The sequence below is a fragment of the Hyaena hyaena genome, unplaced genomic scaffold, assembly GCF_003009895.1.
Source record: "Hyaena hyaena isolate Hyena2069 unplaced genomic scaffold, ASM300989v1 scaffold_70, whole genome shotgun sequence".
In the NCBI taxonomy this organism is placed as follows: Eukaryota; Metazoa; Chordata; class Mammalia; order Carnivora; family Hyaenidae; genus Hyaena; species Hyaena hyaena.
The window spans coordinates 1,206,914-1,277,631 of NW_024080701.1; the positions used below are offsets into that span (position 1 = coordinate 1,206,914).

Genomic DNA, 70,718 nt, shown 5'->3' on the forward strand with positions numbered 1-70,718 from the left:
CATCAGCTAACACTGAAAGCCCTTTCTTTTACATGTCGCGCTGTTGATGTTAGTCGAACAAATTGCAAACTGGACAGGTGGAATTATTACACTTAGAATTATTACATTTGTGAATTTTTTTAATATGGGAATTATGTAGAATCAACTTTTTCTAACATATAATATCGCACTTTCTGACTGAGTCAGGATATATCATTTTGACCAAAGTATAATCTTTAATAATTTATTTGTTGAGTAAATAATTTCCAAGTTTAATGGCCTTTGTTTTTCATAGACTGTTTCTGTGTAAATACATAAACATAGTATCAACGAAATGAATCATGAGGTTGACCTAACATTTAGAGGATTTCTATATAACTAGAAGCTTCGTTTGTGAAGTAAATACCTCCTGAAAATTTGCCTTACGTCTGTAGATTTTTGTTTATCGGGTTTTCTTTTTCTGGTTTTTTAAATTTCTTTTAACATTTTATTTATTTCTGAGAGAGAGAGAGAGACAGTGTGAGCAGGGGAGGGTCAGAGAGAGAGGGAGACACAGAATCTGAAGCAGGCCCCAGGCACTGAGCTAGCTGTAGGCACAGAGCCCAACGCAGGGCTCGAACCCACAAACCATGAGATCATGACCTGAGCCGAAGTCAGACACTCAACCGACTGAGCGCTCCATGTTTATCGGGTTTTCTTAAAGTAGAGTCCACCCAATTGACCTTCCAGTTTTAAAAATGTATTTAAACTTTCTATATATTGATATGGAATATTCTCGAAACAGTAAAGTTTTGAGTAAAGATCAGCACATATTGTATGCTGTATCATATGCTATCATTTCCATTAAGAATATACACATACAGGCTCATATATGCATAGAATGTCCCTGAAGGATACACAAGGAATTGGAAATAGCATCTGTCCCCAGGGGAAGAAACGTGACGATTAGCAGGCAGGAGAAGAGGGAGACGTTGTTTTCACTCCATATCCTTTTATATCTTTTGAACTTTGTACCATGTGTATACATTACCTAGTCAGAAAGTACTCTTTAATACGACATAAAAAAATAAAGCATCGCTGTTGCAGGACAAATATGTAGTCACCAAAGTGACTCGGACATTAAGTAGTGAATGTTAGTGTTAGGACACACTGGCAGGGTCAGGAAAAGTATTGACTGAGTCCAGGAAATGCCTTCTCCAAAGTGCTCCCTTTAATTGCAGACCGTATTTTAAATCAGTTGAACTCAATTTTGTTTTACAGATTTACTCAAGGTACGTCTTATTTACATGCCTTTATCAGTTAGGGATCTCTGCTCTGTTTTCACAGAGCCCACCATATCTGTTCTTAAAGATTGCCGCCGCTGCTGCTGCTGCTGCTGCTGCTGCTGCTGCTGCTGCTGATTCTCCTCCTCCTCCTCCTCCTCCTCCTCCTCCTCCTCCTCCTCCTCCTCCTTTCCTAGTTGCAGCTTTGGAACCACAAAGACTAATAATTATACAAGCCACAGATATGAACACATACTCTGCACAAGGTAAAGTATAAATAGTAAACAGAATTATGGAAAACATTCTGCCTCAATAGTCAAAGAAACCCAAACTAAAACAAAGAAATACCTTATTTAATGAGCAGTTTATTCAAAGGTTACCCCCAGTGGCAAGTAGGGTCTGGTGAAAGCTGTATGTATTTATCACTGGCTAAAATATAAATGAGCTCAGCCCTTTGGCTAGGCATATGTCAATTCTTGCAGCCATGAAAATATTGATGTCTATTTTTTAAAAGTATTGTTATCTCTAACGTGTCGGGAGTTAACCAACTGAGCCATCCAGGCACCCCAAAATATTAATGTCTTTTGACTTGGTAATCCCACTCCTGGGAATTTGTCCTGAGGAAATTGTTTCCAAAGAAGAGAAAAAGATCTGTGTTGGAAGATCTTCATTCATCTCTATCCATCAAAGGGAAAAGGTGATGGGCTAGAAAGAATGATGGTTTTGGAGTTGGGGGTCTGGGGTTTGATGGCTTGATCTTGGGATCTGCCACTTAGTGTCTGTGTGGTGTTGGATAAGTGACTTGATCTCCCTGAGTCTATATCTGCCAGGATGAAAGGAGGGAAATCAGGCTGGGAGAGTCGTGTGGGACCAGAGTATGGAGGATCTTGACTGCTAAGCCACGGTCTCCAGGCTCTATGAAGTGGGCACGAGGAACATTGCAAGTATTTGATCAGAACCCCACATCAGGAAAGTTACCCTGGTGGTGGCATATAAGATATATGGAACTAGCAAGAAGGTGGAGGTGGGAAGGCCCTTTAGAAGGCTTCCGCCATAGTGTATATGAGAGGCAATGACTAATTAAATGAAGCTGCCTAAACTGTATAAGTACTTTGTGGGTGATGAGTCATTATCATAAATCTCCAGCCTCCCCGAAGCATCTGTTTTATAGCCTGCACTGAGCAGAAATATTACCTAATAATACCTTATATTTCTAAAGCCCTTCACAGTTCAAAAAGTGCTTTCATGTGTATTATCTCGTATGATCTTCTAGAGTGTTTACAAGTTGGTATTGTGAAGGACTTGTCCCAGATATTGCAGCAGGCCTATTCATTTATAATTTCCAGGGTCCACCCCTCCTTTACTTCCCTCAGCTTCCTTTCGTTCAGTATTCAGCACTTTCCAGTTTTTTTTTTTCCATTTCACTGCAGAAGAAGAAGAATAAGAAAGAGACAAACAGAGTGGCTGAACAATGCCCCCCACTTAAGTCCTCCAGAAGGTGGGTAAGTCATCAATATGCTGAATTTGAGCACATTTGGTTTATTTAATCATGTGTTCATTTTCCTCTGATTGCACTGGAGTTTCACACTTTCCACCATATGTCGTCCCCGTGATGCTCTGCACACACGAGTGAGAGCCCATGAGGGGGCCTAGTCTTCCCTCTCTCCTCTTCAGCTCCAGATCCAGCCCATTTCCCCTCCTGGGGAGGGGCGATTCCCACTGGAGGCCCCAAAAGGGATCCCCAGTCACACAGACCCAATCCCTGAGAAATGGGACTAGTGATCACCCAGGAAATCTGAGGTCCTGGCCTCCAGTGTGATTGTGACGTCCTAACTCGGGGCTTCTCTAACTTCCAGAGGCACTAATGAGCAGGGCTGAGCGGTAATTAAGACTGCGCTCAGCTCCCCATCACACAGCACAGCTGCAGCCAGCCAGGAGGAGGGAGAGGGAGGAGGACATGAAGGATGCCTCCAGCCCTCTCTTCCCACGCTGAGCCCACTCTCCAGGGCTGTGTTTAGTGCAGCAAGGAGAGTCCGTAAAGCCAAAGAATGAGGGAATAACTGTAGGATTCAGCTGTCCAAAGCCAGGGAGAAAGCATCCAGATGCCGGCCAGGTGTTGCTTCTCCATCCCATGAGGCACCAAAGCTGTGGTTTTGTCAGAGGTGAGAAGCAAAATCAGCCTGGCACTCTAGGACCTGCATCAGGATGGGACTGTGATCTCTCAAGGTAGGGGCAGCATGATACATGCCACCCACTATTCATCACTATGCAGATACACCTTTGCTTCTGGGGAGTCTTCTGAGACCTTCTCTGGCTCACACCCTAGACCAAGGCTCCACTCTGGGTGAGGACCAACAGCAATAACAAATACTCCATGAGCACCACTAAGCCAAGTTCTAGAGATCCACAGATCCATATGACCCAGTCTATTCCAGACAGCATACCCTCCAGTGGGGAGGCAGATGTGGAGCCAGAGATAGGACTGCTATGGTAGTGGTAAGAACAAATTCTTCCTAAGGGAGACAGAGTGGCCTGGGTAGACTGAGGGTAGCTCTGTTTGGATGGTGGCATTTGAGTCAAGTCTTGAAGCAGAAGACAGATTCACCAGAAAAGAGCTTTTTGGCAAAGGGATCAGAGCACGCAAAGGCATGGGCATGAAATAGCGGATGGCCCATCCTAGCACAGTGAGCATCCAGATCCAGAAGATGAGGCTGACCTGGAGCAGAGCACGAGTGGAGAGAGGAGGGATGGATTCTAGGTGTCACAGGCCTGGCTGGAGCAATTGCCAGTCTGGCTCACATTCCTCAGTTTATACCACTCTCAGGTGCACAGATGCTCCCAGACTATCAGAATCCATGGGGAGCTGTCCCAGCCCCAGGTGCTGAGCAGGATAGGGACCAGGGGTGAGTTGAGGGGCTGTTAGAGAAAGGCCAGAACTAGAGGGAAGGGGGTGAGGCAGGAGGAAAAGGCCCTGTGCTCACACAGGGACACAGCTGCAGCCAGGGGAGAGGGATGCATGTGTGCTAGGCTGGAGCCTGGGCCTCATGTAGGGCGGTGGTCACCCTTTTCCTTCCTATCCTCTGCCCACTGCTCCAGAGTCACAGGTACCTGAAGGTCCCCAGAACCTACTCTGTCCCCAGGGAAGGGATAGGAGTATTCAGTGATGATTCTGTAGGGGCAGAACTGGGAGGTTATGTCAATCACTTCCCAAGCAGGACCACAACACATAAACCCATGAGTCAGAGGAAGAAAGGCTAGCCTCAAAAATGCTGAATCTTCGGTAGTATTGTGACCATTTTCAAATATATATAATCAGGACTCACTTCAAATAGCTTTGGAAGCATGCTAACTTTTTTTTAAAGTAGGTTTCACACCCAGCACAGAGCCCAATGAAGGGCTTGAACTCACAACTCTGAGATCAAGACCTGAACTGAGATCAAGAGTCAGACATTCAATCGACTGAGCCACTCAGACACCCCAGATCATGCTAGCTTATGACTGCTGGATCTGCCATCCCCTCTCTTGCCAAGAATCAAAAGACTTCCCCTTTTCTTATCTGAGTGGCATGATGAAGTTCTCTAAGGGTATTTTGGGCCGACTGCTGAATGAAAGGAGCCTGGAATGCTGCTGTGTTAAGTCAGCCACCTCTTGGCTGATGAGTGCCCACTTCATGTCTTTCCTGCATATAGATTTTTCAGTATATGACAAGACTTTCTTTTTCATTCTGAGTTGGTCTTGATTTCCAAGGCGGTGATTCCCGAAAGGCTTGAGATCTCTTGCGTGGCCATGATTCAAAAGTTTAGAAATGACATCCACAGGTGAGCCGTGTTCTCTGTGAAGCTAACCTGAGGCTGCCCTGTACCCCTTGCCTCTCCCTTAAGAGGCACGCCTGTATGTCTGCACCACAGGAGAAAGATGTAAGGAGTGGGACGGGTATATCTGGGCCGAGAGGAGGGCTGTGAGTCCAAGCCTCCCTCACACACGGGAAACAAGACATCTGGCTTCCCTTCTTGTGCCCTTGTCAGAGAAGTGGACCCAGGACCCAGCCTCGTCTCTCCCCGCTGACTTGGCAGGCATGGAAGGCAACCATGGAGAGATCTTCAGAGCCAGGGGAAGAAGAGGGAGGATTGCCTTTTATTTTGAGTATCTTTCTTTGGACTTTTGCATTTATAATATTTCTATTTTTGAAAGAATCATTTGGTTCCTTTTTCTTTTAACATATTTTCCTTAGAGCAATAGAGGCTTTTGCAATATGGAAAAAGTGACATTTGATCTGAAGGAGTCTGGAGGGGAGCTCTGAGTGTGGAGGACTGACCTTTACCAACCACCTACCCAGAGCGGAGGCTGGCGAAGCGCGAGCTGAGCCTGCAGCAATGATGTCTGGTGCCCTCCACAGGTCAGTTCACAATGGGAGTCTCGGTGACGACTGGGAGCTGGGAGTGCGTGCCTGTGCTCGCCCCGCTCTCCAGCGGATTCTCTGGATGGCTCTGGCTAACGCGGCTGTCCTTGCGCTCTGTTGCCAGCTGTGCCAGTTCTCCTCTCTGCCTCTCTCCCTCTCTCCCTCTCTGCTTTCAGCCCAGCCTGGAAGCCCCAGGACTGGGCCAGAGGGAAGCAGTTGTTGCTGTTTCTCCCCAGCTCCCGCTCAAACGTGCCACCACAGAAAGGTCAAGCCCACGTGGTTCTGCACGTCCCCTGCCTGGCCCGCCCTGGCTGTTACCATGACGACTCCTGGGCTGGAAATGTCCTTAGCCACCTCTACTCAGCACATTGGGTGGCTGTCCCAGGCTCTGTTCTCAGAAAAGCCACTCCAGCCAGCTGTTCTGGAGTTATAGGGCTTCTGGGAATATGGACAGACAGACAGACATAGAAAAACAGATCAAGTCAGAGGCGCACACACTGACAGAGACAAAGAGATACAGAGCGTATTTAGGGACCCAGAACATATGAAGAGGGAAAAAAGTGAGATGGTGACAGTCTCGGTGACGCAGGACTGAGGGATGATGAACAAAGCACAGCAGAGTCTGAGACAGAAACAGGAAAAGAGACAAAGAGAGGCACAGGGGACTCATGATAACAGGGGTGAGAGAAGCCCTGACTGAAGAGTAATGGAGATGGCCCGAGGGAGGAAGAGAGGGGACAGGGGTCAAGTGTGACAGGACTTGGCCCACACTGCCTCACTCCCATCCCAGTAAAGTGCTTTGTCCTGAGCTGGGCTCAGGTCCAGTATTTTGTCATCTCCCCAAGGTCTCAGGTGGGGTCTCAGTTGATTTGCTGGCCAGGCTCTTCCTCTGGCTGGGTAACATTTGCCATCCATTTGCCTTGCCCTAAGCTAATAATGGTAAAGTTGAACCCCATCCCAACACGCACACCCCCCCACCCCTTCCTTGCCCTAGGGAGGCCCTGGTTCCATTTCACCCCAAACTCACCGTAAATACCTATAGCTCAGCCTCCCTTCTCCCAGGTGGTGAAATGGGTATCAGAGCACTGAGTGGGATGGTAAGAAATGAGACAAAATTAGGGAGTCTGAGTATGACCATCAGAGGTGATGTAGCCCCTGGGTGTGTATGGGGGAGGGGGGTTAACTATTATGAAGGAGGAGAGAAGAGGTGGCTGGAAAGACTGAGAACTGGTCAGGAATGTAGGGGTAAGAGGGCAAGACAAATAGGGGAGGGGCGTGTCCAGAGCTCTCACCAAGGAGGCCAGAGGAGCAGTAACTAGAGTCACAGACCAACTTGGATTGGTCCTCCAGGGCTGGCCAGGAATTCTGCCTCCAGCATTAGTACATTGATTTCCCATCTTAGAAGTGTCTCCATGGCTTTGAGTGAGGTCTTTCAGGGTCTTTGAATTCTCAGTCATTCTTAGCCTTTTCTTCCTAAGAAATAATAGCCCATCAGCAGAGGAAACTTGGAGTCCATCCAGGCTTTGACCAGTTCTGGCCTTGACCATTGTAGAATGAACAGTACAGCCAGTGTCCCTCATGTCACCATGTTCCAAGCTCACATGTGGGTGTAGAATAGAACAGGTGGCAACCTAGAGAGCCCAGCGCCCTGGTAGCCTCAGAGCAGACGGCCCAGTGAGGAAACTTGGCCCAGAAGGCAGACTTCAGCTCAAGAGAGCTGTGGGTGGACATCAGATACGGCTATGCTGAATTAGCCAACTTGGAGAACTCCTCGGGCCACAGAGGCTAGAATGTGAAAATCAAAGATCCCCTGCTGTCGCTGGAAAATATAGGCCCTGGACTGAATGAGAAAGGGACTGTGGCAGATGTTGATGGTGCCCTGCCCCACATCCCTTCAGCCCACCTCTATGTCCAGCTGTGGCTGTGGTGGACAGTTCTGGTGCATGTTCACAGTTTCCCATTTATGATATAATGGTTCATAAGAAATATATATTTGGTCATTCAGAGGACCAAAATATATTTCTCAGATATATTTGGTCTTCATCCACAGTTCCTAAAAATACTTCACAGCCATAAAGGTGAAATGAATGTCTTGTAATTACTGAAGTTGACTTATAGACCCCACCCAAAGACAGGGGCTGGTTTCCAGGAGGAACAACCTTGTGATTAGAGGGTTGGAACTTTCAGCCCTGCTCCCACCTCCACCCCAAACTCTGGGGAAGGGAGATTGTAGGCTGAATCAGCCAATGGCCAGTGACTCAGTCAATCATGACTATGCAATGAAACCTCCATTATAACCCAAAAGGACTGAGTTGGGAGAGCTTTGGAGTTGGTGAACATATGGAGATTGTAGAGAATGGTGTACCCGGAGAGGGTATGGAAGCTTCGTGTCCTTTCTGCATACCTCACCTTATGTATTTCTTCAAATGACTGTTGACTCTCACATCCTTTAATAAACTGATAAATGTTAAGTGTTTCCCTGAGTTCTATGAGCAGCCCTAGTAAATTAATTGAACCTAAGGAAGAGGTGGTTGAAACCTCCAGTCTGTAGCCAGTAGGTCAGAAGAACAAATAATAGCCTGGGGATTGGCATCCGAACTGGGGGATGGGGGGCAGTTTTGTAGGACTGAACCCTTAACCTGTGAATCTGATGCCATCTCCAGGAAGATAGTGTCCAAATTGAGTTGAATTCTTGGACAACCTGCTAATGTATGAGAATTGCTTGGTGTTGTATGTGTGAGAACCCCACCCACCCCCATTGGAATTCAGTCCAAGAATCCTAATAGACCATCCCCCTCCTTCTCTGTGGGAGACTTTTCTCAGCCGCTGCAGGGCAGCCTAGAAGTGGCAGGAGCTTAACACCCCCAAAAGACAAACCTCAACCCCTGAGGGATGGGGACTGGTGGAATTATAGCCCAGATTTCTCCATTGCTCAGCAAGGGAAATTCTGAGCTGTGATCTTTAATGCACCTCAGAGTGATCCCAGAGGGGACTGAGCCCAACTACCCACAAGGAACCACTCAGTAGACCCTTTCCTGTCTCATTCTCCTTGCTTCCTTATTCTTGCCCACTCCCCTAAAGCAAACTGCCTACCTCAAAGACCTTGTCTGATGGTATGTATTCAGATGACATAAAATAGCACAAGCGCTGCTGTTCTGTGACCTTCCCTGCCAAAAAGTCTGTCCCACAGGGCTAGGCTAAGATAAGAATTGTTGGAAGGCTCTGCCTCCGATTGTTTGTAAGTGATCAGATGTTTGTTGTCATCACCATCTAGGGACAGAAAAGAGCTCAACAGCTCCCCCTCCCAGATTTTGAGGAGTCCAGGGCTGACTTATTAGCAGCAAGCACCTGTAGGTCTCTAATGGACAACCATAGACTTTCGTAATTGGAAAGGACCTCAGGGGTCACCTGATCTAACTTTCTATGAAATAAAGGAATCCCTTTACAACATCTCTGATGCCTGATTGAACATCTATTATTAGACAGCTATTAGAAACTTTACCTTATACTGAATGGTGACTGCTCTCCCTGAAACTTGCCCCCAGTGGTACTAGTTTGTCCTTTGTATGTCAGTGTTTCATTTTTCTACTCAAGATTCCTCCAAATATTTTAAGGCCAACCATGTCTATCATATCTTCTCTTTCCAGGCCAAATTTTATTGCCTTGACCTTTCTTCAAATTAGATGATCTTCTGGGCCTCCTTACCCTGGACCCCTACTCTAGGCAGCACTGTGAGTTTGTCACTGTTCCTCTTTCATAGCACCCAAATGATACTTCAGAGTTGTATGGCCAGCACAGAATTTATTTTTATACTATTATAGCCCTAAGTACATTTCCACTGTTGATTCCTAGAATGATAAACTTTGGCAGGTACATACACTACTGACTCAACTGAACTGTAAAGACATTGAACATCTGTTGTTTTGGTTTCTCAGGATCCCTTTTGCTTTTCTTCAGGTAACAGCAACTCTCCCCCACTTCCTATTCTCAAATGGTTCTGGTGGGATTGCCACCCACATTACCCTGTGCCTCTAGCCATAGGTTTGGGCCCATGACCTAGGCTCAGCCAGTGAAAGTATCCCTTACTTGGTCACAACAATTGGTTGATGATTAATAGCATGTGACTCAGACTAGGCCAATCAGAGTCCTCCCCTGGAATTTATGGAGTTGGAAGGGCTGGATTTGCTAAGCTGAGATGATGTACAGAACTCCCAGGTCTATACCTGCTATACTTACACACAAAGAAAGAGAGAAGTTAAGAGTGAAAGAAAGAGGAAATTGAAGATATTATCTGAGTCCTCGGATTCAGCTGACCTTGAGGCCAGCTCTACTTCTGTCCTTACCAATCAATGTCCCTTTATGGCTCAGTCTAGATGGAGTCTGGCTTCTGTCACTAGAACAAATGAACTAATACACAGGTCTTTTTTGTCCTCTAATTGGGTAGTTACTTTTTAAATCCTAAATGAAGGGCTTCATATTTATCCTTATTAGATTTCATACTTTGTCCTATCATTCCAGTCTATAAGAAAATTGATCTGTTGGTCAATCAATTACCTATCCTCTCACTTTTGGTAAGGATGTCTCCTATGCACTTATCCAAATCATTGATAAAAATGTTCAGCTCGGCAGATTGAGGAAGAAGGAGGGAGAAGGAGGGAGAAGGGGGAGGGGGAGGAGGGAGGAGAAGAGGAAGAAAAGGAAACAAAGAAGAAATGAGCATTATATCAGTTTATTAGTCAGTGAGTACACTTTTTAGATGGTGGTTCAAACAACTGTGAATTTATGCTACTGTACTCTTTTTATTATTTTTTAAATTTTTTTTCATTTTTTGAGAGTGTGAGTGGGGGAGGGGCAGAGAGAGAGGAAGACACAGAATTCGAAGTAGGGCCCAGGCTCTGAGTTGTCAGCACAGAGCCCAATGCAGGGCTTGAACGCACAAGTGGTGAGATCATGACCTGAGCCGAAGTCGGACACCCAACTGACTGAGCCACCCAGGTACCCCTATGCTACTATACTCTTATCCAGCCTACACCCTCCATCAGACGCTCTGCTGAAGACTATGCTGTACCTGGGCATTCTGCTGAGATACCAATTGATAATCTCATCCAAAAAGGACATAGGATAAAAAACCAAAAATGGTCCTATTCTTATTTATTTATTTATTTATTTTAGAGAGAGAAAGAGCATGTGAGAGGGGGAGTAGGGCAGAGCGGGAGAGAGAGAGAGAGAGGGAGAGAATCCTAAGCAGGCTCTATGCTCAGTGTGAAGCCCAACATGGGGCTTGATCCCACAATCCTTGGATCACTACCTGAGCCAAAATCAAGAGTCAGATGTTCAACTGATAGAGCCACTCAGGGTCCCTGGTCCTTTTCTTTAAAATGCTCAAAAACTCAGGGTGCCTGTCTAGCTCAGTAGGTAAAGCATACAACTCTTGATCTCAGGATTATGAGTGCAAGCCTCATGTTAGGCATGGCACCTCTTTAAAAAATAATAAATAAAATACAATAAAGGAAAAAAAATAAATGCTGATAAACTCTCTGTAACCCATCTGCTTTCCTGTGCACACATGCCTGCACACATAGGTACCATCCCTCTTACCCATTTCTGCCTCCTCCCTCCCTGCTTAGCTGCAAAATAACTGTTTTGTTTTATTTTTTTTTAAGTGGATCAGGTCAGCATGAAGGGAGAAGAGAGTCCGTCTGTCTGGAAAGAAGAAAACTTTACTTCTGAACAATCTGTAACCTGTAGAATGACAGGAGATGAGTATATCTCTTAGCCACACATTGATTCATGGTGGGACCCTCCAGCTGGAGAGTGGGACATCAAGGAGCAGGGACCAACCCAGCTGTCATTCCAGTCTAGCCTATAGGAGGCAGTGTGGTGCACCCAAGGAGCACAGGCTCTGGAGAGCTAAGCCAGGCTCAAAAATCCCAAACCCAGCAACACCACTTGCTAGCCCGCACCACTTGCTAGCCAGCCCCAATCCCTCGTGCCAAACCAGGGTGCCATGCTCCACTCCTACTCCCTCACACTTCATTCCACTAGGATACCGAGTTGCAGTGGTTCTTCCCCTCCAAATCCTTCCTTTACCCACTTCTCTCTAGGCTCAGAGCCACATCCTCATTCGTGTTATCATCATCTCTTCAAATATTTCCTCCGCACCATTCACTCTGTCTGGGACTCAAATTACATGTATATCAGACTGAACGATATTTTCCTGCAGATCTTACAAGCTTGGTTTTCCTCTTTCTTTTTTTACTCTCACTCCTTTTTGCCCCTCTTTGTGTTTCAGCTTGGATGGTTTCTATTGACCTCTCTCAAGTTCATTGTTTTTTTTTTCCTCAGCTATGCCTACTGTGGAAAAGCTTGCTGAAGGAATTCATCTCTGATATCGTATTTTTTATTTCTAGCATTTCCTTTTCTTTTTTTTTTTTAAGTAGGCACCATGCCCAACATGGGACTTGAACTCACCACCCTGGCAAGAGCAGGATGCTGTATTGACTGAGCCATCCAGGAGTGCCTATTTCTAGCATTTCCATTTGATGTTCTGATAGTTTCTATGTCTCTGCCGAGACTTCCTAAATGCTCATGCAAGTTGCCCACCCTTTCCCACTAGACCCTTTCACATATGTTATTATTATTTTAAAGTCCCTATCTGGTAATTCCAAAATCTGTGTCATCTGTGAATTTGGTTTTGTTGATTCTGTATTTTTTTTTGAGAGAGAGAGAGAGAGAGAGCAAGAGAGAGAGAGCAGGAGAGGGGAAGAGAGAGAGAGAATCTCAAGCCGACTCTGCACAGCCAGCGCAGAGCCCCACGCAGGACTCAACCTCACGAACCATGAGATCATGGCCTGATCAGGCCAAAATCAAGAGTCGGGTGCTTGACAGACCAAGCCACACAGGTGCCCTGATCTCTGTAACTTTTTTTTTTAATGTTTTATTTATTTCTGAGAGAGAGACAGTGTGAGCAGGGAAGGGTCAGAGAGAGAGGGAGACACAGAATCCGAAACAGGCTCCAGGCTCTGAGCTGTCAGCAGAGAGCCCAACGCGGGCTCAAACCCACGAACCGTGAGATCATGACCTGAGCCGAAGTCGGACGCTCAACCGACTGAGCCACCCAGGCACCCATGATCTCTGTAACTTTTGACGATGGATTGGGGTTTTTTCTTCTTGCCTTTCATATGTGTCATAAATTTTTATTGAATGCCCATCATGTGTAAACAGCAGAGACTGAGAGGTAAATGGTATTTATGGCTGGAAGTGGGTGTGCCTCTTCTGTTGGTCTGAGGGTTTGAGTCCGTCTAGTTCAGGGTCAGGCAGGGTTTGGGCTGTGTCGTTCCCACCATTACCTCAGTGCATCACAGGCTTTGAATCTAGTAGTGGGCTGCTTAGGGTGTCGGGATTTTTCTGGGTTCCTGCTCCACGGACCTCAACTTTTCAGCCCTCCCTGCATGCCCACCCTACACCAGCAGGTGTGTGCTCTTGCTCCCTGCTTGGAGCCAGGCTCATGGAGAGGCAAGACATGCCGTGGGGGGTGGGGGTTGTCTCTGTTATCCTGGTTCAGCTTTAGTCTCAGGCATATCCCACCGTCAGGAGTAAGGCTTTCTCATTATTTCTGCCCCCTCTGAAAACCAAATTCTGTCGTATACCTGCAGTCAGTTTTTGTGACCAGGGTTTCTTGCCCTCTCCCCCAACACAGAAGACCCTTGCTTGAATCCTCAGTCCCAGATAGTTTCCCACTTCTCCCTTTGGGATAAAGGCATTTTGCTTCCATTCTTCCTCACCTAAGCAGTGGCTCTTTGCCTGTGTTAAAGAAGGACAAAATGTCTTTACTCCTCACCCAAAGCAGATGAGTTTTGCCTTCATCACTCCCCCTGAAGCAAGAATCTGTTGCCCCAAAAGCTAAAGGCTTTTGCTTCTAGGAGAGAGGGATTCTGGAAGCAGCTGAGGCTTTTTGCCTTTGCCAAGCAGCTGCCTTAATCAACTCCGGCATGCCTGCACCAAGGAGGAAAGCCCTCTCCCACTTCCTGCCCTGCTCCCACTTTTTCTCTCAACCTCAGGGGAGGCCTCTGGAAAAGAAGCTTACCGTGAGTACAAACTACTGTGTCTGGAATAGTCTCCAGCTTTTCTAAACTGACACACTAGCCCATGTATATAGCCTTTTAGCTTTTGTTAAAAGTTTTGATGGTTTCTTCTTACCCACTTGTATGATGGCCACCTGTTTCTTCCATGCTCTGCTAAAGTTGAAACTGTTCATGTGTGTCTCCCTCACATTGAAGAGGCTTTGTTTCATTGCCTTGTGACCTCAGCTTCCTGCAGATTCAGGAAAAGCTAGTTTTGTAGATTATTCTGCTATTTCTCATCACCAGTGTTGCAGTGTCATTTTCTTGCAGGATTCTCTACCCTAAGTAGAGATGAAAGCCCTCAGGTCAGTCACCTCTTACTTAGACAACCGCAGCCACCTCACAGCTGGGCACGCCTGCATCTAATTTTGCTCCTCTCCATACTGCATCCAGCATTAAGTATTAAAATTCTATAACCATTAGAAACTAGAAGAGACTGAAAAATAAAATACTTGAAATTAGCTATATAAAATCTGAAACGTAGGTCATGGTGTGCCAGTTACCTATTGTCCTGTAACAAACCAGCCCCAGACTGAATGGCTTAAACCACGTTTATTGTGTTCATAAATCTGTAGGGCTTTTCAGGGACAGCTTGTCCCTGTTCCACTTGGTGTCAGCTGGGGTGGCTTGAAGGCTGGGGTCCGAAATCATCTTAATCTCTCATATGTCTGATGCCTGTGTGGGAAGATTCATGCAGCTGGGGGCTAAACTGCTGAGAGCCAGTCCCTCTGTCTCTCCGTGGCATTTCTATAGTATGGTGGCTTCAAGGTTGCCAAACATCTTCTATGTTGGCTCAGAACTACCAAGGAACGTGTTGAGACAGAGACAGAGAGGGATCGGGTGGAATGTGTTTATGACTTAGCCCCAGAAGTCACATTGAGCTGTACTCGATTAGCCAGGAACTTACTTAGGTGTGCCCAGGTTCAAGGGGAGGGAATACTGACCCAGCATCCCAATAGAGAAGTGTCCCCATCATACTTTAAGATGAAAGGGTGGGACGTGGTATGTTGATATGGCCACCTCTGCAGTCTGCCAAACATGATTCTCTTTGTTCTGTAATAGGGAAACAAAAGCTTCAAAGAAATCAAGCTAGAAAATAAAAATAAGACCACAAGCCATCACTTGCATTCTTTCATATAAACACATCATTGCCAAGTTGAATCTGGGCTCCCCTAATCAGTATAATCATGTCATACCCATGGCAACCATAACTGGCATCTTTCTAGATGCAAATCTGATCCTGTCACTAGCCCTCTTAAAATGACCCCTTAACTCCTTCTTGTCCCCACAGTAGAACCCAAGCTCCTTGACATGGCTTAGGAAGCCCTTCACACCTGGCCCTGTTTACTAATTTCCAGCCTCACCTTTATGCTCCAGCTACACTGAACTACTTTCCAGTCTCCAAACTTTCTTTTGCCTTTAGGCCAGTGTACATGCTGTTTTCCTCTTCTGGGACTTTTCTCTTTCCCCCATGTTCTTCTCCCTCTATTTTCATGGTCTGACTGCTACTCCTTTTTCTGGACTCAGCCTAACACAGCCTCTCTCCTACTTCCCACCCTGACTGGCCTAGGGTTCTCCTGTCTCTTCCCCTACACTCTAAACATCCTGTGCTTCCATCTTGACTCCACAGCACCAGTGATAACAATGCCAATGAACTAGGCATCTCTCTCCTCCAGCCTTGTGCGGGAAGATGGGGTTTTGCTTTATTCACCACCATGCACAGTGCAGGGTCTCAAAAGATACTGGCTAGGTGAATGAATCCATGCCTGAAATAACCCACTTCTGGGTTCAAGTAAACAACTCTCCCACAGACCTAAGACTGCTGTGGCAGTGTCTTGTCTTGAATCTTATAACTCAAGTAGGGCCAAAGCTGGCTGGGATGGTTTGGAATTTTCAGGAAAACTACTGTCTGTTTCATGTGGCTGGAGCTTTTCTTAATCTTGGAGAGCCACTCCAAGGCAGGGCCCGGGAGTGGCCCCAGGGCGTTTTCCCTCTTCCAGCAATAGTCCTGGTGGGAAGGCCTGCCTGGGAGGGACACACCTCGGCAACAGCTGGCGGGAGGTTTATTTACTTGCTGTCCCTATCAGCCAGAGCCTATTTCTGGAACAGGTACTGGATGCAAGCCTGTGCCATTCCAGCACTGATCCCACCAGAGCCCTGGGTGACGCGCGGGCCATGTGGCAGGAGAGAACAGTGGCAGTCACTTAGCTTATCTCCCTGGCTCTAACCCAGCCTTCTTTGGGTATACCACGTCATTTCTGCTTTGCACTATTGGTAATTGTCCTTCCTTGGCTCCAGGGGTTAGCATTAAATATTGCTCCATTTGCTCTTTCTGTTTCACTTAGGGAGCCCTCTCAACTCCAATTTTCCTGACTTGAGGAAGTGCTAACTGGAGTTCCTTGGAAATTTCCAGGGTCAAAGAAAAAAAACAGATCAGTATTTCTGGCCAATATCATTTTTCCTACAGTTAGTCCAGTTTCTGAAAGGGAATTGGAATATGAAAAGGTCATTTGACTTGTGATCACACAGCAAGCCACAAGACAGATAAAGATAGCACCCGAGACTCTTAGATTCAAATTTAGTACCGTTTTAATAGCCTAAGTTAAGTCTATACTAAAAAGGTAGCTTTGGAAGCTCGTATCAAATTTGTTTTTGTTATGGGGGCACCTGGCTGGCTCAGTCGGAGGAGCCAGGGTTGAGGGTTCAAGCCCCACATAGGGTGTAGAGATTACAAATAAATCAAGACTTAAATTGTTTTTGGTAAATTGTGCTTCACTTGTTTTACAAGTCATCAACTTAGGTTGTCACCTCTAAACCAAATAAGAAACCATAGCTGTGGGGTGCCTGGGTGGCTCAGCTGGTTGAGCGTCCAACTTTGGGTCAGGTCATGATCTCCTGGTTTATGAGTTCGAGCCCCACACTGGGCTCACTGCTGTCAGTGAGGAGCCCGCTTTGGATCCTCTGCCCTTCCCCTGCTTGTGCTTTCTCTTTCTCAAAAATAAAATTAAAAAAAAAAGAAGAAGAAGAAGAAAAGAAACCATAGTTACAACTCACTGAACTCCCTTCTGTGGAAATCTGCCTCTATTAAAGAGTTAAGTGAACAGGTAGCTGATGATCTAGAGCCTTCGTCCCATACCTCACCCGGGTTTTCACATGGGGCTAAAAGCCTTCCAGTCCTATGGTTCCTCTAACTCAATTTCAGTTCCTCTAACCCAATTTGCCACCTTCTCATACTAAAATTTCTGTTTCTTAGGTAGGCAGTGGGAGATAGGGAAAAGGCAAAGCTAGAACCTTGCCTGAATTACAGAAACACTGTTTTCTGGTACAGATACATCCTCTAAGTGTCTGATGCTCGGCTGCTCTTTAGGAGTGTTTTGGGACCTGACTTCTTTTTTTCTTAAGTTGTTGTTACTTGAGGAAGAGTAGTTTTTGTTTATGATGCAGAGAGAAGAAAACTCAGTCTTTAAAAAAGAAAAAAATCTATCCGATAAAAGCCATCAGATGGCCCTGTAGGAAATATGGTCCAGCAACTGAACCCTAGGCAGAGATGGAAACAAGCTCAGTCTAGGGCCAGATGACTGTCAGTGGCTGGCTTCCCCAAAGTGTCTGGGGAACACAGAGGGTTGCTCTCAATGTCAAAGGTATCCCACTACTAAAAAGCAGTAGGGGGCACCTGTGTGGCTCAGGTCATGAACTCACAGTTCATGTGTTCTAGCCCCACGTCAGGCTCTCTGCTGACAACTCCAAGCCTGCTTCAGATTCTCTGTCTCTGTCTCTCTCTCTGCCTGTCCCCTGCTCACGCTTTCTCTCTCAAAAATAAACAAATAAACATTTTTTAAAAAGCAGTAGGAATAGGGGTGCCTGAGTGGCTCAGTCGGTTAAGCGTCCGACTTCGGCTCAGGTCATGATCTCACGGTTCATGGGTTCGAGCCCCGCGTCGGGCTCTGTGCTGACAGCTAGCTCAGAGCCTGGAGCCTGCTTCACATTCTGTGTCTCCCTCTCTCTCTGACCCTCCCCTGCTCACACTCTCTCTCTCTCTCTCTCAGAAATAAATAAAACATTTAAAAAAAAAAAAGCAGTAGGAATAAAGCTAATACCATTAATCAATTTTTTCTTTTAATTTTTAGAAAATGAGAGTAGGGGGAGGAGCAGAGAGAGAGGAAGAGAGGGGGCTTGATCCCACCACCCTGGGATCACAACCTGAGCCAAAATTAAGAAACAGACACTCAACCGGCTGGGCCCCCCAGGGCCCCCCATTATCAATTTTAAAAAAGGAAAGTATCTCTGGAAATTACCACCTCCCCCTAAATTCATAATTCAGCAAGTACCTGGAATTACCTGTTTGATTCCCATCCTTTCAAACAAGGCAAATACTTGATTTAGATATGAACACATGTTCTCTGAAGATTTTTAACCCCGCTCATTATCAGGGGTTTGAAACTTCATGGAGCCAGAGCTGCAAAAATCTGGCCACAGAATCCTACCCTAAGAACACCGAGCGGAGGTTTGGCTTGTCGGGGGGCTCAGGTCAAAAATAGAAGGCTGACAAAAGTTATCAGCTCTCCCGCATGGTCAAATACTTGTCTTTACCTCCCCACTGCCTGGCAGCATCTCTCTGGAGGAGAAGCAGTTCAAGAGCACCACACACACAGCTATTCTCATCAGAAATGCTTTATGTAGACAACATGGCCTGAACATGAACTCGATAAACAGGGAAACACAGACCCAGCCACGAAAGCCACCACGAGAGGCTGGGAACTGTTCAGAAGGGGTGTCAAATACCAACACCAAATTTACAAGTCTGATTTGAAGCTTGGCCCTTTCTAAGTGTAAGAGGAAGTTAGGGGAGAAACCATGCATGAAATAAAAAATATACATATACACATAAACACCCAAGTTTTCACACTTGTGTCCCTTTTCTCCACGAGGAACAAATCAGACAAAGGAAAAGTGCAGCCTCTTTTCCTAAAGTCCCTCTATTTATTACAAACTTAGAGGAGCCCCACATAGGGTGTGGATCCAAGGAGGCAGACTTGATTCTCCTTGGCCTCACTCACTACTGACAGTGAACCAAGGGAATGCTTGGGGTCCAAGCAGGAACATCCACAAGAGGCCAGAAAAAATATGGCTCACTTAGCTTATATATTCTACACAAGGTATCAGTTTCTCCAAATACTTTCATACTTGCTCCTTCACTAGATTCTTAGCAAACTTCTCACCTGTAGCAACAGAGCTCAGGCAAGGTGTGAGACACAGAGGAAAGCGGTATTTTCATCCAGCACGCACTGGGTCAGTCACTTTATCCAGGACAGTCACACATGCCAGCCCCAAGCCAGTCTTCAGGGGCCCACAGCTGTTCCTTTGGTGATTGGGCGGGTGGGCTACCCTCCCTCCTTAGATTGCTCCTTGCTGCTCCGCTGTTCCCTCTGGACCTGAGACAGCTGCTGGGCGTGTGTGCTTGCAGTTTACTGTGGCGCAGCCGCTGGCTCATCACCGGCCGCTGGCTTCTCAGCCTGGGACTCTGGAGGAATCAGATACTGGACCTCCTCTGTACTGATGGCTACTTTATCTGGCTGGAGCCACCTCTTGAAATGTTCCAAGGTGCTAGGAGAGAACAGGAGAAAAGGGCGGCCGCGTCAGACCCGGCTGATTAATTACTTAATGATTATCTCAGTTACTCAAATGCTGCCTTCCCGCCCACCACCAATTTCTTCCTACAATTGTTTTTCATTGCTGACAGGAGAACGACGATCCTCCTCTGACAGCTGTGCATCCTGGCAGCTCAGCGGCATAATTTACCCCCTAGTGGGCACTTGGGCTATAAGCAGCACCAGGCCCCCTTCAAACACAGAGCCTCTGAAGGCTTGACGGGAATAGCTGAAGAGCTTATGCCTCAATCCTGTCTTTTCTTCCTCAAGACTGGAGTGCAGAGAAACTGTCAGAGGAAAAGAAACGTTCAAATAAATACCAAATTATTAGTGGAGCATCTTGAAACCTCCTATACCTGAGGCAGTCTGAGGCTCGATTACACTTAGGGCGCTTAGTTGCACTAAGCACCATTTTTGTGGGGTTTTTGTTTGCTTCATCCTATAGCCAAGTCCCCAAGATGGAAACATCTGCACAGCAATTTCTCCCACAAAGAAATGGCCACTATACCAGAGGGCTCTTTTTTTGTTTGCATCTCTGTGGAGGGGGGAAGTGCCCCCTCCCATCTTCCTTAATTACCCAAGATCCTCCACTCTAAAGCTTATTAGATACTCATGGTAAACTGTAAATGACCACAGATAATATAAACCTTATTCTTTGCTCCTCAATAGCCCAAAGCCTCAAGCAAAGAAGTGAAGCCATCACCAGATTTTAGACACCGAAAATGGGGGGATCCTGGTGTAGACAAATAGGATTTCTCAGCCCATTACCCCTGTGCCAAGAGCATGCCATGACGAGGGCCACCTACCTGGCCTTCACGTACGTGAAGAACCACACAGTTCCACTACAAAATGGTCTCTGTTTAAAGCATAAACGAAGCCTGCAAATAAATGCAAATCCACTGTTTCTGGTGTGCTTGTTCTCACACTGATAGGAAGAAGTGTTCCCACAGATGCAGCTCAGGAGCAAGCGCCCACAGCTCAGGGGACTAAGGTTCCCCAGGGGCATTTAATCTTCACCTACCACACTTACCACAGAACTGTACCAACTGCTTCTATAGAAAAGGGAACATCACATCATTTTAGGTATTGATAAACACACAGAAACATGAACTTGAGGCTTGGTGCTGATTTAATTTCAGAGAGAAAGAATTCCTACTTGAAAATTATGCAGGAGAAAATTTTGTCTTCTCAGAATTGGAGAGGAGGCAAACATTCAAGGGGAGCGAGAATCGAATACCAAGTTATTAGTGGGTTGGGAATGTATACATCTTCAAGTCTTTCGTGTTTGGGGCTGCTGAAGGCTCAACGGGGTTGAGTCTTTAGAGACAGAAAAAAGCAAAATGTATATTATTTTCTGAACCCTCGGAGGGTAGGTAGCTGGCCTGACTTTAGATGCCACAATGATTCCTGAAGAATCTGGGGGCACGCCAATGCAGTATTTAAAATAATGTAAGTAAAAGTACTTTGCAAATTAAAAAGCAAAATGTAAGGGTGCCTGGGTGGCTCAGCTGGTAAAGCATCTGACTTGGGCTCCAGTCATGATCTGACAGCTCATGAGTTCAAGCCCCATATCGGGCTCCTTGATAACAGTGAGGAGCTTGCTAGGGATTCTCTCTCCTTCTCTCCCTCCCTCTCTGCCCCTTCCATGCTCGCTCTCCCTCTCTCTCTCTCTCTCTCTCTCTCTCTTTCTCTCTCAAAAATAAACAAACTTAGAAAAAAGATACAAACTTAGGTCATGCTTCCCTAAGAACTTTTGTTTAAAATTCATGTTTTTACTTCCCTCCCCAATTATTTTGATTAATTTCTTACTGAACTTTATTTTATTTTTATTTTTTTGATCTGTATTTATTTTTGAAAGAGAGAGAGAGAGAGATGGAGATGAACAGGAGAGGGGCAGAGAGGCAGGGAGACACAGAATCTGAAGCAGGCTCCAGGCTCTGAGCTGTCAGCACAGAGCCCAATGCAGGGCTCGAACCCACAAACCGTGAGATCATGACCTGAGCTGAAGTCGGACACTTAACCGACTGAGCCACCCAAGTGCCCCTTCTTACTGAACTTTAAAATTCCATCATGACCCGGGCGCCTGGGTTGCTCAGTCAGTTAAGCGTCCGACTTCGGCTCAGGTCATGATCTCACAGTTCGTGGGTTTGAGCCCCGCATCGGGCTCTGTGCTGACAGCTAGCTCAAAGCCTGGAGCCTGCTTCAGATTCTGTATCTCCCTCTCTCTCTGACCCTCCCCTGATCATGCTGTCTCTCTCTCTCTCTCTCAGAAATAAATAAAACATTTTTTAGGAAATTCCATCACGACCAATGATAATAGCTAACACTTACATAGTACTTACCAGGGGCCAGGTCTGTTCTAGTTTTAGAAGTTTTAGAGACCCCCCCCTTTTTTTTTTTTTTGGTCCCCATGACTACTTGGGGAGAAATGACAAATATATAAAAAGATGAACCTAACAAAATAAGGCAGCCTAAGAAAAGAGCTGGGTGAGTGGGTTCTAAGCACTTTATACACAGTAACTCATTTAACCCTCATTAACAACCCAAGAGGTAAGAGCTACTCTTCCTGCTTTACAGAGCAGGAAACTGAGGTGCACACAGGTTATTTCCTCAAGGACACACAGCCAGCAAGTGGCAGAACCACTCTCCTGGGTGTCGGGCACCACATGGCTCTTTGTGGCAGGATACCCTCTCCTCCTCTCTGCATCCGTCCCCCCACTGCAGAGACTATTCAAATTCTTCCTTCTTCTCTGGCACAAACACCAGAGCCCACAGGAAGCTCAGTGGTCCCTTGGCTCCCAAAGCGTGCTGTCACTTCCACTCACCCAGCTCTTTTCTTAGGCTGCCTTATTTTGTTAGGTTCATCTCTATATATGTCATCTCTCCCCAAATAGTTGTGGGGACCAAAAGAAAAAAAAAAAAGGGTTTCTAAAACTTCTTTACATCTCCCCTCCGCCCCAGCACCACCGTCAAGCACAGTGCTTTCACACAGCAGATGCTTAAGAATTTCATTCATTTAGTCTTTACAAATTTGTGACAAAAACTCTGTAAGGCACTAAGGAGTCACAGGTAAGATACTGTTCCAGTTGCTGATTGGCTACTACTTTCTCAAGTACATTGTATACTTGGAAATGAAGACAATGTTTTATCCTCAATTCTGTCCAATCTGTGATCAAGATGTAGGTGGGGTATTTGCTTTTTTGCAAAAATACTATCAAAAATCTGCTACTGGACCAAGAGTAAAGAGAGCAACCTTAAAAAGGATGATTTTGAGCTCAGAAAAGCTGATGTTGATATCAACCAATATCTGGACCCAAATGTCACTCTCCCTGAATTTTTTAGAGGCAGAGAAATGCCCTCAGTGAAATACTGTCACCTGGAACTGGACCGAGAACCAATTACCTCTCATCAGAATCAAATCCATCCACAAAGAACTCTGATGCTAACTTCTCCTGAAGGAATCGATCCCAGCATTCCTTCTTGGCTTGGGCCAAGGTCCGAAGCATGTCTTTAGAAGTTACTTCCTGATTTAAACCTTTGATTCTTCTCAGTTTCTTCTCTAAAAAGAGAAAAGGAGAAGAAATTAACAAGGAAAGTGAGTATAAAATGAAGCTAAATCTAAAATGCAACATGACAACTTAAAAATTCTCTCACTGATGAGTATATTCACACTCCCTGAAAAAGAGATTTTTTTTTTTTTTGAGGACAGGTAAAGGGAAATGTACATTTTTCTTTTTCCTTCACAATGTCTTAACTCTGGATTGTATCAAATAAATGTTTAACCCTAGAAAGGGAAAAGGCCATAGGCGCTCATAAATAAATCAGTGGCATGCCTTCTTTGAAATCACAGAAACCAGCAGGTATCTCTCTAAGGAATTACTTGTTTTCCCTGGCTTGACATGTGTCAACTCCTTGAAAACAGTCTCAATAGTAAATAGTTTTTCTTTTTGTTACAGTGACATGAAGTAGTTTCCAAACCTCATGAGAAAGAATTAGAGATAATGATGAAAGACCCAGTGGTTCCATTAGACACTAAAATTGACTTGATGATCTCTATGTGTGATTAATTTCTTCATAAAAGAAAAACAATCTCCCAACGTTTTTTAAAGTTACTCAACTTGTGGCCTGGATGTTGGAACCTGATAAAAACAAATATCTTGTAATTCCACTGAGTGGTCTACATGGCTTCCTGATGATAGATGTTTACTTATTCTTCTTTGCATTTTAAGTGTAAACTATTGAACAACTGAAGACTAGAAGGAAGGGTATCACCATTTGCCTTCTGCCTCAATTCATTCTTGCCTTCAACTATAATAAATGTGTCACTGATGGCCTTTTGGAGGGGGAATATCAAGCCCAGACCCAAATAGAAACTTTATGATTTGCAATCCTGTTTTCATTTCTTCTTTTTTTAAATTTTATTTATTTAAGTAATCTCTATACCCAATGTGGTGCTTGAACTTATGACCCTGAGATCAAGAGGTACATACTCTTCCGACTGAGCCAGCCAGGAGCCCCCTGTTTTCTTTCTTTCTTTTTTTAATGTTTACTTATTTATTTTGAGAGAGAGAGAGTGAGCAGGGGAGGAGGAGGGAAGGAGATGGAGCTAGAATCCCAAGCAGGCTCAACTCAGAGCCTGACACGGGGCTCTGTCTCACAAACTGGGAGATCATGACTTGAGCCAAAATCAAGAGTCGGTCACTTAGCCAACTGACCGGCCCTGTTTTCATTTGTAAACTTACCACATCATCTACCACCCACAGATCAAAGCAATAACCACCTTTCGTTGCTGCAGGTTACCACCAAGTGCTCACCCATGTAAAAACCCTGCAGTTGATAAAAGCTAAATATTTAAGGAATTTTTGCCTCCTTGAGGATGTGAAAAGCATTATGTAGATCTCACACTGAGCTGGCTAAGTTTTTATAATTGGTGCTCTTGGTGGATTCTTTTTGATACAGGTTTATATGGCAATAAAAACAATATATTATCTGGCCTTGGTTCTCAGGTGAAAGGTACTCTTTTGGGCTGGACAAAGTCTTCCCCTCTCTGAGTGTGCTGAGTCCCTAATCAGTTGTGATCTAAGTTGGGCAGGTAGAAATAGATCCCGCTGCATACTCCAAACCTGCCTGCCAATGTCTCCCAGACTCACCCGCAGGCACAGAAATGGCTCTTATCTTCCTCAGAGAATGAAATTTTAATCATCTTCCTTTTTTTTTTAAGATTTTACTTTCTATTTTTTTAATGTTTGTTTATTTTTGAGAGAGATAAAGAGTGTGAGTGGGGCAGGAGCAGAGAGAGAGGGAGACACAAAATCCGAAGCAGGCCTCAGGCTGTGAGCTATCAGCACAGAGCCCAATGTGGGACTCGAACAACCGAACCGTCAGATTATGACCTGAGCTGAAATGAGACGCTTCACCAACTGAGGCACCCTGGCGCCCCAAGATTTTACTTTTTTAAAAGATTTTATTTGTAAGTAATCTCTATACTCAACACAGGGCCCAAATTTACAACTCCCTGGTTCAAGAGTCCCATGTTCTACTGACTGAGCCAGCCAGGAGCCCCCTACTCATCTTAACTGATTTTAGAAAAGATCGGTGGAGTTTTAACTTCCCAAACCAGTCTTGACCAAGTAAATCATCAGCAAATCCATAAAAGTTTCTTATGTCTCCTGGGCAGAGTACCAACAAGCTGCAGGATGTGGTTCTCCAGCTTTCTCAGACGGTTGCTTCTTCTCCTTATCATCATTAAGCAGATGTTCTGACTAGGACACAACAGAATTGTCTGGGGCACCTGGGTGGCTCAGTCGGTTAAGCATCTGACTCTTGATTTGGGCTCAGGTAATGATCTCACAATTTGTAGGATCGAACCCCATGTTGGGCTCTCTCCCTCCCCCCATGCTCCTTCCCCACTCCCTGTCTAAAAACAAACAAACAAACAAACAAACAAACATTAAAAAAAAGAGGGGCGCCTGTGTGACTCAGTCTTTAAGCCTAAGTGACTTAGGCTCAGGTCACTATCTCACAGTTTGTGAGTTTGAGTCCAACATCAGGTGAGCTCAAGCCCCACTTCGGGTGACCATGAGTCCTACATCAGGTGAGCATGAGCCTCAGGTGAGCCCCTCTTCTCTCTCCCTCTCTCTTTGCCCCTCATGGGATTCTCCCTCTTTCTCTGTCTCTCTGCCCCTTTCCCACTTGTGTCCTTTCTCTCAAAAAACAAACAAACAAACAAAAAAGAACACAATTGTCACCCTCCTCAGCCAGGACTGAAGGCTGCAGGTATTACTATCCTAATTTTGGTGGCTTCCCCATAAATTTCACATTATACCCTTATGCTTCTCATTATCCATCACTCCACTTGTGTTTTTCTCATATCTTTCTCATACAGATCATGTACCAACTCGATTCTGACTCTTCTTTCTGTCCTTCCTCAAAGGCTTCTTCCTGAATTGCCTTTCCTTTCTTAAATAATTATTCCCAGGTTTGGTTTTGTGAAACATAGATGAGTCTCATGGGTGTTTAATAATAAAAGGATACCACAGTTCTAAAGCAATCACTGCCCTAGACTGATCATTTTCTTTCCCCTTGCATGGGACAATCTGAATCTCTTTCCTGTATTTGGAGTCTCTCTAAATATTAATACTTAAGGCCACAGGACAGAAGATGTGTTCAGGAAACATTTAAAAAATTAAATGTTTTTATTTTATTTTATTTTATTTTTAAATGTTTTATTTATTTCTAGGAGAGAGAGAGAGACAGCGTGAGCAGGGGAGGGTCAGAGAGAGAGNCATTCCACTGTGTTCAGTAAGTATCAAATCTTTGCCTATGCTTGTTTTCTTCATCATGAAAACTGACTGAATTTTATAGGATGACTGAAATTTATAGGATCAAAAAGAGGTTTTGGACATTTTCTAATCATATTTATTTCTAGGAGAGAGAGAGAGAGACAGCGTGAGCAGGGGAGGGTCAGAGAGAGAGGGAGTCACAGACTGAAACAGGCTCCAGGCTCCGAGCTGGCAGTCAGCACAGGGCCCGACGTGGGGCTCGAACCCACGAACCGCGAGATCATGACCTAAGCGAAAGTCGGACGCTTAACCGACTAAGCCACCCAGGCACCCCTAAAAAATTAAATGTTTTTAATTTAACAAGAGGTAGAATGAATTTTATGTCAACAGGGTCCCATTCCAACAATCAACCTATTTAATATAACAGTTTTTTAGTACAGCAGTGTTTCAATAGAATAGTTTCATTAGAAATCCACATGCAGCTCTGGGGCCATGACTTTTCCTTTCAGGATGGCCTGTTTGATACTTTTGGATTATCTGAATATATGGACCACCAATAGTAGGCAAGAGGGTTGTACAGAATGCCAAGAAATGGAGCAGAATTCAGATGAAACAGTCAGAGGCAGGAGGTAAGAAAGACAGTTTTAAGGGATGTACAAGGAAAAGGCTGCTCCTTCCCAACATCCAACCTGAAACCCCCTAGAATTACATCTGACAAATACGTGATGAGGACTAAAAATAATATTAATTAAGGGGGCACCTGGGTGGCTCAGTCAGTTAAGTGACTGACTCTTGATTTCGGATGACTCTTGATTTCAGCTCAGGTCATTATCTCCCAGCTCTTGAGTTCAAGCCCCCATTGGGCTTTGTGCTGATGGCTCAGAGCCTGGAGCCTGCTTCAGATTCTCTCTCTCTCTCTCTCTCTCTCTCTCTCTGCCCCTCCCCTGCTCACACTCGTGTGTCTCTCTCTCTCTCAAAAATAAACATCAAAAAATTAAAAATAAATAAGAACAAAAAATGATAATGATAATAATAATAATAATAATAACTAAGATTAGAAACCAGGTTTGAGGGGCACCTGGATGGCTCAGTCAGTTAAGCATCTGACTTCCGCTCAGGTCATGATCTTGCAGTTTGTGGATTCAAGTGCAGGATCAGGCTCTGTGCTGACAGCTCGAAGCCTGGAGCCTGTTTCAGATTCTGTCTCTCCTTCTCTCTCTGCCTCTTCCCCACTAGCACTTCTGTCTCCCTCTCTCTCTCAAAAATTAATACATATTTAAGAAATTAAATAAATAAATACATAGATAAATAGATAAATAAATAAAAGAAACCAGGTTTGATGTAACTTCAACATGCTTTTTTTTTTTCTTTTTCAACATGCTTTCTTAAAACCACGAGCTTCTGATTTAAAAAAAAGTCATTAGCTCACCTAGAGATGCTAAATATACTTCTGAATCGTGCAAGGGAGCCCAAGGCTTTATAGCTGGCTGATCAGCAAAATTTGGGGCTTCCCTCTGGCCTGTGCCTGCAGGGTAAGAATCCATAAAGGAGTCTGAGAAGGCATTGTCGGCACCATCTTCGTGGTCAGGATTTGGCAGACAGGAACAGATTTCAGCCCAAAGATCAGGGCCAGATTTTGTGGCTGTAGAGTCAATGCTCTCAAACATTTTCATTTGGAATCTGAGCTGGAAAAACAAAATTGTAAGGACAGGCTTTAAGGATACAGTATAAGTATGCAGTACTCAGATATTAGTTTACCTACTGAAGGAAGCTAATAGTCTTTAAAGAAGTTTCTCTAGGGGCACCTAGATGGTTCAGTCGGTTAAGCGTCTGACTTCAGCTCAGGTCATGATCTCAAGGTTTGTGAGTTTGAGCCCCATGTCGGGCTCTGTGTTGACAGCTCAGAGCCTGAAGCCTCTTTCAGATTCTGTGTCTCCCCCCTCTCTGCCCCTCCCCTGCTCATAATCTGTCTCTTAATAATAAAACATTAAGAAAATTTTTTTTTAAGTTTCTCTAAGCTTAAAATGTCTTTCGTTAGATTCTTATGTTACAGATATAAAGATGACAAAAGGGCAGTTGGGTTCCTCTTCTGGCTCGGCACTCAAGTTGTTTTCATAATAAAGTTTGTTTTTAAAAATGGAATCTCTCAACCCAGACACAAAAGTACAAATATTGAAGTACCTAGTGCAAATTCATAGAGACAGAATATAGAATGGTGGTTGCCAGCAGTTTGGGGGAGGGGAGAATGGGAGTTACTGTTTAAAGGGTACAGAGTTTCAGTGGGAAGTTCTAGAGATGGTTAATCATGATGGTTGCACACCCACGTGAGTGCCACTGAATTCTACATCTAAAAATGGTTAAAACGAGGGGCGCCTAGGTGGCTCAGTCAGTTGAGTGTCTGCCTCTTGATTTCAGCTCAGGTCCCTGATCCCAGAATTGTGAGATCAAGCTCCCCATTGGGTTCAGAGCAGACAACACCGAGCCAGCTTGGAATTGTCTTTCTCTCCCTCTGCCCCTCTCCCCCACTCACGCTCTCTAAAAATAAAATTTACAATTTTAGGGGCACTGGGAGGCTCAGTTAAATGTCCAACTCTTGATTTCAGCTCAAGTCACTATCTCACAGTCATAGGACTGAACCCCAAGTTGGGCTCTGCGATGAGCACAGAGCCTATTTGGTCTCTCTCCCTCTTCCCCTCTCACTCTCCCTCTCCCTAAATAAGTAAATAAATAAATATTTTTTAAAATATAAAAAAATTTAGATAGTTAAAATGGTCAATTTTACATTATGTATGTTTTATTTATTTTTTTAAACCTTTATTTATTTTTGAGAGATAGAGAGACAGAGCACTAGTGGGGGATGGGCAAAGAGAGAGGGAGACAGAATCCAAAGCAGGCTTCAAGCTCTGAGCTGTCAGCACAGAGCCCGATGTGGGGCTCCAACTCATGAACCGTGAGATGGTGACCCAAGCCAAAGTGGGATGCTTAACCGACTGAACCACCCTGGTGCCCCACATTATGTATGTATTAACACATGCGCACACATGTGCACATACACACACACGCACACACACACACAGAAATGTCCAGGACATTTCCAGTGGAGACAACCACTTTGCTCCAAAGATCTCCACAATGCAACCATTCTGTCTTCAGTCAATTAAATTCGGTTTCCATAGGACATGGACTAAAGGTCATGGACATGGACTTGCACAGTTCCATAGACACAAGGATAATAAAATGCTGTTTGGTGACTACTGTCAGAGAGTAATGTCATATGCAAAGCCCCATGTGCTCGTTACATGTAGAAGCTGGGCTATATACCTTATAAGTTCTTATTTTAATAGTCAGAAACACTGGAAGAGGCACTTCCATCAGTTTACAGGTGAAGAAACTGAGGATCAGAAGGATAACAAAAGTCTAGGGTACCTTACTGATATATACTGTGATTCCCTGGCTGGAAACCACACCTCTGCCCTCCAAAATCCATCTTCTTATCCACTACTTCGCTGCTGGGGCTTTCATAACTATCTAGTCTTACAGGAGGGGTTGATACATTCTTTCAGGAAGAACCTTTGAGATCAGGAAGGCTGTCGGGGGTAAGGTTGTCTCCTGAATAATTCCAGGAGAGCCCAGCCAGCGGAAGGGCCCAGAAGTAAAAGGGACAGAAATGTCACAGCGGCCCTGGATGAATCGATGCCAGGGTCCCAGTGAACCTCCACCCCTATCCCGAAGTCGCTTGAACCCACCCAAACCAAAACTTTGCTCGCACTGGAGCCCCAATCCGCCCCCCTCCTCTCTAGGAAGTCCAGCACAGCGCCGGCAACCCCAGTGTCCAGACCTGGGCCTCCGTCACTCTGGCCTCAAGGACTGGCTGAGAGCTATGAGTCAGGCGCTTAAGTTCCTCTGTGGTATCCCGGGATAGGACCCGGGCCGAGGATCTAAAACGCTAGGCACCCCTGCCCCTCTTCACCTACCGCAACTGCCTGCCCAGCAGCCCACAAACGCTCGACTCAGTTCCGTCGCTGAAGGCTGTGAAGAAATGGGGGGGCGGAGTCGCCAAGTGATGGATCCCAGGAGTCCTCCAACCACCGCCCACCCTGACGATGTTCTGTGCGTCGATTGGTTGAGGGGAGCTCAGCTAAGTGAGGAAGTGAAGAGCCGAGTGAGAGAAAGAGGTAGGCGGGACTTGTTGCCAGGGAAATAGGGGAGTCTTTTGCCCGGGGCCTTCACCCTCCCGGGGACAGGTAGATTCCAATCGCATCTGAGCATTCCAGGCGTGCGGACAGCGCCCTCCGCCCATCCCTTTCTCGGACTGGGAAGCCCAGTTGCCGAGGCCTTTTGAGTTTTCTTGGTTCCCTGAACAAATTCACCTCCTCGGCAATTTCTCTGGGACGGTGTTTTATCTGTGAAAACTTCAGCCCTTTGCTACCCAAAGTAGAGTACTTTGTGGCTCAGATGGAGATGGAGACTACTACTTTCCTTATTCTCACAGGAGACTCAGGCCCCTAATGCCAAGTTATGAAGCTTTTTCTTATTCATTTTGTCAATAGACACCAAGCCCCTGTTGTGTTCCAGGCATTTGTGTTAAGCGAGAATTCAAGACAAGTAAGAGTTGGTAGGGGTCCAAAAGGTCTTTACAGCTAAGTATAGGAGGGTGCACCATGGGAGCAGACAATATTACAAATAACAGCAAAGAGTTACAGAAGATATGACAGAAGTGTTGCCGGTGTACATAAAGGAGAGAGTGTCATGGGAGTGGGTTAGGAAGGCTTCAAAAAGGAGATGACCTTTGATATCTTTCAGGGATTCTCAGTTCGCTGAGATGCAACCCTTCCTCTCCCCACCTCTCCACCCCTAATTCCCAGGGCCGGGTTACTCTCTCTCAAACAAACATGTGAGAAAAGACATCAGCCAACCATCAGTTGACGTAACTTGTCTGAGGATAAAGCCTCTAGATGTGTCCAAGGCCAAAGTGGCTATGGTGATAATAACTCCCATCATGTAGAAGGGAACTATAAGGAACTCCATTGCTCATATTTATAACCATTCTTAGAGAGCATGTGCAGACAGAAGGAAGTGGAAAGCAAGAAGATTAGAAAGCAAAGGAGCAAATAATAGGCAAGATTTTTTTCAGTGCTTATTTATAGGGAATAAGTAGGGGGTCCAGAGCCAAGTCTACCAGTGAGGAATCCCCAGAGTCCTCCAACTGCCACCAGAACTGAATACATGAATCTGAAAGCATCTGATTCATAGAAAGGGTCACTGTCATAGGTTTACAGGTACTTCATCAAGCTGTTCCATGACCTTTCAATTCACTTATGCTCTTTCCTCTGGTTTTCTACTCATAAATAAACTTTTTATTTCAAATGTGGCCTCTCAGATATCTTGAACAAGCATGAGGGTGCCTTTAACAGTAGACACAAATAGTCACTGGTATGAAATGGAATACATTTTCTAACTTAAAGTTACAGTTGCAAATTAACAAATTGGTACCCTTACAGATTCACTGATGTCCCCTGAGTTTAACTAGTGTGTGTGCTGAATAAATTGAAACCAGATCCTGGACTTCCAAAAGCCGTGGTGATCTGCCACTTCCCAAGGACTGTTCCTTCTGGGAAGCCACATAAGGGCAGTCACATCCCTCTATCTCAGACTCTGCATTAACCGAAGCGTAACTTAGCACAAATATGTTTTTTATTTGTATCTTTGACCAGCATAGGCCTTCATTAAGATCAGGAACCATGTCTTTTTTACCGCTGTATCTCCAGAACCAAATGATGCCTAGCAAATGTTCAAACTTTGTTTGGTATGGGAATATTTGAATTAGAATTCTTATAGTCAGAGACCACACAGAGCTGCAGCTAGAGCTTGTGATTCCCTCTTGAGTTCCTTCTTCCAGGTGCAACCAAGGTGATCTGGAAATTGAGATCAGATCATGTTACACACACACACACACACACACACGCACGCGCACTCGCATGTAAAGAACTCTTTGATGATCTCCCATTGCTCTTAATGACTTAAATCCTTATCATAATAAGTTAGTTGGAATTCTTAGTTCAAACAATAGAATTCATTCAACTAGTATAAGCAGTTAAAAAAAAAAAAGATTAAAGTTGCTCTGTCCAATAGAACTCTCTGTGCTGATAGAATTTTTCTGTATGTGAGTTCTCCAATAAGGTAGCCACTAGTTTGGGGCATGAACGTGGCTCTGGTTGTGAAGCATCCAACTCTTGATTTCAGCTCAGGTCATGATCTCACAGTTCATGAGATTGAGCCCTGCACTGGGCTTTGTGCTGACAGCATGGAGCCTGCTTGTGATTCTCAATCTCTCTGTCTCTCTCTGTCTCTCTCTCTCTCTCTGACCCTTCCCCGTTTGCATGCATGTGCGTGCTCTCTTGCTCGTTGTCTCTCAAGATAAATAAATTAAAACCTTGAAAAAAAGGTAGCCACTAGTTTGTGGCTATTGAGCACTTGAAATGCAGTTTGTGCAACTGAAATACTGAATTTTAAATTTTCTTTCATTTTACTTAATGTAAAGTTAAATAGCCACATGTGGCTAATGATTACTCTATTGTACAATACAGGATTAAAGGATATTAAGTACTTCACAGAATCTCAAGATGGGTCACAGTTTGAGACATGGAGTCTATACAGCAAGGAACAGTGGCTAAACTTCACTGAGGGAATACCCTAATGCCTATGAACATAGACACTGCAGCTGACATTGCTGACCGAGCACTGGACACAAGAATCCCTCACTGTTAGCGCTCCAAATCAGATGTTTCCAGGGGCGCCTGGGTGGCTTAGTCGGTTAAGCGTCCGACTTTCGCTTAGGTCATGATCTCGCGGTTCGTGGGTTCGAGCCCCGCGTCAGGCCCTGTGCTGACTGCCAGCTCAGAGCCTGGAGCCTGTTTCAGTCTGTGACTCCCTCTCTCTCTGACCTCCCCTGCTCACACTGTCTCTCTCTCTCTTAGAAATAAATAAAACATTAAAAAAAATTTTTTTAAATAAAATAAAATAAAATAATGAAGAACATATTATGAAATACTATAGGTTATATTTTAAATGAATTTTATGGTGCAGTATGTCCATCTAAAATAAAACACATAAAAAGTAAATACTAAATGTACACACTACTTAAGTGTACNAAAAAAAAAAAAAGACAGATGTTTCCAGAGTGCCTGGGTGGCTCAGTTGGTTAAGTGTCTAACTTCAGCTCAGGTCATAACTTCACAGTTCGTGGTTCAAGCCCCATGCTGTGCTCTGTGCTGATAGTTCAGAGCCTAGAACGTGCTTCAGATTCTGTGTCCACTTCTCTCTCTGTTCCTTCCCCATTCTCTCTCTCTCTCTCAAACATTTCAATTTTTTAAAAAAAAACCCAGATGTTTCCAATGCTATCTTGTCACACATGGGTTCTATACTGTGCCTGCTTCCTCTGCTGTGTGCCTCTGAACCACAGGCCCTGACTGATCAGTGGAGTCCAGGTGAGGAATGCCCAAACTGCAAGGGAATCTGGGAAGGCCTGATTTCTGGCTTACACCTCTTGGAGGTTATACATCTTTTAAATTTTATTTAAATTTTAAACATACCATGCAATATTGGTTTCAGGAGTAGAGTTCAGTGATTCATCACTTACATTCCACACCCTGTGCTCATCACAACAAGTGCCCTCCTAGTACCCATCATCCAGTTAGCCCATCTCCCCCACCTCCCTCTATCAACCCATAGTTTATTCTCTGTCATTAAGAGTCTCTCATGGTTTGTTTCCCTCTCCTCTCTCCCCCCCTCTTCCCATATGTTCATCTGTTTTGTTTCTTAAATTCCACACGTAAGTGAAAACATATGGTATTTGTCTTTCTCTGATTGACTTATTTCACTTAGTATAATACACTCTAGCTCCATCCACATCATTGGAGGCAGTACTTATAATGTGGGAAAGTCTTCACACAAAAGAAGAGTGTTAAGAAGATGCTGGATATCCAAAGAGTATGATAAATGTCTACTTTTCATGGTCTATGCCAGTGCTTCTCAAACGTTAATATGCAGACAAATCATCTGAGAATCTTGTTAAAATACAGATTCTTGGGGTGCGTGGGTGGCTCAGTCAGTGGTTAAGCATCCAACTTTTGATTTGGCTCACGTCCTGTACTCACAGTTCATCAGTTTGAGCCCCACATCAAGCTTTGCACTGACAGTGTGGAGCTTGCTTGGGATTACCCCCCCCTTCTGCCCCTCCCCTGCCCGCACTCTTTTTCTTTCTCTCTCTCTAAAAATAAAAAATAATAATTTAAAAATTTTAGAGGCATCTGAGTAGCTCAGTCGGTTAAGTGTCTAACTCTTGATTTCAGCTCAGATCATCATCTCATAGTTGTGGGATCAAGCTCCATGTCGGGTTCTGTGCTGGATGTGGAGCCTGCTTAGGATTCTCTTTCTCCCTCTCCCTCTGACCATCTCTTTAAAAAAAAAAAAAATTATCCGGAGCCTAGGTGGCTCATTTGGTTAAACAACCCACTTTGGCTGGTCATGATCTTGCAGTCTGTGAGTTCAAACCCTGCATTGAGCTCTGTGCTCTCCATCTCAGAGTCTGGAGTCCGCTTCAGATTCTGTCTCCCACTGTCTCTGCCTCTCCTGCTCCACCCCTCTCAAAAATAAATAAACATTAAACAGTACAGATTCTCATTCAGTAGTAGGGAGGGGGGGCAAGAGTCTGCAGTTCCCACAAGTTGCCAGGTGTTTCCCATTTTGTTCATCCAGAAACCACATTTTGAGAAGCAAGGTTTTATACAATCCCACGAGAATTCCCTTTCTATAATATTCTGATTTCTCATTTCTTGTCCGTGCTTCAGACACATTCTCAAAAAATTCTTTTTAAAAAGCCTACTTTCTTGAAATCCAATTTACAGTCCATATTATTCACCCTTATGTCCTGTGGCTGGTTTTCAGAGGCCTTGTCTTCTCTTGATTTGGCGGTTTCTGAACCTGTTTTCCAGCTTTCTTACGTATTCTATGAAGTACTAATATCCTTTCAATAGTTCCCCTATCTGATGAAGTTAACCAGAGTTGGTTTCATATTTTGCATTTAGGAACTGTGACAAAGACATCTATTGATCCACTTGCGGTTTCCATCTCCAGAACTGGAGCATATGGAAGGCAAATGAGAGCTCTTTAATTCTACTGTTAAGGGGAAGGATACGTGTGAAGACATTGCTTATCGAGTGTGTGTGTGTGTGTGTGTGTGTGTGCACGCGCGTGCGCCCACGTGCGTTTAAACACAAACATAACAGCTTTATTGAGTTATAAGTCACAAACTATAATATTCACGCTTTAAAGTATACAGCATGGCTGTTCCTAGTAGAGAGTTTAACAATCCTCATTCTGATTTGTTTTGCTTTGTAAAGCTCCTTTCGTTTTCCTAGGCCCAACGGGCTTTGAGCATATTTACACGGAATCCACACTTTTGGTGAGTCATTCTCACAGCCTCTCAATTCAATTCACTCCCTTACTTTCACCCACCGCCTCTCAACTTGCAACTCCGCTCGTTCAACTCGCTCACTCACTACTCTTCTCAGTCCCTGCCTCGGCATTGGGCCTCGCTGATTGGCTGTTACCCGGTGACGTCCTCAGATCGCGACGCAGAACGTGGGGCCAGTGGGTCATGTGGCTGACCAGCCGCGCGTGGCTCCCAATTCTCGTACAAGGGTACTTCCACCTCTGGCGTCTCCGTGCTCCCATTACTTGGGGTGGTTGTAGGGGTCCGATGACGGAAGCATTCTCAGCCGGGGCCGAGGCAGCGACAGGGCTGAAGACTCCGGCTCAACAAAATGGAGACGTTAGTGGCGTCGCGAGTGGTGAGCGGCTCTCCGGGAGCCCGGAGCCGGTGGGTCCGGGAGTGGAGCCGGCCCTGGAGGACGGGAAGCAGACCCAAGCGAGCGAGGAGCAGGCCTTAGTCGCAGCTTCAGGCCCAGGCCAGCGTAGGAAGCGACGGGACGCCCCCAAGGAGCGCGTCGTGCCACCCCCGAAGAAGCGGCGGGCAGGGGTGAGCTTCGGCGATGACCATTTTGCAGAGACCAGCTACTACTTCGAGGGCGGCCTGCGCAAAGTGCGGCCCTATTACTTTGACTTCCAAACCTACTGCAAAGGCCGCTGGGTGGGCCACAGCTTGTTGCACGTCTTCAGCACCGAATTCCGAGCCCAACCCCTGGCCTACTACGAGGCCGCAGTCCGGGCGGGGCGCCTGCACCTAAACGAGCAGCCAGTACAGGACCTCAGCATTGTTCTCAAGGTGGAGTTCTGATGGGGCCGGCCGAAAGCGGGCGAGGAAAGGGGTCAGGGGTCATTTCAGAGTTAATAATTATTCCAGAGTAATAATTCAGGGTTTAGTTACTGGAGTAAAATCTAGGTAATCCTGAAGCATTTTCGCTTCACTTGGAACACTCTTTTAGCCCCCTTCTCTCGTCCCATCTCCGCAAAAGTAGCCTCTGTGCTTCAAAACTCAGCCCATTTATCCCTTCCATCCAGGCGGCTTCATTGTTTCCAAGGGACAGAAGTTGGAATTTTCAAAGCTCCTTTTGTGCACTGGCACTGATCACTATCTTGCATTATAGATCTCAGTACAAATAGTGATAATAGAGCCTCTCACTTATGTCTCCTTACTGTGTGCTGGCACAGAGGTAAGCATTGTATGTACTTAACATAGAATTCTAATCACAGCCTTGTGGGGTAGGTATTGCTACCTCATTTTACCTGTGAGGAAACAGAACTAAAGTGAGCTTCAGAGAGGTAAGGCAACAGTGTCACCTCCAAAACCTGTGTTCTTAAAACTACTACTTAAATTATTTATGGTAGAAGGGTGCCTGGCTGGCTCAGTGGGTTAAGCCTCTGGCTTTTTTTTTTTTTTTTTTTTTTTTTTTNTTTTTTTTTTTTTTTTTTTTTTTTTTTAACATTTATTTATTGTTGAGAGACAGTGTGAGCAAGGGAGGGTCAGAGAGAGAAGGAGACACAGAATCTGAAGCAGGCTCCAGGCTCCCCCTGATGGGGAGCTCGAACTCATGAACAGTGAGTTCTTGACCTAAACTGAAGTCAGAGGCTTTATCTACTGCACCACCCAGTCACCCCAACCTTCTGACTCTTGGATTTGGCTCAGGTCATGATTTCACAATTACTGAGTCGGAGCCCCAGTCAGGCTCTCTGCGACAGCACGGAGCCTGCTTGGGATTCTCTCCCTTTCTCTCTCTCCCTCTTTTCCCCCTTCAAAATAAATAAATAAATATAAAAAAAATTTTTAAAAAGCATTTATCATAGAGCCTGATGTGGTAGAATTGTGAAATGTCAGGGATAGAAACTAGAATTGTCTAGTTTAGTGCTTTGACCCTTTAAAAGTCCCTCACAGCCAAGAACTACCAGACACCCACGTCAGTAACGCTGATTCACCAGGTTGGTGAGCGGAGACAAGACGATTTAAGCATTGGGAGAATAAGTGGTTTGAATCCCCTCTCCTATTGCTATTCTGAGAGGTATAGGTCTGGCCTAACTCTCATATTTTACTGGGAATGAGGAAACTGAGGCCCAGAGAAGTTAAGTGATGTACAGTGGGCCTGTGACAGTTCAAGTCTAGAGACCGGATGTCTGGACTTAGATCTTGGTGTTGTTTGTTCAAGGTCACAGTAAGTGATGATTTTATGAAGGTTTTCACCTCCATTTTAGAAAGCTTTACCTTTAATTTTTTAAAAAGACTTTACCTTTTAAATATAACTATTGTAGAGAAAATACAAATGAGCAAAACCAAAAAAAACATCCATACCACCACCCAGAAATATCACCAGAGCATTTTTATGTATATCTTTCTAGTACTTTCTCAGTGCCTACCATCTGCCTGGGTGTCTATCTGTACTTTTGCAAAATAAGAATACACTATGCACACTGCGTTTTCTGGTTAAGGATGTGCTGTGACCATTGTGTATCAGTAAGGAACAGGAAGCTGTGTGGGAAGTTGACCACAGGTTGCTGGCCTCTGGGCTGATGATTGGCCTTTGTCATTGGCAGGACAATGACTTCTTGCGAAACAGAGTGCACAGGCATGAGCCACCAGTCACAGCAGATCCTGTCCGCCTGCTAGCTGAGAACGAGGATGTGGTGGTTGTAGACAAGCCTTCTTCCATTCCTGTCCATCCTTGTGGCCGCTTCCGACACAATAGTGTCATCTTCATCCTGGGCAAGGAGCACCAGCTCAAGGAGCTACATCCACTGCATCGGCTTGACCGCCTTACCTCAGGTGTCCTAATGTTTGCCAAGACAGCAGCTGTCTCAGAGAGAATTCATGAGCAGGTTCGGGACCGACAGGTGAGCTGGGCTTTTGTCTTCTGCATCCACTTCCTGGACTCATGGATCCTTTGTATCAAAAGTATGTCACTGAGTTCTTTTGAAGTGGCCCTTCATGTTATCTGGCCAATCTTCTCATCTTCAGGAAGGTCAACACTGAAAATGCCAAAGACAGGTTATTATCTTTTATGTTTCAAAAGACCTTTCGAGATGGCATATATACTGCCTTTCTTGGTAGCTTGCCGTTTTTAAGTTTTAAAGTGCTGACAGGCTGACCAAGGTGTTTTTTGGTTTTGTTTGTTTTTTTATGACTACGATTTTTAAGATGAGGAGAGCCTACTTGGTAGAAAAATTCTGGATGAAGTTGGAAGAAGCTTGAGAAGAGTTAAATGGTACTGACTGTAGTCTTGAGGCTTGTAATTTTGGATCTGATTGTGAGTGTTTACTGAGTACCAGGCTCAGTACCAAGTACGTTAGAGTCTAACTCACTGAATCCTTGTTAATGGTCCTGTGAGATAAATGCTTGTTTTAAAATAGCTTGTATATTTATTTATTTGGGGGGGGGGGGGAGAAAGAATCCCAAACAGGCCCCCTGTTGTCATCACAGAGCCTGACACAGGATTCAAATTTAGACCTTGAGAGCATGACCTGAGAGGCAGACGCTTAATTGACAAGAGCCACACAGGCGCCACAAATGCTTTTCTAATCATATGTTTTCTAGACAAGTTAATGGGATTTAAAGAGGTTAACTAACGTACCTAGAATCATGGAACTGGCCAATGGTGGAGCGTTATGCTGAGTTTCTCCTTCTTTCCTTCTATGTAGCTGGAGAAGGAGTACGTGTGCCGGGTGCAGGGGGAGTTCCCCACTGAGGAAGTGACCTGCAAGGAACCCATCTTGGTGGTATCTTACAAGGTAGGGGTGTGCCGTGTAGATACTCGGGGCAAGCCCTGTGAGACAGTGTTCCAGAGACTGAGCTACAATGGCCACTCCAGTGTGGTGCAGTGCCGGCCACTCACAGGCCGCACTCACCAGATCCGAGTCCACCTCCAGTTCCTGGGCCATCCCATTCTCAATGACCCCATCTACAACTCTGTTGCCTGGGGTCCTTCCCGGGGCCGGGGCGGCCACGTTCCCAAAACAGATGACGAACTGCTTCGGGACCTTGTGGCAGAGCACCAGGCCAAACAGAGCCTGGATGTGCTAGATATCTGTGAGGGCGATCTGTCCCCGGGACTCATAGGCTCTACAGCTCCCTCCTCAGTGTTGGGTAAGGACCACCTAGAAAAGTTGGCTACATCTGCCCAGAAGATGGATGGAGCAGTTGAGGCAGCCCCTCAGGATCTGGACACAATAGCCTTGGCACCAGAGAAGGCAGCCGAAACAGATGCTGTGAATCAAGAGATAGACCCTCTCTGTGCAGAGTGCCGGCTGGTGCGACAGGACCCCTTGCCCCAGGACCTTGTGATGTTCCTGCATGCTCTGCGTTATAAAGGACCCGGGTTTGAGTACTTTTCACCCATGCCTGCCTGGGCACAGGATGACTGGCAAGAAGACTGAAGGCTGTGGCCGAGGGACTGCTTCTTGAACTAGAAGAATGGGCCATGGAGTAGGAACTGATCTCATGGGCTGGTACTCAGGGTTTCTACAGGAGTGAGGTTGGGCTTATTAAAGGATCTGCTTATATTTGCTACCTCCTTCTGTCCTCTTCCTCTAGCTATAGTTAGGGAGCTTGTTGGTTTGTAAATACATCCCTTTTTCTAACACCTTGTGTGTCTTGGTTTCCTTACTTTTTTTTTTTTAATGTAAAAATCATGTACAATTAACTATCTTAAGATAGGCAGTTTGGTACATTAAGATAGACATTTGGTACATTCACAAGGTTGTACAACCATCACCTCTTACCTAATTTCAAAATATTTCCCCTACCAAGAGGAAACTCATACCTATTAAACAGTCACTCTGCACTTGCCCTTCCTCACAGCTCTGGTCACTATTAATTAATCTGCTTTCTGTCTGTCTGGGTTTGCCTGTTCTGGACTTTTCATAGAAATTGAATCCTACAATATGTGACCTTTGATGTTTGTGTTCTTTTGCTTAGCATACTGTTTTTAAGATTTGTCCGATTTACAGCATGTATCAGTACCTCATTCCTTTTTTATGGCTGAATAATATTCTCTTGTATGGATATACCACACCTGTGTATCCATTCATCAGTTGATGGACATTTGGGTTGTTTCCGCCTTCTGGCTATTGTGAATAGTGCTGTTATGAACATTCATATTTATTTAAGTAATCACTACACACAAGGTGAGGCTTGAACTCAGAACCCTGAGATCCAGCCAGGCTCTCCTCTGTGTTTAACTTTTTGAGGAATCCCCAAACTTTTTCCCATAGCAACTGAGCCATCTTACATTCCCACTGGCAGTATACAAGGGTTTCAATTTCTCCCCATCTTCACCAATATTTGTTATTTTCTATTGTTTTGATTGTGGTGTGTTTGTGGGAGTGAAGTGTTCTTGCATTGTGGTTTTGATTTGTATTTCCCTATTGAGCATCTCTGAGCATCTTTCCATGTGCTTCCTGGCCATTTATATATCTTTGGAGAGAAAGTCTATTTAAGTCTTATGCCCCTTTTTAATTTGAGTTGTTTGTCTTTTGTTGAGTTCTAAGAGTTCTTCATGTATTCTACATACAATACCCTTATCAGATAAATGATATGCAAGTATTTTCTCCCATTCTGTAGGTTGTCTGTGCATTTTATTGATAGTGTCCTTTGATTCACAAATTTTAATTTTTTATTGCAGTAAGACAATAAGAGCACTTAATATGAGATCTACCCCTTAACAAATTCTTTATGTGTACAGTACAGTATTGATAACTATAGGCACAATGTTGTACAGCAGATCTCTAGAACTTAATCATCTCATATAACAACTTTTTTTTTTTTTCAAATTTTTATTTAAATTCTAGTTAGCTAGAGCACCTGGGTGGCTCAGTGTCCAGTTTCAGCTCAGGTCATGATCTCACGCTTGGTGGGTTTGAGCCCCGCGTTGGGCTCTGTGCTGACAACTCAGAGCCTGGATTCTTTGCCTCCCTCTCTCTCTGCCCCTCCCTTACTCACTCTCTGTCTCTCTTTCTCTCAAAAATAAAAAAAAACATTAAAAAATATTTTTAAATAAATTCTAGTTAACATTCAGTGCAATATTGGTTTCAGAAGTAGAATTCAGTGATTCATCACTTACATACAACACTCAGTGTTCATCACAAGTGCCCTCTTTTATACCCATCACCCATCTAGATAACTGAAAGTTTATACCCATTGAATAGCAGTTTCCTATTTTCCCTTGCCCCCTACTCTATGCTTCTGTGTATTTGACTATTTTAGATACCTAGAAAACACACACACACACACACACACACACACAAACTTGTTTTCCTTTACTTACTATTCAAAGAATATGCTGTGCTTCAAATTTGTGGGGAGTTTTCCCACATGAAGCAATTCTTCTACACCAGCTGAGTATCCCGTAATTTAATTCAATTTTGACAGTCTGCCTGGAGACAGCATCAGATCTCACAGGTTAAGGACTCATCTCACTAGACTGCCCCCACTTCAGATGCCAATTGCAGGTCCAAGTTACCACCTGTGCGCCTGACCAACCATAAATCAGAGGATTCTTGGGTTCACTTATTTACTAGAATGGCTCACAGAACTTAAGAACAGTTTACTAGATTATTTACTACTTACTAGATTATTGGTTTATTACAAAGGATATTAAAGGATATGAATGAACAGCCAGATGAAGAGTCACATAGGGCAAATTCTTGAAGGGTCCTGAGCACTGGGGCTTCTGACCCTGTAGAGTTTACAGTGTGCCATCCCCTGGCACGTGAGTGCCTTCTTGTTCACCAACCCAGGAGCTCTCCAAACCTAGTCATTTAGGATTTTTTGGATGTTTCTTAACTTAGGCACTATTGATTAAGTTGTTGGCCATCGGGTTTGATTTTTTTTTTTAATGCTTATTTATTTAGACAGAGTGTGCATGCACATGAGCAAGGGTGGAGCAGAGAGGGAGAGACAGAATCCCTGCACTGCCACTGCAAGCCCAACTCAGGGCTCAGTCTCAGGAACCACAAGATCACACCCGAGTGGAAGTCAGACTCTCAACTGCCTGAGCCACCCAGATGCCGTTGGTAGTAAGTTTTGAAATCAGGACCAGTGAGTCTTCCAACTTTTTCAAGACTGTTTTGGCTATTCAAGTCTAGTGATTTCTTATGAATTTTAAGATAAACTCTTCTATTCCTGCAACAAGGCTCGTGGGATTTTAAAAATCAAATTTTGGGGGGCGCCTGGGTAGCTCAGTCGGTTAAGTGTCCAACTTTGGCTCAGGTCATGATCTCACGGTTCATGAGTTCAAGTCCCACATCCAGCTCTATGCTGTCAGCATGGGGAGGGGCAGAGAGAGAGGGAGACACGGAAACTGATAGAGGCTCCAGGCTCTGAGCTGCCAGCACAGAACCCACGCGGGGCTCGAACCTGTGAACCACAAGATCATGACCTGAGCCGAAGTCAGATGCTTAACCGACTGAGCCACTCAGGCACGCCTTATCCTGCAACTTTGCTGAATTTATTAGCTTAACAGTTTTGCGGTGGATTCTTTTTTTTGAAAAAAAAATGTTTAATGTTTGTTTATTTTTGAGAGACTGAGAGTATGAGCAGGGGAGGGGCAGAGAGAGAAGGAGATACAGAATTTGAAGGAGGCTGTCGAGTCCAACATGGGGCTTGAACTCATGGACCATGAGATTATGACCTGAGCCAAAGTCGGACACTTAACCGACTGAACCACCCAGGTGCCCCTGTGTGTGGATTCTTAAATTGTGTGTGGGGTGTATTTTTTTTCAGGTCATCTGGGACTAGAGATAATTTTACTTCTTCCTTTTCCAATTGGATGCCTTTTATTTCTTTTTCTGTCTAATTGCTCTGGATATCTCATTGTGATTCCAGTACAATGTTGAATAGAAGTAGCAGAGCACAAGTGGGCATTTTTGTCTCCTTCATGGCCTAGGGGATGCTTTTCAGTCTTTGACTATTACATGATGTTAGCTGTGGGCTTTTCATAAATTCCCTTTACCATATTCAGGATGTTCTTATTGCTTGTTTCTTGCCCTGCACTTCTACCTGTCAGCCATTTGACTTCTGTTCAGGTAGTGTTTTCTCCTTTCTTTTCCTTTTATTACTTCTCTGTCATGTATTTCCTATTTCTTTGGAGTACCCCTGAATTTTTGTTTTCAGACTTCTTCAGTGTGAATGAGACAGTCTAATCGATAGCCTTTGATCAGCACACGCTAAGCAGTGGTGGTGTGGGTGGGGAAAAACAAATGAGTTTATATTCTTTTAGTACTCCATACTGGTCGGTCCCCTGTTCTATGCCAAACATTATTTAATGCTGGGATACAAAATGAATAGCCCTGCCCTGGCAGAGTACACATGATGAGATGAGCAAAATACAAAGGGAACCAGTGGAGATGTGGTATAATTCCGGCTGGAAGTGCCAGCACAGTTTCCCCAGAGGGAGAAAACATTGAACAATGAGTCAGAATTTGCCCGGTAGAGACATAAGAGAAGGATTGCAGGTGGAGGGGCAATGTGAGAGAAGGCAGGCAAATTCCAGAAGTAGAGAATTAGAGGAAACATCCAAGGAGAAAGGCTTTGAGGACATTTGGCCCTCTGGCCCCAGTGTATGTGTGGCTCACTGTCACTGACTATTGAAGTTTTTGCATGGCTTGTATATTAACAAGGGACTCTGAACAATAAGGTATAGGAACAGTCTGGGTGAGACAAGATTTTCATGGATCTGAGTATCTGCTCAACTTGTGAAAACCCTGTGTCTCTTCATGAGTCAGCCAATTCCTTTTATCACTGAGACCCTCCTTAACTCAGGAGCTCTGGTTTCCTAGGACTGGCAAGAATCAGATGCCTGAGAAAACTCATTGAGCAGATATTTGAGTGCCAACTGTGTTCTAGGTTTATACTGGGCTCTTTGTATATAATGATAAATAACATAGATGTGGTCCCTGCTCTTAGGGAGAATATAGTCTGCAGTGTACAGCCCACTGTGGGGAAGACAAGTAAACAGTTAACATACAGTGAGGTAAATGTGCTCTGTGGTGGGAGGAGGAAGGAGGCAGAAGCTATCTTCATACCTTGTCTGTTGCCTTCTGAGGTTCTGAATGGTAGCATTTTCCATCTTGGCTCTTTAGTTCTGTAGTCTTTCCCCCTCTAGTCCTCTTTATCTTATTCTCATTCTTTTAGTCAGCTTCAAAGGTGTTTTTTCTTTTTTTTTTTTTGGTTTTTAATTTTTTGAGAGAGACAGAGTATGGGCAGGGAAAGGGCAGAGAGAGAGAGAGAGACACAGAATTTGAAGCAGGCTCCAGGCTCCAAGCTGTCAGCACAGAACCTGACACAGAGCTCAAACCCACAAACTGTGAGATCATGACCTAAGCCGAAGTCAGACCCTTAACTGACTGAGCCACCCAGGCACCCCAGCCTCAAAGGTTTCTGATGTAAGGACATATGGATGGTCTTGCGAAGGTCCCTGAATCTCTTGAAATTGTATGCAAAATTTTGTGTATGTGTATATTTTCCTGTTTATTTCAACAGATCCTTCAAATCCTCATTGTCTAATCCTAGGCATATATGCTATTTAAATTAATTAAAATGAAATAAAATTTAATATGCAGTTGTTCCACAGCACTAGCCACATATCTAGTATTTAAAGCAACTTGGTCTAGGGGTGCCTGGGTGGCTCAGTCGGTTAAGCGTCTGACTTCGGCTCAGGTCATGATCTCACGATTCGTGGGTTCAGGCCCTGCATTGGGCTCTGTGCTGACAGCTAGCTCAGAGCCTGGAGCCTATTTCAGATTCTGTATATCTCTTTCTCTCTCTGACCCACCCCTGCTCACACTCGCACACTCTCTCTCTCTCAGAAACAAATTAAAAAAAATAAAAAAATAAAAAAAAAATAAAGCAACTTGGTCTAGTGACTACCATATAGGACAGCACAGATATAGAACATTTCCATTATTACACAAGGTTCTATTGAACAGCATTGCTTCAAAGAGCCTTTATTGTAAATAAGAGTTCCTAACTACAGTGATTCTACTGCAGATACTTAAAAAACAGAGGTTATGTGCGTGTCCATGCACATGCATTCATGCATCTTGCATATTGTAGTAATTGGTTTCTGTGTCAGTCAAATGCTGGACTAGGTGCTAGAATATATAGAACCTGTGAAAAAGGTATTTCCCAAGGGAAGCTCAGGTTGAATCCAGTTGATCTTTCCTATAGTTTTTTCCCCCTTGTAAAATGATATCCTTTTAGATGCAACTCTTCCTACCCATGATCCTGTGCCTATGCTTTAATAAAATCACCTTTTTGCACTGAAAAAAAAAGATACCCTTCTAATTGTTTTTTTTACATTTTTTTAAAGTTTATTTTTGAGAGAGAAAGAGCCAGGGAGGGGCAGAGAAACAGGGGGAGAGAGGATCCAAAATGGGCTCCACCCTGACAACAGAGAGCCCAATACAGGGCTCAAACTCATGAACCCTGTAAGCTGAAGTTGAATGCTAAACCAACTGAGCTACTCAGGTGCCTCCTTTTAATTTTTTTTATTTTTCTTAGAGAATGTGAGTAGGGGAAAGGGGCAGAGAGAATCTGAAGCATGCTCCATGCTCAGTGTGAAGCCCAATGCAGGGCTCCCACCCGCGACCCTGGGATCATGACCAGAGCCAAAATCAGAGGTCTGAAGTTCAACTAACTGAATGAGCCACATAGGCTCCCCATAATATCCTTTTTAGAAATTTAATTCTTGGGGTGGGGCGCCTGGGTGGCTCAGTCAGTTAAGCATCCTGATCTCACAGTTTGTGGGTTCAAGCCCCGCGTCGGGCTATGTGCTGACAGCTAGCTCGGAGCCTGGTGCCTGTCTTTGGATTCTGTAACTCCCTCTCTCTCTGACCCTCCCCTGCTCACGCTGTCTCTTATCTCTCTCTCAGAAGTAAATAAAATATTTTAAAAATATAAAAAAATAAAGAAGTTTAATTCTTATTATAGCCCCCCTCCCTTTACCCCTACTCTGAAGGTTACCACTATTTATAATTAAGTGGTCTCTTCCTGACTTTCTATTTATAAATAAACGTTTTATGTATTTTTTAAATAAAAACAGAATCTGCAACATGCTTTTCTGTGGGACATCTTTTTTAATAGCTTCGTTGCATCACATTGTGTGACTACACTATAATTTCAGCCATCCCCTATTGGTGGAATTTTAGGTGTTTGCAATTTTTCATTATTACAAACTATAGTGAACATCCTTACATCTGTTTGTACTTGTACCAGTGTTTCTACAGAATATATTTTTAGTGTAATATGAGGTTGATAGCTTTAAATATTCATTGATAGGTAATACCAAACTGCCTTCAAAAAAGATTATACCAATTTACATTCCTTCCAGTAAGTATTGTCAGAGGCAGAAGCAGGTGAATGCAGTGACTAACACAGCTAGTCTTACAGCTGCATTTTCAAGGTTGGCTTTAGCTCCGACTGTGAATTGGAGCCATGGGTTTCCTGGAATGTCTGCATCTCTCAGTGAATGACCTAAATTTTATTGGGTCAGTCTTTTCTCCCAAAGAAAATGGGCTTATTTCATAGGCTCTTTGGGCTTTGGATCACTGGTACCCAGGACTGAGGATTTTATAGAACATAGAATTATTGAAAACCGAAAGAGCAACCTAAGGAATATGACCAGGCTTGAGATGGGTAAGTTTACTACAGTCATAGATACCACCACCGAAGCACTCATTCTGCATAGAACACGTGCTTTGTGGGGCATCTGGGTGGCTCAGTCTGTTGAGGGTCTGACTTCGGCTCAGGTCATGATCTCCCAGTTTGTGAATTTGAGCCCCACGTTGGGCTCACTGCTGTCAGTGCAGAGCCAGCTTCAGAGCCTCTTTTCCCCCTTCCCCACTCGTGCGTGCTCTCTCACTCTCTCCCAAAAATAAACATTAATAAAAAAAAAATGCTTACTCTGAAAAATACATAAAGCTTATGAAAGAAATTGAAGAAGACACAAAAAAATAGAAAAATATTCCATGCTTATGAATTGGAAGAAAAAATATTGTTAAAATGTTGATACCACCTAAAGCAATCTACGTATTCAATCCAATGCCTATCAAAATAACATTAGCATTCTTCACAGAGCTAGAACAAACAATCCTAAAATTTGTATGGAACCAGAAAAGACCCTGAAGAGTCAAAGCAATCCTGAAAAAGAAAACCAAAGCTGGAGGCATCACAATTCCAGACTTCAAGCTGTATTACAAATCTGTAATCAAGACAGTATGGTAGTAGCACAAAAAAGACACTCAGATCAATGGAACAGAACAGAGAACCCAGAAATGGACCCACAAATGTATGGCCAACTAATCTTTGACAAAGCAGGAAAGAATATCCAATGGAATAAAGGCAGGCTCTTCAGCAAATGGTGTTGGGACAACTGGACAGCAACATGCAGAAGATTGAACCTGGACCACTTTCTTACACCATACACACAAATAAACTTAAAATGGATGAAAGACCTAAATGTAAGACAGGAAGCCCACAAAATCCTATAGGAGAAAGCAGGCAATAACTTCTTTGACCTCGGCTATAGCAGCTTCTTGACATGTCTCCAGAGGCAAGGGAAACAAAAGCAAAAATGAACTATTGGGACCTCATCAAGATAAAAAGCTTCTGCATGATGAAGGAAACAGTCAACAAAACCATAAGGCAGCCAACAGAATGGGAGAAGATATTTGCAAATGACATTATCAGATAAAGGGTTAGTATCCAAAATCTATAAAGAACTTATCAGACTCAGGGCATCTGGGTGGCTCAGTCGGTTAAGCATCCAACTTTGGCTCAGGTCATGATCTCACAATTCGTGGGCTCGAGCCCCACGTCAGGCTCTGTGCTGACAGCTAGCTCAGAGCCTGGAGCCTGTTTCAGATTCTGTGTCTCCCTCTCTCTGACCCTCGCCTGCTCACGCTGTCCCTCTCCCTCTGTCTCTGAAATAAATAAAAACATTTTTTAAAAAATAAATTAAAAATAACTTATCAAACTCAACACCAAAAAAAAACAAATAATCCAGTGAAGAAATGGGCAAAAGACACAAATACACACTTTTCAAAGGAGACATCCAGATGGCTAACAGACACATGAAAAATGCTCAACATCACTCATCATCAGGGAAATACAAATCAAAACCACAATGAGATAATGCCTCACACCAGTCAGAATGGTTAAAATTAACTCAGGCAACCACATATGTTGGTGAGAATGTGGAGAAAGAGGAACCCTTTTGCACTTGTGGTGGGAATGTAAACTGGTGCAGCCACTCTAGAAAACACTATGGAGATTCCCCCAAAAAATTAAAAATAGAGCTACACTACAACCCAGCAACTGCACTGCTAGGTATTTATCCAAGGGATACAGGTGTGCTGTTTCAAAGGGGCACATGCACCCCAATGTTTATAGCAGCACTACTGACAATAGCCGAAGCATGGAAAGAGCCCAAATGCCCATCGACAGATGAATGGGTAAAGATGTGGTATGTATATACAATGGAGTAGTACTCAGCAACCAAAAAGAGTGAAATCTTGCCATTTGCAACTACGTGGATGGAACTAGAGGGTAATTTCTCTGACTGATTAGGTAATTAGGTAACTAATTTCTCTGATTGAAATTAGTCAGAGAGAGACAAATATATGACTTCACTCATATGGAATTTAAGATACAAAACAGATGAACATAAGGAAAGGGAAGCAAAAATAATATAAAAACAAGGATGAGGACAAAACATAAGAGACTCTTAAATAGAGAAGAAACTGAGGATTGCTGGAGGGGTTTTGGGAGGGGGGTGGGCTAAATGGGTAAGGGGCATTAGGGAAGACATTTTTTGGGATGAGCACTGGATATTATACATAGGAGATGAATCACTGGATTCTACTCCTGAAATCATTATTGCACTATATGCTGACTAACTTGAATGTAAATTTTAAAAAATTGAAAATAAAAGAACACTTGCTTTGTGCATGGTAAACAATATTGTCTATGATTATGATTATTGATTTTTTCCCCTCCAAATCCTCTGGGTACTCTTCCTTTCATTTGAAGCTTGTCCAGGTTTTCAAAACTGCAAATTTTTATCAGCCATTAACCACACCAAACTGTTAAGAATTGCCTAGTAAAGTTGAATATGCACAGAATTAATAATTCCACTTCTAGTTATATCATTAGAGAAACATTTGCACATGTACCTCAGGAGACATGTATGGGAACATTCACAGCAGCATTCTTGTAATAGAAGAAAACTGGAGACAACCATGAGAGAATGGATATCTAATTGTATATTCAGACAATTGTATATTAAGCAGCAGTGAAAATGAATGAATTATATGGATAAAATAATTTTGAATAAAAGAAGTCACAGATGAGTGAATATAATATGATTCCATTTATATAAAATTCAAAAACAGGTAAGACAAATCATTTTTAGAGACCTATACATACATATTGGTTAAGAAAAACAAGAGGATGATTAACACCAAATTCAGTAATTATCTGTAGTGGGAGGTTCCAGCAGGGAGGGGCACACAGGAAGCTTCAAAGGTGCTGGTAATAATGTTCTGTTCCTTAAGCTGGGTCATGTTTACATGACATTGGTTTTATTATTGTTCCTTTAAACTGGACACACCGTATATTATGTATATTATGTATATGAGTTGTATCATTATATAGTATCTTTCAAAATGAAAAAATATTAAAAATGTTAATAAAAGACTTCTTTTTGTCTCTTTGTTTAACCTTTGGTTATCTCTGATATAGTGACCCTCCTCTTCTAGTCCCCCGCCACTTAACTCCTAAGGTCTATTTGACCTCTGTGTAGCTGGTGGTACCACTCCCACATGCCTACGCCATGGGGCACTTTCACCAGAGATAGAAGGAGAACATCATATGTCTGGTATTTGAGAGAATATAATGAGAACCAATAAATAATAATTTGTAAAAGTGACCATTTTAATATGCCTTAGCAGATTCAAACACTGCTGGTATTATGCTGAGCGAAATAAGTCAGGCAGAGAAGGACAAATATCATGTTTGCACGTATAGGAGGATTAGGAGGAACTTAATGGAGGACCATGGGGGAAAAGAAGGGGGAAATGGTGGGGGAAAGGAAGAGAGGCAAACCATGAGAGACTCTTGAATGCTGGGAACAAACTGAGGACTGATGGATGTGGGGGGGTAGGGGGGAGATGAGCACGGAGGAGGGCACTTGTGGGAATGGGCACTGGGTGTTATATGGAAACCAATTTGACAATAAACTATTTGTAAAAATAAATAAATAAATAAAATTACCAAAGCAAAAAAACAAAACAAAACAAAACGGGGTCTAGAAGCGGTTTATAGCTTGTGTGTTCTAGATGTGGCATACCTTCAGACATAAAGAGAGCTCTGTGCCTTGCATTTCCTTACACGTCATATGGCATCTAGACACAGATTCTTGAAAATACTTCACTAATTCAAGAAAATAATAAACGACACAATTTTTTTTGGTTCTTTTTCCTATAAACTTACATTCTAAATGTTGAAGTTACGGTAGGTTGAGAATTTAAAAACAATAGCTTTGTATATCTCATTCTAAGTGCTAAGTTTTCCAGAATCAAAACTGAGGCAAAATTGTTAAGGATTAAGAATTTTACAAGCCAAGGGATGCCAAGAATTGCCAGCAAACCACCAGAAGCTAGGAAAATATGGTGGAACAGATTCACCCTCACAGCCCTGTTGACACCTTGATTTCAGATTTCTAGTCTCCAGAACTGCAAGACAATTCTCTTTAGGCCATGATGCTGAAATAAAGGCTGCCTCTGTTACTTGCTAGGTTACACCAAAAATGACTGCTGTCAGTCACTGAAGGAAGACTTTATTGACAATGAACCTTTCAGTGAGTAGACAGAAACCATTGTCAAGGATCTATTTCAACTTCCTTTAAACGATTGATTGAGGGGCGCCTGGGTGGCCCAGTTGTTTAGATGCCCGACTTCGACTCAGGTCATGATCTCACAGTTCTGGAGTTTGGGTCCCAAGTCAGGCTCTGTGCTGACAGCTCAGAGCCTGGAGCATACTTCGGATTCTGTGTCTCCTTCTGTCTGCCCTTCTCCTGCTCACACTCTGTCTCTCAAAAATAAACATTAAAAAAACAAAAAGATTGAGAGAGAGTGAGAGGGCGCAAGTGAGCGAGGAGCAGAGAGAGAGAGAGAAGCAGGGCTCACCTGAAGCAGGGCTTATGCTCATCCGATGCATGGCTCAAACTCACCAACTGTGAGATCATAACCTGAGCCAAAGTCAGATGCTTAACCAACTGAGCCCCCCAGGCGCCCAGATTTTATTTTTAAGTAATCTCTACATGAAATGTGGGGCTCAAAACTCACATCCCTCACAGATGTGATCAAGAGTCATGTGCTCTACCAACTGAGCCAGCCAGGTGCCCCTAAACTTTTTAAAAGTTAGAAAAAAAAACTTTTTTTTTCCACATTCACATGTAATATTTCTCTGTCATTCAAGAATTTAAAAATCAGACTTCTAAATCCATAGCTATATTAGTTATCAACAGAAAGTTAATAATTGAGATGACTTTGTCTCTCTTAATAGTCTATTTTAATCACTCAGTATGCTGTGGTAATTCAGAACAAGTGCAGCCTTCATTTGTCCATCAGTAACACTTCTAAATAGTTACTAAAGGAATTGATAAAGATAAATCAAAACATTTAGATAAGATTTCAAGAATCAGGGTGCCTGGGTGGCTCAGTTGGTTGATAGTCTGACTCTTGGTCTTAGCTCAGGACTTAATCTCAGAGTCGTGAGTTCAAGCCTCCCATCAGGCTCTGTGCTGGGCCTGAAGCCTACTTTCCAGGAGCTGCACCGGCCTCTCTGGATGGCAATCACAGCAAGGAAATGGCAATGTTTGCACAGCTTCTGCCATGAGAAATGAAGACTAGTATTTCCTTCTGCTACTACTGGCTCATGCTGGAAATGAGCCTGCTGGTATTGACCAGGCCTCACAATATTCCATATCAGACCCATATTCTGAATACAGATACCTCATAAGGAAAAGCATATTCCTGCCTTTACAAAAGAGACTTTAGATGAAAGCTCTATGGGCAATTGTCAAAAGGCTCTTCCTATGGGCCTTGCAGATCCAAGACTTAAGGGGTTAAGAACACAAGAGTTACAACTGAGCTTGGCCCTGAGACAAACAGCCTATTTCAGGGCAGAACATAAGTTACTACATATATCTTTGCTAATTGGTGAAGCATAGCAGTCCCTTCCTCAAGACCTACATTCCACAAACACCCTCCCTTACACTGGCAACTGGGATGAGGATAGATAAAAGTAGCTAAAACATAAACCCAGGTGCAAAGACTGACAATTTAGGGCCCCCATGGTAGTTTCCACAAATAAACCAATTCAGAAACATTTATCTTCTTGAGGGCCAGACAAAATAACTCCTAGCTTATCTATATACAATTTAACTTGTATGTTATGCTGTTTTTCACTATGAACATTCTGTTAATTGATATCACAAAAGGCCTCCCATTGTAAGAAATTCCTTTCTATGACATCATCTTGTTGCTGAACCTTAAAATAAAGATACCAAAACCGACAGGACAGAGATGCCTGCCTGGTGATCAGAAAGAATCTCGGGGCTCTCTCACTCTCTTTCGCCGACACCGTCCATCCTTCAGGGACCCCTGGAGCTGTCGGAGCTGGCGCGGCCTCCGACACCTACTTAAAAAATAAACAATTTCAAGAAAATCAGAATCTTTGAGGAAGTCAAGTGGGGGAAAAATGCTCAGACTCAATGACCCAAAGAGAAACATATAAAACTTACTGCCCCAGGGCCATGTGCCTGGGTGACTCAGTTAGTTAAGCGTCTGACTCTTGTTTTTGGCTCAGATCATGATCTCTGAACTGACAGTGTGGAGCCTGCTTGGTAGTCTCTCCCTCTCTCTCTCTGTCTCCCACTCTCTCTCTCTCTCTCTCTCTCTCTTCCTTCCTCTCAAAATAAATAAACTTTTAAAAATCTTTTTAAAAAACACCTTACTGCCCTATAGTATCACAATAAATTTTAAAAAAAATGATAGCCTCTGTTGCTAATTCCATGAAATCATTGGCCACATTCCCAGGTCTTGCCTTCATCCATTAACTTTGCACTTTTAGGGTTGGGTTTGATCTAGTTTTACTACTTTCTGGAAGATTTCATATAGAAATTTAGAAATCTGGAGGTACCTGGGTGGCTCAGTCAATTAGCTTCCCCAACTTTGGCTCAGGTCATGGTCTCACAGTTCCTAAGGTCAGCCTTGTGTTGGGCTCTCTGTTGTCAGCACAGAGCCCACTTTGGATCCTCTGTTCCCCCCTCACGGCTCTTTCCCGTCCCTCCCCAGGTCACACACGCACATGCTCCCTCTCTCCCTCTGTCTCTCAAAAATAAGTAAACATTTAAAAATTTTAGAAACCTGGACCATTGTTCCTCCTCAATGTGATGGGAAGGAAAGATGTAACTGCTTATTGTTTGCTAACTATCCATAGCTACCTCAGCAGAAGACACAAAGCAAGGCGATATGGCAAGTGTTGTTCCCTTAGTGTATTGGCATTTATTCATGTTGTCGTTCCTAAGCAAGGTTACTATAAACTGGAGTTTTATAGTAAGGTTGCTAAAAACTTTCAGTTTTTGCTCGATTAATCTTCAACATGAAAACATTATTTAGTTTTTAACTCAGTAGGCATTCCCAGAAGCTGTTGTAGCAAGGGAGATGCTTTCACATAATAGGCTGCAGCTCCAAAAAAAAAAAGGCTGCAGCTCAGGGAATTACTTGAGCAAAGAAAAATGTTTCTGGTTGGTGTCGCAGGCACAGAGAATACCTGGATTCACTCTTGAACTTCTTCAGGCCTTGTCATGACTGTTTTCCTATAAATGGTTTTCCAGTGAGTCCATACTTCCTAATGATGAGAGACAGGCTAACCTCACTTCTGTCATTTCCTGCCTCTCCAAACCAATCTTGCAGCTCATAGTCTGGGTTTTTCTTGCAAGAGTTAATAATCAAACTGGAGGCACACCAAAAAAATTGTTTTTCTTTGGATTTCAATTTTTCCTTCAAAGCCATGTCATGGGGAAGGGCTACTGACCATCCCCAACTAAACACTGGATATTTCCTCCCTGAGCACCTCATTCTACAAAGAGAGTGGGTTTTCCTGAAGCTGGATTTGGGGAATGAAGACCCATTCCCTGCCGCTGAAAAGTAAAAAAGAGCTGAAATATCTTGGTAATGCTTTTGATTATGCAATGATTTTTTTCTCTCATGGTCTTCCAGAGGCTGAGGAGTCCTGCAATAGTTAAGGATAGGCCTTGTGAAGAAGAACCCTGGTGTTGACAAAGAATGGTTTCCCTGACCTGTAGTGTATTGACAAATTTCTGGAAGTGATGGGGATCTTTCCAAAGGTAGGAGCCATTCCTGTAGAAGTTACCTTGTCCAAGTCTTGCAGTTGCAGCTGTGCCAGTAGATGGCGCCTCTAACTCTTTTACTGCTGTACTACAAATTTGTTTTTCCATTACTAACCGAAGGGCCATCCCGCCCCCCAACCCCACCTTCTCAGTGTCCATCATGGCCTTTTAAATAATCTGGGATGTTTTTGATTCTTTTGATTCTCTTAGAAAAGTTCTTACAAGTCAAGAGATTATAGAAAATGCAAAAACTGGGATTGTCATGGCGAGTATCACTGCAATTTCATATGAAAGAAATCACAATGAAATAAGCATGAAAACAGGTAAAGAACTGAAGAATGGAAAAGTGAGCTTCCACTCACAATTTTTTTTTTCTTCTCTAGACACTTTCGGTGCTTTGTGTTATCAGGATTTCTACAGAGGAAGATTTTCTTTTGGGAAAGTAATCCACTCATTTTTTATTTGTACAGACCGGACACATGGATAGACTATCAGTTTTCCATAGGCACTGGTCACTGTCAGGGCAGGCAAAACTTGGAAAAATGATGCAGGATTGCCAGTCTTTAGAGAGGTTGCCGTCCTAATGGGCAATTTATTTTTTTAAAAAAATTTTAACGTTTATTTATTTTTGAGAGACAGAATGTGGGGTTAGGGGGGCAGAGAAACAGGGAGACATAAAATCCAAAGCAGACACAGAATCCCAAGCAGGCTCTAGGCTCTGAGCTGTCAGCACAGAGCCCCACGTGGGGCTTGAACTCAAAGCTGCGACATCATGACCTGAGATGAAGTTGGAGGCCCAACAGGCTGGGCCACCCAGGTGCCCCCTTAGTGGGCAATTTAAATACTGTCTGGTAAGTGCTGGAGGAAACCCAGGGAGCTACAGGAGCAACTGGGAGGAGTGCAAAGGCCTGGAAGCAAGAGAGAGCACAGAGTCTGGTTGGGGGAACCCAAGAAGGAGCTGCGGGTTGTAGGGCAAGGGGGAGGCTTGTTGATGTGGATGATATCCAAGGTGGGATCTGAAGGAGGAGCAGGGGCCATCCAGGCAGAGGTGAATTGGAAGGAGGTACAGGGGAGTGGGAACAGCATCTGTGTAGAGAAAGAAAGGCCTGGTTCATAACAGGCTAAGATCAGTATCTTCAGGGTGTCTTAGAAAAGTCTCCTCAGAGATTCTTAACTTTTTCTGTGACATAGACCCCTTGGCAGTCTGCTGAAGTCGTTGGGTCCCTTCTCAGAATATTGTTTTTATTTATTTATTTATTTATTTATTTTAAAATATTTTTTATTTATTTCTAGGAGAGAGACAGTGTGAGCAGGGGAGGGTCAGAGAGAGAGGAAGACACAGACTGAAACAGGCTCCAGGCTCTGAGCTGACAGTCAGCACAGAGCCCGACGCGGGGCTCGAACCCTCGAACCGCGAGATCATGACCTAAGCGAAAGCCGGACGCTTAACCGACTAAGCCACCCAGGCGCCCCCAGAATATTGTTTTTAAATGCATAAAATTAAGTTTGTTGGAATTCAAAGGCAACAGTTATGTTGGAATACAGTTATCAAAATCTTTTTAAAATCTGTATTACAGGGGCGCCTGGGTGGCTTAGTCGGTTAAGCGTCTGACTTTCGCTTAGGTCATGATCTCGCGGTTCGTGGGTTTGAGCCCCGTCAGGCTCTGTGCTGACTGCCAGCTCAGACCCTAGAGCCTATTTCAGAGTCTGTATCTCCCTCTCTCTCTGACCCTCCCCTGCTCATGCTGTCTCTCTCTCTCCTAGAAATAAATAAAAATATTTAAAAAAAATAAAATAAAATCTGTATTACAATTATATAACAATGTATGTACTTCTTTAGGAATGCATAACGTTATAAGATCTAATGGCAAGTCTAATAACTATTATTTTGAAGTAATTATGAGCAGGTAATGGGATTAAAAATGTATAAAAATATCTGTGATTTCTCTTGGTAACAAACTCACAGGTAAGGTTAATATTACTGTAGTTTGTGGCTCACCTTTACTGAAGGCAGTGCTTTCAATGATAGATTAATGAAAATAAAGATACTTTTTTTCCTCCCACCAAATAACCAGTTGAATTCTATCCATGGACACCTGGTGAGTGTGTGGAAATCAGACTGAAAACCTCTCTTAACAGCAGGTGGTGAATGGATTGAAGAGCAAGGCTGAAGACAGGTGCTGGGGCAACCAAGCCCTCAACTCAGGGAGGGAAATTTCCAAGGGATTTAGATTGAAGGCGGGAGGAACCAGCGATGCTAGCAGAATAGGGGCTTCTGTCCTCCACTCTCAGTGCTGCAAACCTTGCGGAAGCACCAGCCAGCTGCCAGGTTCGGTGGCACTGCTCAGCCTTGTGAAAGAGAGGACATGTAAATCATTTCTGCGAAGGATTAATGAGCAATAAACACTAACCTCCATCATGGTATCGGATGCTGATTAAGACCCACCAGACTTCGACAGACTTGGGTTACACTGCACTTTCTTATACAGTTATAGAAGCTGTGTAACATTTGACAAATTTATCTTTCACTGTCGTCACCTGTAAAAAGGAGTCATAAAAATGTCTACCATGATCATAGGGTTATGATGACTTAAGGTGATGTAATTTATCGTGGTGCCTGTAGATAATAAATAGAGGATAAAGAAAGGTTAAATATGAGTTGAATGAATCTGCCGGATGACCTTTGAAGAAGGGAACCCCTCTAGTCTTTTTCTGCCCCCTGTACCTCCCTCTTAAATCTGAGAGAGTATTTAACACTTTCTTCTCTGGGAAGGTAGCCATGTTTCAGGTCTTCAGTCCCTGGCTTCTAGATACTGCCAAGGTTTCATGTTGTCAACATCTTTTTAATGTTTTCCAGTGTATACTTTCCTTGAGCACATGCAGCCTGCTGGGAGCTGGAAGAGAATCTTCAACACTGCGCCTCCAAGCAGCTTTTGCAGTGAAACCTGGTATTTCCTAGCAAGGACAGGTATTAAAAACCCTGGGGTAAGAGTTTATAGCAATTAAACTCCCTCACTCAGAAGCTAGGTTAATTAACACGGAGCAGACCAGCACTGGAATATATAGGAATGGCAAAAATGGTAGAACTCTGTGTACTGCTGTTTGCTTCGTATAAAAAGAAACTAAATCAAACACACGTGTTCTGGGATGTTTCTTCCCCTTCTTCATCTGTGAGGTTTGACTGCTCCAAAAGACAGCTTTTGGACAAACCTGATGTTGGTGGAGCCAGAGTCAATTGACTAGTAAATCTGTAATCGAAATAATTGTTTTCACGCACATAAATTTACGTCCATCCAAGGCAAAAGTCACATCCGACGAGGATGGGATTCGAACCCACGCGTGCAGAGCACAATGGATTAGCAGTCCATCGCCTTAACCACTCGGCCACCTCGTCCCCGAAGCTTAGTGTTTCCTGATAGCTATAGGGAGTAACACTAGGGGGATGTGACGCAACGTTATGGAGGCCGCCATTTTGTACGGAAACAAAGATCTGATCGTTTTTATAGCAAGTAATCGAAAGAAGATGGCTGATCCCGCGATGTGAGGGATCTACAGTGGAGAGGGACCAATGAAAATTTGGTTGAAAATGAGATAACCTTGAAGGGACTAAAACTGATATATAAACTGGAAAAGAAGTTTAGTTAAAGGGGTCAGGTACTGGGTTGTTCCGGAGTCTAAAGGGCGGAGCCGACGCGTAAGCACCTTTGCGCATGTGCAACAGCTAGGCGGTTATATTTGAATACTTCACTGAAGCAGTCTGGGCGTTGTGAGGTGGAGTCGGTGGGTTGCTGCGGGGTCTTTTTGAGGACTACGCGGACCCCAAAACAGTCTAAGGAGCATTTGTCAAGGAGCTGGACTGCGGTGGGTAAAGAGAATGAATCTTTCGTTCCAGGCTCCCGGGGCGGAGGCTTTAGGTTTTTTCTGGGCGCTCTGAAGGCCCCGCGGTGGGAGGTGGGGACCGCTCCCTCTCTCCGCCTGGCGGCCTCCAAAAGCACTGGGCCGGGAGTAGAAATTTCTGCCTGCCTTCGAGGCCCTTTGCTCACCTGGGCCTGCACGTTGTGCGCTTTTCTCCTCCCTAGCACTTCTGCTTCCCCCCCCCGGGCCCCTGGACCTGCTGGGATTGGGCGTCCGCGGCGCCCCGCCTCGCTATCTTAATGTCAGGGCTCCCGGACTCTTCCTCCCCCGCTGCGACTCCCGGCGGGTTGTTTGTATTTCCCACTCGGTCTTTTCGAAGCTACAATTGAAGTGACAGCGATGCGTGTTTTTAAGTGCTCGACTGGTCGCAGTTTTTTTTGCAGTGTCTGCTCCGTGTGCTCGCAGCACTGCGCAGACATTCGGTTTCCTGCAGGAAAAGAACATTAAAGCCAGGATCAGTACGCCACAGACGAGTTTTGGAAAACCTCTCCGTGTCATTTGTCGCTCGGAGTTAAAGCCCCTTTTTCTTGCTGCTTATCTCAGTATTAAGAGTTTAAGAAAAAATTTTCTCAAAACAGTATTGCCAATTGGATTTTTAGAGAGAAAGTTATAGAGATACGACAGAGATAACCAGAGCAGAGGTTTTCACTTCAGTTGAACTGGATCACTGGAATTATTCAGGTATTTATTGGGTTCCTTGTCTTTTGCTAGGGCCAGGAGCGAATGATTCAGAGCCCCTAATCTGATGGGGTTCACACACAGTCCAGAAAGGAAAATGACTAATATACACAAATAATTAGAATTCAAGACAATGTAAAGGACAATAGGAAACTGTAAGGTGGGATGGGGCACAGAAAAGGGAGAGCTTTTGGCACTGGAGGCTTTCTGGAGAAAGGGGCATATGAGGTAGAACTTGTAGAGAAAGATGCTTTGCTAAGTTGTGTCAGCCTAAAATTTTACTAATTAAAGGGTGGATTCAAAGCACTATAATTCTTTTTTTTTTTTTTTTACAAATAGTTTATTGTCAAATTAGTTTCCACATAACACTCAGTGCTCATCCCCACAAGTGTCCTCCTCCATAACCATCCCCCCCTCCCCCCCACGTCCATCAGTCCTCAGTTTTTGTCAGCATTCAAGGGTCTCTCATGGTTTGCCTCTCTCCCTTTCCCCCACCATTTCCGCCTTTCTTCTCCCCCTTGTTACTCCGTCAAGTTCCTCCTAATCCTCCTATACGTGCAAACATATGATATTTGTCCTTCTCTGCCTGACTTATTTCGCTCAGCATAACACCCTCAAGGTCCATCCATGTTGCTACACATGGCCAGATTTCATTGTTTCTCATTGCCATGTAGTATTCCATGGTATAGATAAACCACATCTTCTTGATCCATTCATCTGTTGATGGACACTTAGGCTCTTTCCATGTTTTAGCTATTGTGGAGAGTGCTGCTATGAACATTGGGGTACATGTGCTCCTATGCCTCAGCATTTCTGTATCCCTTGGGTAAATTCCTAGCAGTGCTATTGCTGGGTCATAAGGGAGTTCTATTGTTAGTTTCCTGAGGAACCTCCACACTGTTTTCCAGAGGGGCTGTACCAGTTTACATTCCCACCAACAGTGTAGGAGGGTGCCCGTTTCTCCACATCCTCGCCAGCATCTAGAGTTCTCTGATTTGCTCATTTTAGCCACTCTGACTGGCGTGAGGTGGTATCTCAGTGTGGTTTTGATTTGTATTTCCCTGATGAGGAGGGATGCTGAGCATCGTTTCATGTGTCTGTTGGCCATCTGGATGTCCTCTTTGGAGAAGTGTCTGTTCATGTCTTCTGCCCATTTCTTCACTGGGTTGTTTGTTTTTCGGGCGTGTAGTTTGGTGAGTTCCTTATAGATTCTGGATATTAACCCTTTATCTGATATGTCATTTGCAACTATCTTTTCCCATTCCGTTGGTTGCCTATTAATTTTCTGGGTTGTTTCCTTGGCTGTGCAGAAGCTTTTAATCTTGATGAGGTCCCAACAGTTTATTTTTGCTCTTGATTCCCTTGCTTTTGGGGATGTGTCAAGTAAGAAGTTGCTGCGGTGGAGGTCAAGGAGGTTGTTTCCTGCTTTCTCCTCTAGGGTGTTGATAGTTTCCTGTCTCACGTTCAGGTCCTTTATCCATTTTGAGTTGATTTTTGTGCATGGTGTGAGAAAATGATCTAGTTTCATTCTTCTGCATGTTGCTGTCCAGTTCTCCCAACACCATCTGTTAAAAAGGCTGTCTTTTTTCCATTGGATATTCTTTCCTGCTTTGTCAAAGATCAGTTGGCTGTATACTTTTGGGTCCACTTCTGAGTTCTCAATTCTGTTCCATTGGTCTATGTGTCTGTTTTTGTGCCAATACCATACTGTCTTGAGGATGACAGCTTTGTAGTAGAGGCTGAAGTCTGGGATGGTGATACCTCCCGTTTTGGTTTTATTTTTCAGTATTACTTTGGCTATTCGGGGTCTTTTGTGGTTCCATACAAATTTTTGGATAGTTTGTTCTAGTTTTGAGAAGTATGTTGGTGCAATTTTGATTGGAATTGCATTGAATGTGTAGAGCAAAGCACTATAATTTTTAACCGTGTGAATGAAAGGCTGGAAATGTATGCAAGAGGACAAATAGTGTCTGGAGTGGTTGTATCAGTGACGTGTTTGATGCTAAATAAGAGAACATCGTAGAAGACGCTCTAGATGGTGATAATGCTGTTCAATAAAGCTTTCAGTGATAATGGTAATGTTTTATATTTGCACTGTTCACCGTGGTTACCCACTAGCCACAGGTGACAACTGAACGCCTGAAATGTGGCCATTGTGAATGAGGAGCTGAATTTTCAATTTTATTTCTTTTAAATTTAAATAGCTTTTGTATTGGACTGCACAAGTCTAGAGCCTATATCAGTGGAAGAATGGAATACTTTAACTCTAGGTATTGGTAGTGCAAATTCAGGAATAGAGAAAGAGCCAGATAGTAAATATTTCAGGTTTTGCAGTCTACATGGTCACCTGGTCACCAGCATGTTCTCTATTGCATGTTCTTTGTTTTGTTTTGTTTTTTTCTTCTACAGCCTATTGAAAATGTAAGAAACATCACTCATATAAGGGCTCATTTGGCCCCGTAGCTGTAGTTTGCAGACCTCCAAATTATTTAGACTAGTAATTACCAAAGTTTTTTGACTCATGGTACCCTTAGGTCAAAAAAAAAAAAAAAAAAAGCCAAAGAACAAAAAAAGGAATGGAACATAATAGTTCCATTTATTAAGTCATTAAGTCCAAACAACTTAAAAAGTTAAGTTGTAATAAATTTATGACCTAACTGCTTAGTAGCCATTTGAAAAAAAGTAATATGTATAAATTGAAGGAAAAGATAATATATTTTCTTCTTAAATAATCACAATTATTTACTAATTGAATACGTTTCTTCTTTTTTTCCCATTATTTATTTATTTACAAATAGTTTATTGTCAAGTTGGTTTCCATATAACACCCAGTGCTCATCCCCACAAGTGCCCTTCTCCATGCCCATCTCCCCCCTTCCCCCCCCACAACAAACAGTCCTCAGTTTGTTCTCAGCATTCAAGAGTCTCTCATGGTTTGCCTCTCTCCCTCTCCCCCACTATTTCCCCCCTTCTTCTCCCCCATGGTTCTCCGTTAAATTCCTCCTAATCCTCCTATACGTGCAAACATATGATATTTGTCCTTCTCTGCCTGACTTATTTCGCTCAGCATAACACCCTCAAGGTCCATCCATGTTGCCACACATGGCCAGATTTCATTCTTTCTCATTGCCATGTAGTATTGCATCGTATAGATAAACCACATCTTCTTGATCCATTCGTCCATTGATGGACACTTAAACTCTTTCCATGTTTTGGCTATTGTGGAGAGTGCTGCTGTGAACATTGGGGTACATGTGCCCCTATGCATCAGCACTCCTATATCCCTTGGGTAAATTCCGAGCAGTGCTATTGCTTGATCATAGGGGAGTTCTACTGTTAATTTTTTGAGGAACCTCCACACTGTTTTCCAGAGGGGCTGCACCCGTTTACATTCCCACCAGCAGTGTAGGAGGGTGTCCATTTCTCCACATCCTCGCCAGCATCTGGAGTCCTCTGATTCGCTCATTTTACCACGCTGGCTGGTGTGAGGTGGTATCTAAGTGTGTTTTGATTTGTATTTCCCTGATGAGGAGGGATGCTGAGCATCGTTTCGTGTGTCTGTTGGCCATCTGGATGTCCTCTTTGGAGAAGTGTCTGTTCATACCTTCTGCCCATCTCTTCACTGGGTTGTTTGTTTTTCGGGTGTGGAATTTGGTGAGTTCCTTATAGATTTTGGATATTAACCCTTTATCTCATATGTCATTTGCAACTATCTTTTCCTGTTCCGTCGGTTGCCTATTAGTTTTATGGATTGTGTCCTTTGCCTTGCAGAAGCTTTTAATCTTGATGAGGTCCCAATAGTTTATTTTTGATCTTGATTCTTTTGCTTTTGGGGATGTGTCAAGTAAGAAATTGCTGCGGTGGAGGTCGAGGAGGTTGTTTCCTGCTTTCTCCTCTAGGGCTAATTGAATAATTTTCTTCTTAAATAATCACAATTATTTACTAATTGGCTATGTCTGCCTGTTGAACACTACACAACTCCTCAAATCTTGGACTCATACTGGACACTGCCACCCTCATCTCCTGTACCACATTGATAAAAAGTATGTGCTTCATATCATAGCAACGGCCAGAAATCCAACTTTGCAATAATATGTTATCAAAACTAATGTAAATCAAACGGTACTGTTTTTAACTAGTAGGTGTCATGGTGCCTGACAGATGCCAAGAATTGCTGTTTCTCTCAACAATTTAAAATCCTAGGACACTTCTGTGAGTATGCTGTAGCAGCCTTGGGTGCCAGGTGCACACTTTTACAACCAATCAATAATTAGTTAATGAGGCAGTAATAAAGAGTTCAACCATAACAGCATTTTACAAATGAAGCTTAACATGATGATCTGGGGTACCCTGTATGTGTTGAAAGTGGAACTTGCAGTTATATAATAGAGTTTTTTTTTTTTTAAGGAGGACCCAAATAAGGTTTCGTCATTTAAATAAGTTCTTATCATTTAAATAAGGAATCTCATCATTTATTTAAGTGCTGCAGATTGGTAGGTACTGCATGTTAGATAGGAATGATGTTCAGTGACTATTTCAAACAGTGAAGATGTTTAGGTGATCTTGATTTGACAGTATTTAATATTTTTATCTGTGAATTTTGTTTTTTATTATAATTTTAATATTTATTTATTTTTGATAATCTGAGATAGAGCATGAGTGGGGGAGGTTCAGAGAGAGAGGGAGACACAGAATCTGAAGCAGGCTCCAGGCTCTGAGCTATCAGCGCAGAGCCCGATGCAGGGCTCAGACCCACAAACCCATAAGATCATGACCTGAGACAAAGTCCAACGCTTAACTGACTGAGTTACCCAGGTGCCCCTCTGTGAATTTTGAATATGTCACTGAACTTAAAGATATTCCCAAAAGGAGAGAAACTATGCAAGTCAGTGATGATAAGGTAACTTAAAAGAATTGTTAATTACTCATTCAGCAAATATTTATTGAGCTATTATTTACAAAGCATGTGCTAGTTTCTCAGAATATAACAGTGAGCATAAGAGACACCAGCCTTATTCTCATAGAGTTTATTATTGGGTTACAGGTAGTTTGGGGAAAGTAACAAGAATAACTACAGGCTTTTTAGATTACAGTTGTGGTAATGCTACAAAAGAGACATACACAGTGCTGCAAAGGGTGATTTTTGTGATTTTTTTTTTTTTTTTTTTTGTCAAGAGAATATAGCACGTATAAATTAAGTGGCTCAGGAACAAGCTTTGTGTGTGCAGGAATAGAAATGCCAGTATGGCTAGCTAGCATAGTGAGGAAGACAGCAGCGTGAGATGAAGTGTGAAGTCTGAGAGGCAAGTAGAGACCAGATCTTGTAGAGTTTTCTAAGTCCTGGTGAAGAGTTTATTCTCAGTACCTCGGGAAGCCATTGAAGGGTTTTAGGTAGGTGAGCATCTTAAATGTAACTTATGTTTAAGAAGATAACTGTCAAAGTACCTGGGTGGCTCAGTTGGTTAAGCGACCTCTCTTGGTTTCAGCTCACGTCATGATCTTATGGTTCATGGGAACAAGCCCTGAGTTGGGCTGTGCACTGCTGCACTGACAGAATGCAACCTGCTTGGGATTCTTTCTCTCTCTCTCTCTCTCTCTCTCTCTCTGCTTCCCTCTCTCTTCCCCTTCCTCCTCCACACAGTCTCTCTCTCTTTCTCAAGATAAATAAAACTTAAAAAAAAAGATAACTATGTAAAGAAGGGACTATGAGGGATCAGAATGAAAGTAGGGAGACCATTAGGTGGAATTTACAATAGTTTACATGAGAAATAATTGTAGGTTGAACTGTGGTGGGGGCACTGAAGACAGAAATGAATGCATTTGAATATATAAAATGCATGTGGGATATATATTGGAAATAGAACTACTAAGATTTGGTGGTTAACAGAAGTGGAAATCGCTACTGTACTTGTTTAATCTCAGAGGGAAATCGTCAGTTTCACCATTAAGTTGATGTATGCTGTTGGTTTTTTAAGTAGATATGGCTTGTTAGATTTAGGAATTTGGGGCGCCTGGATGGCTCAGTCGGTTAAGCATCTGACTTTATCTCTGGTCATGATCTCACGGTTTGTGAGTTTGAGCCCCACATCAGCCTCTGTCCTGACAGCTCAGAGCCTGGAGCCTGCTTCAGATTCTGTGTCTCCCTCCCTGCCTGTCCCCTGCTCATACTGTGTCTCTCAAAAATAAAGAAACATTAAAAAAAAATTTTTTTTAAAAAGGAATTTATCTTCTCTTCCCAGTTTGTTAGGCTCTTCTGTTTTTAAACATGAAAGGATGTTAAAGTTCAAACTTTTTTCATCTGAGATGATCGTATGATTTTTCCATTTTATTTTTATTTATTTATTTTTTAAAAATATATTTTTATTTATTTCTAGGAGAGAGAGAGAGACAGCGTGAGCAGGGGAGGGTCAGAGAGAGAGGGAGTCACAGAATCTGAAACAGGCTCCAGGCTCTGAGCTGGCAGTCAGCACAGAGCCCGATGCGGGGCTCGAACCCACAAACTGTGAGATCATGACCTAAGCGAAAGTTGGACGCTTAACCGACTAAGCCACCCAAGCGCCCCTGATTTTTCCATTTTAATCGCTTGGTATGGCAAATTGTAAAGTTGGTTTTCTAATGTTGGACAAGTTTTGCATTACTGGAATAAAACCAATATGACTAAGATGTATTATTCTCTTTACAAATTGTTGGCTCCTTTGTGCTGTCTTATTTAGGATTTTTATATTTATGGTGCTGAAACTGGTGGCATGTGATATTTCCTTTCTTGTACCATATTTATTTGGTGTGGGGATTGGTGTATATGTGAGATGGAGATGGTTGCCAAGTAAGAGCTTTCGTTAAATACAAAATAATTATCCTAGGGACGCCTGGGTGGCTCAATAGGTTAAGCATCTGACTTCTAAAGTAAGAACTTTGATTGAATAGTTTATATATATGGTATTAATGATGTGACAGAAATGCTAATATTGTTGGGTAAAAATATGTAGGTTTTATGTTTTCTGAAGTTTGCAGTAATTTTTTTTCTTACCTAGAGGTGAGGTTCTAAAGTTAATGCATAGGGGTACTTGACTGGCTCAGTCGATTGAGCGTCCTTCTCATGATTTCGGCTTAGGTCATGGTCCCAGGGTCATGGGGTCCAGCCTCTTGTTGGTCTCAGCTCTGAGTGTAGAGCCTGCTTAGGATTCTCTCTCTCCCCCTCTGTGCCTCCCCCATGCATGCACGTGCTCTCTCTAAAATAAAAAAAAGAATAATAAAATTTAAAAAATAAAGTTAATGCATTTAGTATAGTTATGTGTAGATAGGAACTCAGACCAGTTGAGGAAACTTCAGCTTATGTTTCTTATTTCACATTTGGAAAGAGAAATACTCATTGAGTGGAATTGTAAGCATGATCAGCTACACTTTTTTTTTTTTTTTTTTTTAATTTCTGGGAGAGAGACAGACAGTGACAGAGAGAGACAGTGTGAGCAGGGGAGGGTGAGAGAGAGAGAGGAAGATACAGAATCTGAAGCAGGCTCCAGTCTCTGAGCTGGCAGTCAGCACAGAGCCCAATGCGGGGCTGGAACCCACTAACCGTGAGATCATGACCTGAGCTGAAGTCGGATGCTTAACCGACTGAGCCACCCAGGCACCGCTACACTTTTTTTTTTACTGTTTATTTTTTAGAGAAAGAATATGTGCAAGTCCAAGTGGACAGAAGGAGGGGCAGAGAGAGAAGGGGACAGATTTGAAGCGGGCTCTGCACTGACAGCAGTGAGCCCCATGCAGGGCTTGAACTCATGAACGATTTGATCATGGCCTGAGCCCAAGTCAATGCTGAACTGACTGAGCCACCCAAGCTCCCCTCAGCTATACTTTTTATTTTTTTTATTTTTATTTTTAAAAATTTTTTTTAATTTTATTTATTTCTAGGAGAGAGAGAGACAGCGTGAGCAGGGGAGGGTCAGAGAGAGAGGGGGTGACAGACTCCGAAATAGGCTCCAGGCTCTGAGCTCGCAGTCAGCACAGAGCCCAATGCAGGGCTTGAACCCACGAACTGCGAGATCATGACCTAAGCGAAAGTCGGACGCTTAACCAACTAAGCCACCCAGGTGCCCCTACTTTTTAAATGTTATTTTCATGTCTTAAAGATTTTTTGCTCAGTACTTATGGTTGAATCTTCATAACGTAAATATATATATTATTGCATTCACTGTATTTTGATACCTAATTTCATTTGGGGATTGAATTATTATATAATCCACAAATCCTTATAAACTAAGGCGAATTTTTATTTGAACTATTAATACCCATATCATCCCAGTTAAAGTTAGTTACTGATTTTATCTTGAATATGAGAATTTTCCAGGAGTATTAATTATAATGGGGTAATTTAAACTCAAAATTTCTCTTGTTATAGCCCCATAGTATAGCTTTTGCTTCCCCTTTTTTGGTCTTCCCTCAGAAAGTAATCCTGAAGTCACAACTTTGCTACTAATCTCTTTATAGTTTTTATTCCTTTTCTTTCTTTCTCACCTTTTCTAATGTATATTTGTTTCAGAAAAAGATTTTCTTCAAAAAATGGATGGGATGTCTTCAGAGGCTAATGAAGAAAAGTAAGTTCATGCAGTATAACTAAAAATGTTAAACTCTGTCAGAGAAAGATACTTTTCTGTAAGACCAACTGATAACTTCTGAAACTGTTTTCCATTTTGTTCCAGGGAAAAGAAGTAAATGTTACAAATCATAGCTCTCTTCGCCTTATCTTTGTGTTTACATATGTAGTGTCAAAATTAAGAGGGACTTTAGAGACCATCTCCCATCCCTTCAATTTAAGGATGGGAAAATTGAGGCTCAAGGAAATGAAGTGATTGGTCTAAAATTGGCATCACAAATTGGTGGTCTGTTTACAGCCTACATACTTCTTTTTTTTCCCCTTAAAAATTGTTTTTACATTTTTGAATTAGTTGCTAAAATTTATTCTTGAAAAATAAATTGAAAAATTGAGTGTAACAACACTAGACTCATATTCTTGTGGCAGCCACTAACCGATCAGAGTAATGACTGTGATTAGACCAACTGGGAACTCTCCATTATCATCTCAACACTGCCTATTTTTCTTGCATTTTCTAAATTATCTGTTTGACCTCCAAAGGCATTTTAATTTTCAAAACCTAATCTAAAAATCACATAGTAGTAAAACCAGAGCTAGAGTCTCTTGGTTTATGACCTATTTATCTTATAATTGTACCTCTGGGGGCACCTGGGTGGCTTAGTCGGTTAAGCGTCCAACTTCAGCTCAGGTCATGATCTCATGGTTCGTGGGTTTGAGCCTTATGCCCAGCTCTGTGCTAATAGCTCAGAGCCTTGAGCCTGCTTCGGATTGTGTGTCTCCCTCTCTGTCTGCCCCTCTCCTGCCCATGCTCTGTCTCTCTGTCTCTCAAAAATAAACATTAAAAAAATTTTTTTAATTGTACCTATGTGCATATGGTACGTTATTTTGTACTCATGGTTTTTCTAGAGATATTTTTATAGTATACAGTAAGTATTTTAAAACACTGACTTTCTAAATACTGAATTTAACATCTTACAAATCTTGCTAAGTGAAAGTGATACCATGTGTTAAGTGAAAAGTGATGGCCAATTTAAGGATGCTGTGATGATGGCTTTTGAAAATTTAGTCTTTCACCAATGTGTCTGTAAATTTTTTTTCCTTTTTCAGTGACAATATGGAGAGACCTCTTAGAAGAAGACATTCCTCAGTAAGAAACACTTAAGTTAATAATTTTTATCTTTCTTTGAGTGATGACTATGTGCCACAGTAATTTTGATGTTAACATCACCATCTGGCTCTACTTTGCTCTCTGAATAAAAGCCTAAAATATTTAACCTGGTTACACAATTCTATAAATATACTAAAATTTGTATTTTATTAATTTCATGGTAATTTTATGAATTGTATGCTATGTAAATTGTACTGTTTTGTTACAGTACAATTAAAAAATGTATTTAAACAGTGTAGCAAGACACAAAAAAATCCAATTCAAACTGATTTAAGCGCAAAATTTATTGGGTTTTGAAACTGAAAAATCCAAAGATAAGGATGACTTTTGGCACAACTTAACTGACCAGGGTTTCCAATAATATCACCAATACTAGGATGATTTTTCTCACTTTTCTACTCTGATTGCTTCTCTATGTAATCTCCAATGTCAGACAGGCTCTCTCCCCATGATTACTACAGTATGTATAGCTCTCCCAACTTCCAGTGTCAGATCCTAAATGAAAAAGTGTCTATTTCCTCAAGATAAAACAAAAACAAGACTAAGGATTGAATCCTCTTGGCTCAATTATCTTGTTATAGGTCAAGTCCTCATTCCTAAACCACTCATTATTGATAAGAGAATACCATGTGCATATTGTTATAGACCAGGGCTACATGTTGTACGTTAGGGTTGGGGTAGAGCTTACTCAGACCACATGGGATAAAGGTAGGCAAAATGATTGAGGTAGGTGAGCAGGGAGAAGGAAGTAGATGCTGAGTATTTAAACCAGCCACAGAGTACAGAACTGAGGAGTTTTAGAGCTTTCAGAGAAATTTAAACATCTCTGCCTTTCTCCTTATAATATAACTTGGACTGATTATTAACAGATACGCCACATTTTATTGAATAATTCTAATTCTTTTAGATTTTGAAGCCCCCAAGGAGTCCTCTTCAGGACCTGAGAGGTGGGAATGAAACAGTTCAGGTAAGTCTCTGGTGCAAATACTTTATAGATTGCTATTTTTAGTGACAATTTTGATAGGAATTTATTTGCTATATGAAGAGAGACCTCATAAATGATTTTAGTTGAATGTATACAAATAAGCATCCCCTGGCCTTCAGGTTAAAATCCAAACTCCTGAGTAAGCTGGCACTCTTGATTTTTAACCCCCATTTGCTTTTCCAGCCTTCTTACTTGCCACTCTCACACATGTATCTCACTATTCAGGATGGCTTGCTCTTCTGCAGACATGACAGACTGTCAAGTCTG

At 43.2% G+C, this 70,718-nt stretch overlaps 3 protein-coding genes, 1 long non-coding RNA gene and 1 other non-coding gene across 8 annotated transcripts in view; 3 read left to right on the forward strand and 2 right to left on the reverse strand.

Moving 5' to 3' along the window:
- The first annotated feature begins 9,306 nt into the window (after nt 1–9,306).
- On the forward strand, nt 9,307–20,315 carry LOC120232247. The gene is made up of 2 exons (XR_005528525.1): nt 9,307–9,371; nt 20,081–20,315. It is a non-coding gene; the product is annotated as an uncharacterized LOC120232247 (long non-coding RNA).
- On the reverse strand, nt 18,419–30,234 carry CCDC32 (coiled-coil domain containing 32). Of its 3 annotated transcripts, none has more exons than XM_039232839.1 (4): nt 30,168–30,234; nt 27,623–27,878; nt 22,814–22,970; nt 18,419–19,367 (listed from the first exon to the last, which is right to left on the reverse strand). In XM_039232839.1, exons 2-4 carry the CDS (start codon nt 27,864–27,866, stop codon nt 19,229–19,231), a joined length of 540 nt encoding a protein of 179 aa, XP_039088770.1. In that variant the 5' UTR covers nt 27,867–27,878; nt 30,168–30,234; the 3' UTR covers nt 18,419–19,228. The 3 variants fall into 3 exon arrangements, with proteins under 3 accessions (XP_039088770.1, XP_039088771.1, XP_039088772.1); XM_039232840.1 differs by having other exon boundaries at nt 27,623–27,873; nt 30,168–30,205; XM_039232841.1 differs by lacking the exon at nt 30,168–30,234 and adding an exon at nt 30,032–30,084.
- Nucleotides 30,235–35,843: 5,609 nt separating this feature from the next.
- RPUSD2 (RNA pseudouridine synthase domain containing 2) lies at nt 35,844–40,280 on the forward strand. 2 transcript variants are annotated; one of them, XM_039232837.1, is made up of 3 exons: nt 35,844–36,478; nt 38,239–38,535; nt 39,340–40,280. In XM_039232837.1, the coding sequence occupies exons 1-3, from the start codon at nt 35,852–35,854 to the stop codon at nt 40,072–40,074; spliced, it is 1,659 nt and encodes a 552-aa protein (XP_039088768.1). In that variant the 5' UTR covers nt 35,844–35,851; the 3' UTR covers nt 40,075–40,280. The 2 variants fall into 2 exon arrangements, with proteins under 2 accessions (XP_039088768.1, XP_039088769.1); XM_039232838.1 differs by having other exon boundaries at nt 35,844–36,232.
- An 18,144-nt stretch (nt 40,281–58,424) lies between these two features.
- TRNAS-GCU lies at nt 58,425–58,506 on the reverse strand. The gene has a single exon. It is a non-coding gene; the product is annotated as a tRNA-Ser (tRNA).
- A 411-nt stretch (nt 58,507–58,917) lies between these two features.
- Nucleotides 58,918–70,718, forward strand: part of KNL1 (kinetochore scaffold 1) — a 72,425-nt gene continuing 60,624 nt past the window's right edge. The window contains exons 1-4 of the mRNA XM_039232883.1: nt 58,918–58,973; nt 68,245–68,299; nt 69,406–69,445; nt 70,374–70,433. Of these exons, the coding sequence (XP_039088814.1) occupies nt 68,265–68,299; nt 69,406–69,445; nt 70,374–70,433 (135 nt within the window). The 5' untranslated portion in view covers nt 58,918–58,973; nt 68,245–68,264. The remainder of the gene's footprint in view (nt 58,974–68,244; nt 68,300–69,405; nt 69,446–70,373; nt 70,434–70,718) is intronic.

Coding starts and splice junctions, on each gene's coding strand:
- RPUSD2 (XM_039232837.1), top strand. CDS start 35,852: ATGTGGCTGACCAGCCGCGCGTGGCTCCCAATTCTCGTACAAGGGTAC. Junction 36,479..38,238: donor ACCTCAGCATTGTTCTCAAG/GTGGAGTTCTGA, acceptor TGTCATTGGCAG/GACAATGACTTCTTGCGAAA. Junction 38,536..39,339: donor AGCAGGTTCGGGACCGACAG/GTGAGCTGGGCT, acceptor CCTTCTATGTAG/CTGGAGAAGGAGTACGTGTG.
- CCDC32 (XM_039232839.1), bottom strand. CDS start 27,866: ATGAAAATGTTTGAGAGCATTGACTCTACAGCCACAAAATCTGGCCCT. Junction 22,971..27,622: donor AGTATATTTAGCATCTCTAG/GTGAGCTAATGA, acceptor TTCTCTTTTTAG/AGAAGAAACTGAGAAGAATC. Junction 19,368..22,813: donor GGATTTGATTCTGATGAGAG/GTAATTGGTTCT, acceptor GTTCTCTCCTAG/CACCTTGGAACATTTCAAGA.